The sequence below is a fragment of the Phoenix dactylifera genome, chromosome 6 (genome assembly GCF_051530095.1).
Source record: "Phoenix dactylifera cultivar Ajwa chromosome 6, Ajwa_hap1_PhDact_Kaust_v1.1, whole genome shotgun sequence".
Lineage (NCBI taxonomy): Eukaryota > Viridiplantae > Streptophyta > Magnoliopsida > Arecales > Arecaceae > Phoenix > Phoenix dactylifera.
In genome coordinates, this window is record NC_143195.1 from 5,315,186 (window position 1) to 5,387,274 (window position 72,089).

The 72,089-nt window shown below is 41.1% G+C and overlaps 1 protein-coding gene, 4 long non-coding RNA genes and 1 pseudogene across 6 annotated transcripts; 3 read left to right on the forward strand and 3 right to left on the reverse strand.

The window, feature by feature from the left end:
* Positions 1-14,375: 14,375 nt before the first annotated feature.
* LOC149753259 (uncharacterized) lies at positions 14,376-15,460 on the reverse strand. Its single transcript, XR_016395698.1, has 2 exons — positions 14,761-15,460; positions 14,376-14,658 (listed from the first exon to the last, which is right to left on the reverse strand). It is a non-coding gene; the product is annotated as an uncharacterized LOC149753259 (long non-coding RNA).
* Positions 15,461-18,431: 2,971 nt separating this feature from the next.
* LOC103695525 (signal recognition particle subunit SRP54 2) lies at positions 18,432-38,967 on the forward strand. Its single transcript, XM_008776885.6, has 9 exons — positions 18,432-18,872; positions 25,062-25,161; positions 26,084-26,237; positions 30,124-30,274; positions 30,363-30,511; positions 33,586-33,686; positions 33,764-33,921; positions 37,899-38,013; positions 38,268-38,967. The coding sequence occupies exons 1-9, from the start codon at positions 18,642-18,644 to the stop codon at positions 38,591-38,593; spliced, it is 1,485 nt and encodes a 494-aa protein (XP_008775107.1). The 5' UTR covers positions 18,432-18,641; the 3' UTR covers positions 38,594-38,967.
* A 4,552-nt stretch (positions 38,968-43,519) lies between these two features.
* Positions 43,520-45,606, forward strand: LOC148699621 (uncharacterized). The gene is made up of 3 exons (XR_016395700.1): positions 43,520-43,952; positions 44,822-44,866; positions 45,469-45,606. It is a non-coding gene; the product is annotated as an uncharacterized LOC148699621 (long non-coding RNA).
* Positions 45,607-45,865: 259 nt separating this feature from the next.
* Positions 45,866-50,463, forward strand: LOC148699620 (uncharacterized). Its single transcript, XR_016395699.1, has 3 exons — positions 45,866-48,811; positions 49,679-49,723; positions 50,326-50,463. It is a non-coding gene; the product is annotated as an uncharacterized LOC148699620 (long non-coding RNA).
* A 7,358-nt stretch (positions 50,464-57,821) lies between these two features.
* Positions 57,822-58,892, reverse strand: LOC103697250 (uncharacterized). Its single transcript, XR_015987824.2, has 3 exons — positions 58,418-58,892; positions 58,182-58,275; positions 57,822-58,031 (listed from the first exon to the last, which is right to left on the reverse strand). It is a non-coding gene; the product is annotated as an uncharacterized LOC103697250 (long non-coding RNA).
* A 3,936-nt stretch (positions 58,893-62,828) lies between these two features.
* LOC103695523 (pterocarpan synthase 1 pseudogene) lies at positions 62,829-63,558 on the reverse strand (annotated as a pseudogene). Its single transcript, XR_015987825.1, has one exon. The product of XR_015987825.1 is annotated as a pterocarpan synthase 1 pseudogene (transcript).
* Positions 63,559-72,089: the final 8,531 nt, after the last annotated feature.

Below are 72,089 nucleotides of genomic sequence, written 5' to 3' on the forward strand. Positions count from 1 at the left end.
AAAAGGAAAAATGAGGGGATCGGTTGTTATGAGTGCAAGAAGCCGGGGCACTTCAGAGCTGAGTGTCCCTTGCTGAAAAAGGGGAGCAAGTACAAGAAGAAGAAAGTCCTCGTCTCCACCCTATCGGACTCCGACACCTCATCATCATCATCGGATGAAGAACAAGAAGAAAAGGCCAATCTGTGTTTTATGGCCAACGACAATGAGGTAACATCCGCACCACATTTAGATTTTACTTTCGATGAATTATATGATGCTTTCAATGAATTAATGGATGAATACAAAACAATAAACGTTAAAAACAAAGAACTAAAAGTAACTAACCAAACTCATCTCCGTAAGTATGATTCATTAGTTAAGGATAAAGATGTTCTTATCAAAGAAAATGCAGAACTTAAAACAAGCAACCAAATCTTGATACAAAAGAATAATACCTTAACTAAAGAAAATGAAAGGCTGAACAAAGAAACATTAGAACCTAAAAACAATAAACATATAAATGAGAGTCTCACAAAAGAACTAAATGATCTAAAAACAGAAAAACAAAAATTGACACTAGAACTTGAAAAATACAAGCCCATTGTAGAAAAATTTACATATAGCTCAGAAAAATTAGAGATGATACTTAATAGTCAACGAGCTGTATTCAATAGAGCGGGTTTAGGGTATAAACCTAAAAATAAGCAAAAACTCCTTAGTAACTTCTTTGTTAAAGCAGGAGAAAGTAAAACTAAGAAAATAACCTGTTTTTGTTGTGGAACTTTAGGACATAAAGCAAATGTATGTGATTATAGGAAAGGAAAAACTAAAAGAAAAATTAAAAGAATTTGGGTTCCAAAAGGAACCAACACTACTAACCATGAAGGACCCAAGAAAACTTGGGTACCTAAAACTATATGATTTGCTTGTGTAGGAGTGTCTTGCAGCCAAAGTCGATAAAAATTGTTGGTACTTGGACAGTGGCTGCTCAAGACACATGACGGGTGACAAGGATCAATTCTTCACCCTTGAAGCTAAGAAGGGAGGTGCTGTGACTTTTGGAGACAATAACCAAGGTCACATCATTGGTATAGGTAAAGTACAAATTACCCCTTCAACTTTTATTGATAATGTTCGATATGTTGATGGTCTTAAGCATAATCTACTAAGCATTAGTCAATTGTGTGATAGAGGTTATGATGTTATGTTTAAACCATCACTATGCATCATAACAAACCCAAATGATAATAGTTTAGTTTTTAAAGGAATAAGACGTGGAAATGTGTATGTTGTAGATCTTGAGGATCTTGCCAAACATAACCCATGTTTAGTTGTTAATGAAACTAAGAAAAATGATGCTAGTTGGTTATGGCACCGTAAGTTAGGTCATGCAAGCATGGACACCATATCAAAACTAGTTAAAAGAGATTTCGTGATAGGTTTGCCAAAACTAAAGTTTGAAAAGAATAAAATATGTGAAGCATGTCAATTTGGCAAACAATCAAAGAACTCCTTTAAATCTATAAATTGTGTCTCTACCTCTAGACCTCTAGAACTACTACACATGGACCTATTCGGACCAACTAGAACCACAAGTCTAGGTGGAAATAAATATGGTCTAGTTATCGTAGATGATTATTCTAGATACATTTGGGTCATGTTCTTAGGTCATAAGGATCAAGCATTTTCAATTTTCAAGAAATTTCATAAAGAAGTAACAAATGCTAGAGACACTTCAGTCATAGCTATTAGAAGTGACCATGGAACCGAATTTGAAAATCATTTATTTGATGAGTTTTGTAGTAAAAAAGGGATAACTCATAATTTTTCTGCACCTAGGACACCACAACAAAATGGAGTTGTGGAAAGGAAAAATAGAACTCTAGAGAAAATGGCTAGAACTATGTTATGTGAAAGTAATCTCCCTAAGTACTTTTGGGGAGAAGCCATAAATACCTCATGTCATATATTAAATAGAGTTTTATTAAGACCCATTATAAAGAAAACACCTTATGAACTTTGGAAAAACAGAAAACCAAAAGTGAACTATTTTCATATCTTTGGATGTAGGTATTTTGTTCATAATAATGGGAAAGATAATCTAGGAAAATTTGACTCTAAATCGGATGAGGGTATATTCTTGGGGTACTCTACAACTAGTAAAGCCTATAGAGTCTTTAATAAAAGAACCCTAGTTATAGAAGAATCCATACATGTCGTTTTTGATGATTCTAGTGATATCTCTTCTAGTAAGAGAGTTAATCTTGATGATGATGCTGAAATTCTTGAAGAAAAGATAGATGAGATGACATTACAAGATGATAATCAAAAATTAATTAGAAATGCATCATCAAGCCAAGAGGCTATTATGGATCATGGGCTGACTAAGGCTTGGAGGTTTGCTCACGGGCATCCTAAGAAATTAATTCTAGATGATCCATCTCAACCTGTTAGGACTAGAGCATCTCTTAGGAACTTAAACAATCATCTAGCTTTCGTTTCACATTTTGAGCCCAAACACATAGAAGAAGCTGAAAAAGATGTAAATTGGATAAATGCAATGCAAGAAGAATTAAACCAATTTACTAGAAACAAGGTATGGAATCTAGTTGAAAGACCTCCTGAATATTCAATCATAGGTACCAAATGGATATATAAAAACAAACTTGATGAAAATGGAATTGTAATAAGGAATAAGGCTAGACTAGTAGCAAAGGGGTATAATCAAGAAGAAGGTATAGATTTTGATGAAACTTTTGCTACTGTAGCTAGACTCGAGGCAATTAGATTATTATTAGCATTTGCATGTTCTAAGGATTTCAAGTTATTTCAAATGGATGTAAAAAGTGCATTTCTAAATGGGTATATTAATGAGGAGGTGTATGTAGAACAACCTCCTGGTTTTGAGAATCATCAATACCCTAATCATGTGTATAAACTTAATAAAGCACTTTATGGTTTGAAACAAGCACCTAAAGCATGGTATGAGAGGCTTAGCAAATTCCTATTAGAACATGAGTTTTCTAGGGGAAATGTAGATACAACATTGTTTCTAAAGAAGAAAAATAAAGATATGTTGTTAGTGCAGATTTATGTTGATGATATTATTTTTGGTTCTACTAACAATCGCCTCTGCGAAGAATTTGCTGACTTGATGCAGAGTGAATTTGAGATGAGCATGATGGGAGAGCTGAACTATTTCCTCGGGCTTCAAATCAAACAATCTGAAGAAGGCATCTTCATCAATCAAGCTAAATACATCAAGGAGATGCTTAAGAAGTTTGATATGGAGGGAAACAAGTCAATCAGCACCCCCATGAGCTCATCATGCAAATTAGACCAAGATGAATCAGGTAAATCTATAGATCAGAAGTTATATAGAGGTATGATAGGATCTTTATTGTATCTTACTGCAAGTAGACTTGATATCATGTTTAGTGTTTGCATGTGTGCTAGATATCAGTCTAATCCTAAGGAATCTCATCTAATTGCAGTCAAGAGAATCTTTAAATACCTAATAGGAACAAAGAATATAGGGTTATGGTATTCTAAAGAATCTAGCCTGAACTTAATAGGATACACAGATTCAGACTTTGCTGGATGTAAACTTGATAGAAAAAGCACCAGCGGGTCATGTCAATTCCTAGGAGAAAACTTAATCTCATGGGTTAGCAAGAAACAAAATTCGGTTGCATTATCTACTGCTGAAGCTGAATATGTTGCAGCCGGGAGTTGTTGTGCTCAAATCATGTGGATCAAACAACAATTGAAAGATTACGGCATTAAACAGGATAAAATTCCCATTAATTGTGATAATACAAGTGCCATTAATCTAACTAAAAATCCAATTCAGCATTCAAGAACTAAACATATTGAGATAAGACATCACTTCATAAGAGATCATGTAATGAATGGTGATGTGACACTTCAATTTGTTTGCACTGATGATCAATTAGCTGATATCTTCACAAAACCCTTGAGTGAAGAGAGATTTAGTGTACTTAGAAGAGGATTAGAAGTGATTGATCCATCCTAGTGATATTCTCTTCTAGTTCATTGATTTTGATGATTAGATTGTGGTTAATATATAGAGTTTCTTTTCAATGATCATCAAATCAGACCATAACTTAGTGATTTTTCCTCATTCGGCACGAACATAGCATGATTTTTAGGTGCGTGCCAGAGTTCGAGACGATTCGAGTAAGTTTCAGAGTCGGCTCGTAAGGGGGAGTCGACTCGCATATTTACGGGAGTCGACTCGAGATCGATGGCAGCAGAGGGGGAGTCGACTCGCATACAGTCGGGAGTCGACTCGAGGTCAATAGGCGCATAAGGAGAGTCGACTCGCGCATATTTTGGAGTCGACTCGAGGTCGAGTCGACTCAAGACTTACAGGAGTCGACTCGCAGTCGGGATCCGACTTTTTTAACCCTAATTCAAGCGTTTACTCAACACTTCTATTCACCGCCGCCACTATTCACAAACCCTAGAGTCGTCTCCTACGTCGTCTCCGGCCGCCCTTAGGTTTTTTTTTCCGTCGACCTTCCTCCATCCATTAGCGTTTTACCCCATTCTAGGTCGACCATGCCTCGTAAAGCCGTTGTCCCAAGCCGGAAGAGGTCCCAACCCGCGACCGGTGCCGAGAGACATTCCAAGGCTCGGAACGATCCCGTGAGGCCAGAACCTCCGGTTCGTTCCCCGCCGAGGGAGGTTCCCTCGAGGCCGTGCGCCGGGAAGACGGTCTCCACCGGGAGATACGTCGATTTTGACTATCTCTCCCGGGAGGGCTTTACCATAGGAGAGAGATTGCGGGCCCAGGGTTTAGAGTATTTTTGTTCCTTAGATCTCCCCACATACCCTGGCCTAGTTAGAGAGTTTTATGGTACTGTCCATAGGGGCAATGGGGGAATAGAGGGAACTGTAGCCGGTGTCCCATTGTTTATTTTCGAGGATTTCATAGCCCAAATCCTCCACCTTCCACAAGTAGGGGTAGCTCCCACACACCCCGAGGATAGGACTGAGGCCCTTACGGCCATTCTAGGATATCCACCCCAGTCCCCCTTAGATGAGGTGTCCGCTAGCTCACTTTCTGTTGAGATGCGGCTCCTCCTTAGCATCATCTCTAGGACCCTCTTTCCGAAGACTGGCCGCTTCGATTTTGTTTCTGAGAGGGACCTAGCCCTTATGTTCTACATCCTCCAGGACACCCCAATCAACTTTCCGAAACTCATTTATAGATATCTATGTGAGCCACTAGATAGACCTAGGCTCACCCTCCCCTATGGCATGCTATACACACTTATCTTTAGGGAGGCCGAGATTCCTATTCCTGAGGGGGAACCCTCTCGCGCATTGCGATGGACAGATCGCATGCGTCCGGAAATCCTACACAGGATGGGGTTTCGTAAGGTAGAGGAAACCTGGGTTAGGAAATCATCTACCTCCACACATACTTCCAGACACTCCCCCAATCCTGACCCTGATTCTGACTTCCCTACCTTTCCCTCCACCTCAGCTCCCACCACTTCAGCCGGACCCTCCTCCTCAGCTCCACCTACTCAGCCCATGGAGGTTCGCATTTCTCCTAAGCAGCTCCGGGAGTTGCGGCAGGAGATAGTGAGGGATCTTCGGGACGACCTGCTGAGGGAGCTCCGAGGTCCAGCGACTGCTCCCTCCCCTACACCCTCTTCTGCATTGGTTCCTTCCCTGTAAGCCGTGACCGAGATGACGGCCCATGTGCGGGAAGAAATCTACAATGTCAGGAGCCTGATACAAGCCCAGTTCTCTAGCATGAGCGATGTCACGAGCACCACTCGGAAGATGCGCGATGACATCCGACATGACATGGGCACCACTAGTCAGGGGGCCGAGCGCTTGGCGAATGTGCTCATCGCCAAGCTAGACACACTTCAGCAGACTGTGACCGAGCTCGACATGACACACAGCAGGGCCACCTCGGCCATTATCAGACAGTTAGAGCATGTCACCAATGCGGTCACCCTACTCGCGGAACGAATGCCCCGGGGAGCCGCATCCTCCTCGAGGAAGCCTTAGCTCTTTTTTTTGTATTTTGACTTGTATTTACAGCTTTACTTATTGTATTCACAAATACATATACATCAATACAATGAGTAGACAATTTTCTTCAATATTGTGCACATTTATCTGTACTCGCTTGTATGTTCTGCTTACCTCCTTTTTGATACGATGACAAAAAGGAGGAGAAATATTTAATAGATATGTAAAAGGAATCAAAATGAAAATCAAAACAAAGTTGAATGCATATGTTGAGGGGGAGAATCTGAATTTTTAAGAAAGCCAAATCATTATATCTATATAAGCCAAACAATTGAGTGCATGACATGAAGGCTTATATAATTCCAAATGAAAGGGGGAGCTTTAACTCCAAAATTTATTGTTTCACACCTTTCAAGTTTGGATAAATTAAAAAACCAGACACTTGAATTCATTTATAGATTTCATTTCCTTGTTTATTGAGCAATTCACTTTACATATACTCAATATTTTGTCATCATCAAAAAGGGGGAGATTGTGGAGTGATTGATTATAACCATATTTGATTTTGATGAGCTCAAAGCATTTGAGTATATCTTTTGTTTACTAATGAATTCAATCGAGTGTTTCAGTGAAAATCTTGTCTAAGTGTTTCTAGATTTGGTTCAAGATATTTTGGATAAGTTAAGAAGTCAGTTTGAACCAAAGTCTGAGACTCGAGTCGACTCCGGGATATTACGAGTCGACTCCAAGCGTATCAGAAGCACTGGCACGGGCTCGAGTCGACTCCGGAACATTACGAGTCGACTCCGACTGAGAACAGACAGATGAACAGAAAGACACAATTTAAAACCTGTCAGCGAGTCGACTCCTGAAGTGCGCGAGTCGACTCCAATGCTTACCGAGTCGACTCCGAAGTAGTTTGAGTCGACTCCAGGGAGTTCAAGGCAAAAGTCAGAGAGCAGTTTTCGGACACTGAGATCCGAGTCGACTCCCGCAATGCGCGAGTCGACTCCGAGACAACGCGACCCCAAAAAGACAGAAGACCAAATTGTTGTCTCTGAGAGCCGAGTCGACTCCAAGGCAGCGCTACACCAAAAAGGCAGAAGACTGAGTTTCGGAAACTGAGAGCCGAGTCGACTCCGGAACAGTTCGAGTCGACTTCAAGACTGGACGAGCTAAAAGACAGAAGATAGGGAGTTCGGGCTCTGAGCGCCGAGTTGACTCCCAGGACTGTCGAGTCGACTCGAGTGGGCCAAGTTGAAAAATAGCTCCATGAATTCCATGGGATGAGCCGACTCCAAGAATGCCAAGTCAGCTCCAGTTTTTGGCGAGTCGACTCCGGGTTAAGTCGAGTCGACTCCCAGTCGAGGAGGTCACTTTAATTCAAATTCGGAACAGTTGCCGAGCCGACTCCAGAAAAGCATGAGTCGACTCCTGTTACAGCCGAGTCGACTCCAGATCGCGCGAGTCGACTCCGACCCCAACGGACACATTGTCAGGATGTGCAGAGTGTGCAGAACGGGCAGAAAAATGTGTCTAACGGCTAGTTTCCGTGGGGGATGGCTTAAATAGCCACAGAGGACTGTAGCAAGGCAGAGAAGTACCATTCCACTCAAAGAAATCAAGCATCCTTTCTCTGCAAACTGATTTCAACGGAAAAGAAGGAAGAGGGCCATTAACTCCATTCAACCAACTCTTTCCAGCATTAAAAGAAGTCTCCTCCTACCTTCAAGTCTTCCAGATTTTCAAGAGGAGACCCAAAGTTCAAGAAGCCCTTCTCTTCTCCAACTCAAACGTGTTTGAGGGCTCTTAACTTTACTCTTATTAATATCGCTGTATATCTGCTTTTTAGAAGCTCTGTTTTTTCTATTTGTCTTTGTTCTTTCCATCTTGTCCTTACTTGATTCAATCAGGGGATTGAATCAAGGGTATATAGGTTTGTTGGTGAGCCTAGGTTGAAACCAACGGTGTAAGGGTTCGATTGTGATCCCAGAAAAACAATCGGGGTGGTTCTAGTCGGTGAGCCTGGAAAAACCGACCGAGTTCGTTGTGACCTCGTAAAACAACAAGTTTGGTTGTGAGCTTGGAAAACAACCGGCTGTAATCCGAGGGGTTATAGTGAATTCCCAAGTGAGACTTGGGGAGTGGACGTAGGAGCAAGGGTTAGCTCCGAACCACTATAAAAATATTGTGTTTGTGATTGCTTGTGTCTCTCTCTCTTACTCTCATTTCACTCACAACACATAGCAACTAATTAATCATCTTGCAACTAATTAAACCCAATTCACCCCCCCTCTTGGGTTGTCTATCTGGGCAACAGACCTGGAAGCATCTGAGCGGATCCTCCGACCTGGAGGTGCCCGAATGGCCCCTCCGACCTGGAAGCGTCCGAGCAGCTCTACAGACCCAAAGACGCCCGACTCGCGCGCTGTGGTCACATCTCCCCGCAGCGCGACCGAAAAACTACGCTTTGCCTTCGTCGACAATCAAAGCGGATGGCTCCTACAGGCATTCAGTTTACTCAACAATCAAAGCGTATGGCTCCTACAGGCATTCAGTTTACTCAACAATCAAAGCATATGGCCCCTACAGGCACTCAGCTCACTCAACAATTAAGGCGTATGACCTCTGCTGTCTACGGACATCAAGCCTCTTACGGCAAATCCACGTGGCTACGAATGATGGCATGACTCCACGATGATTTGGGAGCTTCGACCTAATCTCCTGCAGCAACAGCATTGATTCACACGATCGAGCATTAATTTCTACTACATGCTCAATCGTACGACAGACCGTTTGCCCCGTCACATCACAGGTAACCCAGCCCCCTCTATAAAAGAGGAACTTCTCCATTTTAGAGGGGGCCGGGAGATGGAAACTCTGGGTATTCACTACTCCTCCCATTCATACACCCCCTCTGACTTAAGCATCGGAGGGCCGGCACCGGAAACCCCGGCCACCGGCTTCTTGCAGGTCTCCGGGAGGACGTCGTGCGCCGCCAGACCGCCGCCACCTACTGATCCAGCACCGGAGGTCTACCTTCCTAGCCCAGTGGTCACCCCCGGATCCAAATTCCAGCAACAGATCCAACCATTTATGATGCTTTAATTAAGGAAAAGGTTGTTGTAGGTGATGTTATTTACATAGAAGCAAATAGTGGTGCAGTGAAGAGAGTATGTAGATGTGATGCTTTTGCTACAGAATATGATCTTGAATCTGGCTTCTGATGGTTCATTTCCAAGTTGGGTCGTGTGGGTGGAGCTGCCTCACTCAACTTAGCTTGGTGGATTGTGGTACTTGGGTAGCTTATAACTAGAAGATCAAGGTTCCAGCCATTTTTTATGACATTTAGGCTTGATTATACTTTTGGTCCTCCAAATTTATAGGTTTTAATAAATTCTTAAACTTTTAAAAGTTCAAATTTGGTCTGTATTTTTTCTCAACTATTTTATTATTGTCCTTCCCTTGGATTCTGGCTACTTTCCCTTATTAGAAGTCCCTATTGGCATTAATAGGTGATTACGTAACTGATTATATGGCAGAAACTAGTTAGATAAATGATTATTTGGCCGATTAATGATGTGGCATGTGGATAATGATATGGCATATGGATGATGTTGTGGCACATGCTGTGAAATTTTTTACCTAAAAGTGTCTGATTACTGAGTGCTACATCATCACCGATATGTCACATCATCACCTATGTACCATAAATTGTATTTTTGGTCCTTCAAGTTTCAAAAATTTTCTTATATGGTTCTTATAGTTTAAAAATCAAATGTAAACTAATATAACGAGGATAGTTAACACTAATATAAAGAGTAATATATATACATATATATATATATATATATAATTATATTAATAATATATTATTATATTGTTGATTTTACTCTATCTTTAATCATATTTTTAACCTCATCTTTCTTTTCCTCCTACCTTCCACCAAAATAGACATAAATACACGCAAGGCAAAAAGAAAATCTACACCATCATGACTCGTATATAACACCCCATCATATGTTATTAATCTAAACTTCCATTCAATCTTCTAATCTCATTCTTCTAGAAATGCAAACAAAGAGAGTCCGAATCGAACCCACGAAGAATGAAAAGTAAAGGAGGATTAAAAAAAAATATAATAATTTCTATTTTTAATTCATTTGTTCTCTTGGCTTTCTCGTTCTACTTTAGTCGGAGAAAACGTCTGAGATCTTTAGCCGTATAGTTTATGATTGTCGACCCATCCTTCTTCAAAGAGAATCTCGACAGCGATAGCGAGCTTGCCTGCGTACCTCTCCACCATTGCCACTACGACCATGGTGGCAATATTCAAATCTCCAAACTTGATCTGCTTTGGGTCATCTTTGGGCCCAGCCCCAGCCTCCGCGTTTTAAATATTGTCGTCATCTCTGGCTTTTTAAATACATCCAACGGCTTAGCCTACTTTAGAATTATCACTTGCCCTGCAACTAGGTCAACAAGGCTACATTAAACTACACTTGAAAATCAAGGAATCTAATTAAAATTTTTTAAAACGATGAGGATCATATAAAAATATTTGTAAAACTTAGAAGATCAAAAACACAATTTATGCTATATAGGCGATGATGTGGCACTCGACAATTAAATATTTTTTAGATAGAAAATTTTATAGCACATGCTACGTCATCACCCATATGCCGGATCATTAAAATAAATTTTTTTATTTACTATGCTATATCATCATCTATATACCATATCATCACCAACCGGCTATATAATTATCTATTTAAAAAGCTTCCATCATATGGTAGACCACGCAATTATTGGTAAATGCCATCAGATCTTCTAGTAAAATAAAGTGGCTGAGGAAAGAACGGCATTTAAATTGATAAGAAAAATTAGGCATTAGCTTTTTTAAGTCTAGAGGTTTATTAAAATTCCAAACAAAATTTGAAAAACCAAAAACATAATTTTTTCTGATATTTATTATTATTTTTTATTTAAATAATTTTGCTGAAATTTGTAAAATATAATAATATCTCATTGTTTGCGCAGCATTTAGTAATTTATGTTTGATAAAAGTGCGGGCAAGCTGCATTAATGTAATTTAGAGTTCGCCAGGGACCAAAAGGGTGGTTCTATATACACCCCCCCTATTGCTCAGGACACCCCCCCTATTGCTCAGGACACCCCCCAAAAATTAAAAAAAAATTAAATACTCTCTACACCCCCCCCATTTGCTAAGGACACCCCTAAAAAATTAAAAATTCCTAAATTACCCTCCACCCTCCCCACCCCCTCACCTAAATTGCTCTCTACACCCCCCAAACCCCCCCCACCCCGCTCTTCCCCTCCAAAGCACCCACCGGCTTCTCCCTTCCGCCCAAAAAACCTCGCCTCAAGCACCTCGCCGGCGGCCAAACCCCCTCCGTCTCCCTTTGAACTGTTCCGCCCAAAGCACCTCGCCAACGCCCAAAACCCCCCCGTTCCCCCTTCTCCCTCTCGTCGCCGGCATTCTCCCGATCTCCGACCACCTCCCCGGCTTCTCCCGGAACCACCTCCCCGGCCATCTCCCGAGCAACGAGCACCTCTCCCCCCCCCCCCCCCCCCCCGCCCCCGCCTCCCCAAATCGTTCGGCACTGGTTCTTTGAACCAGTGCCTTCGGTTCGGCCCCATGGGGCCGACCCGCTGCAATTGGGTCGGCCCCATGGGGCCGACCAAAATACATTGGTTCGGCCCCATGGGGCCGACCCAATGTATCTTGGTCCCCATGGGGCCGAATCCAATTTTTTTTTTTTTTTTCTGTTGCTAGACTAAGGATTATTTTTATTCCCAAATTTTAGCCTAGATCACGTCCTTAGGGTGAATTGGATACCCAACATCAAGGACAAGTTTTTCATTACTAGATTAGATAGTAATTTGAGAAGTAGGGATAATTTAGAATCATTATCATATAGCATTAACATGGTGCATCCAAATATGATGATCTTGTTACCTTCATCGATGTCATTCTTGATCTTGGAATGATTATCTCATATCAAATGCTCTATCAAATAATAAAACCACAACATTAGTTAACGAACAAAAACTAAAAACAAAAACTAAGAACTGCGGCATAGTTTTAGGTAAAGTCTATTATTGAGTTATGTCTTGAGTTTACGAGTCGTATACTTTTGAATTATCATTTATGTATGCAATTGAAGTAACATTGAATTATTTATCACAAAACCCAATCATGTAGATTCCAAGAAGTAACTTGTTTCTTTTTTGGCTTGTTTTATCATTTATCATTTATGTATGCAATTGAATTATTTTCTTTGATATAGCCTAACATTGAATTTCTATATTTTCAGACATGGATCCCGGTCCCTCCAGAGTTAGACCTACGGCGTCAGCTAGGAGACGTCGTGCTAGGATTGCTTCTCCCGAGCCTGCTCATATGCCATCGCCCTCTCCTGAGTCAGAGCATGATGATATGCCCGCTAGGGGCGAAGACGATGAGTCCGTTGGACCATGTCCAGGAGGTCCAGAGGATGAGTCCGTCCTGATCAGTTTCAGGACGCATATAGCAGCTTCCATCTGGAGGCAACAGGTATTGTTTATTTGTTATAGCATTATATTTTGTTTATTGATGTTTTATAAAGTAGTAGTAATTATACATTTATATTACAGGAACGGGCTCCACTAAAGTGCATGAACCATACTGCCAAGGTTGGTGAATGGAAGTGGTGGTCTTCAAACCAACCAAATACCAGGTTCAAAGCACTATTGAGGCAGTCGGGCCTCATAGAGTTAGTATAGTGCTCTTATCGATTCACCGATAAGATTCTGATTTCGGGCTTCGTAGAGAGATGGCAGCCCGAGACGAACACCTTCCATATACCATTTGGCGAGATCACTATCACGTTGGATGATGTATCCGCCATTTTAGGGATTCCTGTCGCAGGTGCCTCAGTAGCAGTTTCTCCTGAGAGGATGAGTGATCGGGATGCTGAGGAGCTACTTGTGGAGTTGTTGGGGGTGTCAGCTGGAGACGCGCGTCAGGAGGTACTGTCATCGCGCGGTCAGTCTGTGAGGATGGAGTGGCTGAGGACTCAGTTTCACTCTGTATCTGATAGAGACAGCCAGCAGAGGATAGAGTGTGCAGCACGAGCCTATTTGTTATTTTTGTTAGGCTGCACACTCTTTGCTGATAAGAGTGGGACCAAGGTGCCTATAGCGTATCTGTGTTTACTGCGGGATCTGGATAGGGTGAGCACATATGCCTGGGGTACAGCTGCCTTAGCATATTTGTATCGGCAGTTGGGGATTGCGTCGAGGTCATCAGTGAGACAGATCAGTGGTTATATGACGCTTCTGCAGGCATGGATTTATGAGCATTTTCCAGCACTCAGTCCTCACCCGTCGCTTGAGTATACTGATGCCAGTCCCCGCGTGCACCGCTGGATGCCCGGTACTCCATCCCGTACCACGATGGACCATTTAGTGGTTCTACGTGAGTCATTGGACCTTTTGAGCATCGATGAGGTACGTATCATATTACCATTTGCTTGTGTTTGTCAGTACTTTTAATATGCGATATAGTATAAAACTGAAATGGACCTTTTGTTTTGCAGGTTATTTAGGATCCCCATCATCGGCTTCGGGGAGATCGCCCATATGTTGATATCGCATTTTTTAGTGGCTCCATCAAGTGCCTTGATATCGTAGAACCCTATCATCCAGAAAGGGTTCTTAGACAGTTTGGTCGTATTCAGACCATCCCTCGAGCGCCACTAGCCCCTACGCGAGCCAACAGAGGTTCCACAGCAGGCTCGTACCGGATACATTACTCCTATATGGATCAGCTTTGGGAGCGGTGGGAGGACCACGTGCTGAGCCAGGCGAGCAGGAGCCACCCAGTTACCCGGCCATCAGACAGCGTACCGGGATACATGGAGTGGTATCTCCGTATCACGCACGTTGCAGTTCAGCCTCCTCATCTGCGCTCGAGTACTCATTCTGGAGCTAGGGGAGGTCATGATGATGCTGACATGCACCGGCGGCGTATTGCAGATGCACTCGGTATCAGTACCGACATTGTACGGATGGGTCCCTCAGAGGCTACGTCACTAGGTGCCGGGCACCTATTTCATGCTATTTGTCAGATGCATCAGTTACTTCTGGGTGATGAGCCTGGCCCGAGTACAGCACCCTCTCATTCGGATCCAGCACCCTCTCATTCGGACGTACAGCAGTACACGCGTCGACGACGGCGTCATAGGGATTGATGATGGAGCCTTTATTTTGATATTAATGAAAAATATATATTTTTGGTACATTTACGTGTAATCTTTGTAAAGCCTGGCCCGTTCTATTTTACACAAATATAACAGTGCACATAACAATCAATCTAACAATGCGAAGACAGATATTTTTTGATTTATATTGATGATGGAGTTTCACAGTACATGACTCTAAGAGCCCAAAAAAATTTACAACTTTCAAAAATTGTACATATATAAACAATCAATCTAACTCTACTGTCTCGCTAATTATAACATTAGGTGAGATGCTCTCTTTGAACTGTTGAATCCGGGCTTCATATGAATTTTCCCATCCGGTAGCACAAGGAAGATGATATTTTTGCCAGTTGGTCGCTACTGGCGGAACGGGATGTCCCGGCAACAAGAACACCTTCAAAATTAGAAATAAGAAAATATTAATAGCTACAAAATTATAAATAAGCAAAATTAAATAAGCAAAATTAAATATTCGCAAGTGTTGTGAACGTAGTACCTCAACAAAATGATTTCCATTTACGAATCCGATAGCGATATCTTTGCGGGATAGAAGAGGTACTGGCACAGAACGGAGAGGTAGGAAGGTCAGACATTGTTGCAACGAGAGATGGTATAGGACAACATTATAGCAGGATGCTATAAGATGACCCATGTCCGGCATAGTCATCCATCTGTCATATGGTGGACAATCATCATAATATGATAATGCATGAGTGATCTCAGCAATCGTCCCTTCCACACCATATAATGTGCGATAGTGGTCCGAATGACATTGCAACTCTTGCAATAAATCCTTCCTAACACGCACCCAGTCATCTTCTCCAAATCCCAGTAAGTCAGCTATTGCCCTAAATCCGCAATTCCCATCAGCTTTTACATCCTTGATATGCTGGATGTATGGTCTCAAGGCAGAAGGAATAGCATCAATATAGATAATGGGCGTATGTGACTGGGCTCTAGTACGAAAAACCTGCAAATAATATCAAATGATAGAAAATATGTAACAATGGCAGAAATATCCAAATAGTTATCCGTCTCAGCACATCCCGTACCGGCACGGCACGGCACGTCCCGACATGTCCCGTATCGGCACATCTCGGCACGGCACGTACCGACATGTCCCGTATCGGCACATCTCGGCACGGCACATCCCGTATCGGCACATCTCGGCACGGCACATCCCGTATCGGCACATCTCGGCATGGCACGTCCCGACATGTCCCGTATCGGCACATCTCGGCACGGCACGTCCCGACATGTCCCGTATCGGCACATCACATACCGGCACGGCACGGACCGTTCCGTAGACGTTGTGATACCTATTGTAAGGAAATAAATATTTGGTACTTACCTTTTGCTTGGGCCGCCTCTTTTGAATCTGAGTAGATGGATTGCGGATGGTAACTTTCTCAACACCAGGTGAATAACTATCCTGTCCAGATAGAACCAACTCAAACGCAGACGGGTCACGTTGAGTAGACGTATCAACCTTCATTGAAGCGCGCCCACGTGAACCGGTCTTCCGTTTTGCAGGCTCTAAAAGAGGTGTACTATCTGGACTTGCAATCTCTCGTAACTTCTTGATCATCTGCAATTGAGAAGCCCCATCTAACTTCTTGAATCGTAGCGCAATCAAATCTAACTCTGCATCACAACTCAACTGAATTGGCTGCACGGGGGAGTAGGCAGAATATCAAGTTTCCTCCAATGAGGATCTATGCAGTCGAGAGGAATGGGCCGACCTTCCACCCTGTACCGCGCAATCTGGTGAGCACATGGTATACCATGTGTGCGTCGAATAGCGCACCCACAATTTGAATCATCAAACCCAACTGAATTGGCTCGTTTCGATTGGGCGAGGACATGATTTAATGCACTTATAGATATGAAACCTCGCAACTCTTTGAATTCAGCTGGCTTGAAGTTGTGCTGCACTACCAATAAACTCTTCTCCAATGAGGCTTTAACGGAGCTGTGCTGCAACTCAATCAATCCATGTATTCTAGTCCAAGATGACTCGAAACTTCCTTGGCTTGATCCAAGCTGCTTTTTGAGCTTTGCATGTGCACTCTCGACCCTAGTAAACAAATGAAAGTTAGATATAACAATTGAGGCAAATTAAAATTAAATGAGTCTTTATTTGTGATACCTATTTGTCGTCACATTTCCGTAGTGCCTGCATGTATCCGTCCACGCCGCAACAAATCTTTCCTTGTATTTGCTCAGCCAAGTATCTGACACATACTGTAGTGCATCTGGATAGGTACCGAACTCTCTCTGCAGTGCACTCCAGCGATCATTATACTCGTCTTCCGTGGAGGACAGCACTAGTACATTCCAACTCATAATAAATTTATCCCATTTCTCCTTCAATTCGAAAATTTTTTTGCACTTGGCCAAAACATTCCTACTAATATGCCATCTACATAATAAATGTCTAGCAGTAGGAAATACTCTATGAATTGCATTCATCAAAGCCAAGTCTCTATCTGTAACAATCAACTCAGGCAAAACATCATCAGCTATGACACTGCGCAATCTCTCTAATGCCCAAGTATAGCTTTCTTCCCGCTCAGAATTTAAGTATACAAAAGCAATTGAAAATGTCATGTCAGTAGATGTCACCCCCACAATCTCTAAGAGCGGAAGACGATACCTATTCGTCTTGTACGTGCAATCCATTATCAACACACGGAGAAATGCACGGAACAAATCAATGCTGCCAGGGTGTGCCCAAAATAAGTCATGCACAACATCCGTATTAGTACAATTCCTATGCCACTCAATATATTTAGCCTCTGATAATTTACCTAATAGATGTTGCATTTCAGACCTTCCGGCTTTCTCTACAACCTTAAACCGTTGACGTACATTGTAGATAGTCTTGATAGTCGTAACATTGAGGGCATCTCTTTCCTTCAATGTGGATAATATGTCCTTTGGACGAACCAAACTCTTCGACATATCCACTAACAATTCCGTCTCCTGCTCAGATAATCTCCCTGCATATGAGTGCCCCTCCAGATTCTCTGCAGCGGGATGATTGTGCACTCCACATACGACCAGTAATATCCAATCATCCGCAGTATCCAATTTCTTTCCTCTTAATGCAAAAGGGCATCCACACTTCTTTGTCCCACAGGCAGTCTTTATTCGCTTTTCTTTTTTGGTTCGGTACGTCCCACCCCTCTCACAACCTAACGTAATTCTGGGTTTCTTAGAAATGGTACCTGCATCGGATGATTTGATTACAACAACAAAACCATTTCGCCTCCCAGCTTCACGACACCAATTACACAAGTCCTCTCTACTCTTGAAGATCTATACATTAAACAATTTATGTAAGTACACAGTTGTAAAAATAGCTCGCTAAACTAATACAAAATTGCACAATACATTATAATACCTCGTAAGTTGTAAATTCGCTTGTGTAATCCAGTACAAATTCTGATCCAATTATACTCGATTCGGTTGTAGCATAGCCCTACATATAAAATAATTTATCACCAAGAATTAATGAATCAGAGGATCTGTTCGGCACAAAATTCAGCAAGACACGCGATTTGGCACCAGAAGCCTTCTGTTCGGCTGCACAGTGCCGAACAGAAGGCTTCTGTTCGGCTGCACAGAGCCGGACAGAACCCTTCTGTTCGGCTGCACAGTGCCGGACAGAAGCCTTCTGTTTGGCACTATGCAGCCGAACAGAAGGCTTCTGTTCGGTTGAGGGTTGCCGAACAGAAGGCTTCTGTTCGGCACTGTTCAGCCGAACAGAAGCCTTTTGTTCGGCGATCCAGTGCCGAACGGAGCACGAACCGTGAAAAAAAAAAATTTCGAAACAAGGTGGAACACGTACCTTTGCGGCCGATTCTTCGTCCCAAATCACTAGTTGCTTGTCCATGCTTCGAATGGGGCTTAAATCTCCTTCAAAGATCGCCTAAACGATGTAAATGGATCGAGGGGTTTAAGGGGAGTTTGAGGGGTGTTTTTTTTTTTTCTTTTCAAAACGAAACGGAGGAGGAGGAGGGGGGTGTACTGAGAAAATTTCAAGGGCAATATGGTAATTACACAAAAGGTTAGTTTGGGTATTTTTTTTTTGGTTTTTGGGGGGTGTCCTTAGCAATAGGGGGGGTGTATATAGAACCCCCCGGACCAAAAACGGACTACAGCTGCAAGTCGGCAATAAATAAGAGAGGTACACTCTAATCATAATAATCACGCGCATCGCACGTGACAATTATTTGCGTGTAAGCGAGCAGCGCTCCGAAGCCCCCCACCCTTCCTGCTTCCCACGTTCCTCCGCCTCCCCTCGGGCATCCTCCTTCGAAACTCCGATCGGAAAAGAAAAAACCCAAATCCGAGCTCCAGAGGTGGGCAAAGATGGTTCTCGCGCAGCTGGGCGGGAGCATCTCCCGGGCGTTGCAGCATATGAGCAACGCGACGATCATCGATGAGAAGGTGCTGAGCGAGTGCCTGAACGAGATCTCGCGGGCGCTGCTGCAGGCTGATGTCCAGTTCAAGATGGTCCGCGACATGCAGGCCAACATCAAGCGTATCGTCAACCTTGATGACCTCGCCGCCGGCCACAACAAGCGCCGCATCATCCAGCAGGTACGCTTTGTCCCCATTCCTATTCTTATATTTAATTATTGTCCTCGTTCCCCAAAATTTTATCCCCTCAATCCCTCTGTAATCCTTGCGAAATTCGATTTAGTTTTATTCCGAGTTTGATGTCTCTTTTACATCTTTGTACGCCGTTCTTGATATCCAAAATTGAATAATTTCGTATGCTGAGTCTGGAATTCGAAGTTGAAATATTGGTCAACCAGATAGATGTACCGCAGTTTACTGATGAAGTGAAAAAGATCCCTTTTTTGTTTTCTTTTTCTTTTGGGAATAGGGTGTACGGATTATGTTGAGGTGTTTGTTTGGAACTGTAACTCGTTTTGGGTGATGGGATATGTTACTTTGCTGCAATTTGAACGGTTTCGATCATGATTCTTTCGGCTGAATATGACTTCTAGGAAGGAAAAGGAGGGCGAATAACTTTTTGTATCAGATTGAGAAAGATAAAGGAAGGAGAGGTGTATAGTTCTAATTGAGTACGGTATCAAGAAGAAGAATGTCATAATTACACTGGGTCTCCCATGATTTCTTTTATTTAGAACTTCAGATTTAAAAAATTAAAAGAATTAATGGCTTGCCAAAAAGGAATCGTGACCTGGAAGGGTTTTTTTTGGGAGATAGTCTGAAATTGGGGATTACAAGAGGTGATGTTCTTGCAGCACTTCTTCATAATGGCTTTTCATAACAAACATTCATGATATGAGTTAGGCATGCTTTGCTGTCAATTATTGTTAAATAAATATGGCAATCTGATTTACTTGAAGATTAGACCTGAGTTTGATTAGTTTTGTCAAATAAGGGAAGGAGAAAGGATAAGGTCATTGGTCGAGGTCATGACCAAGGTTAGGAAGATAATTACATGGGATTTTCTATGAATTGCCAAAGATAACCAGAACATAAATTCAAAATTTCAGATCAGGAATTTATGAGAGATAATGGTCTATTAAGAACACCATTGTCAACCCTTTTGATCTATGCTTTTCCATAATTTGGAAGGATTATAACATGTCTAAGTTTTCTAAAAAAGCAGGAGCAGAATACAATTACTATGGTGCAAGGTTAATCACTAAAGGGGAAAGAAGGAAAAAAAGACAATCCTACTTTTTCTCTCTCAATTCGTAGATCTACAAGCTTTTAATTGAAGCATTTAGCAATTGACTAAATTCTTTAGTGCATTCTAAGAGACAATTCTAAACATAATTTGCCAAAAAACTTATGAGTGAAATATTCTAGCTGATGTCAGGAAAATGTTACACCATATTACAAGCCATACCAAGTTACACCATATTACAAGCCTTCTTGAACTTGTTAATTTGGCTACTTTTTAATATTTCAGGCCTTCTGTGAGCTTGGCTCTTTGAATGCCTAAGCATTTAGTATGTTGGTGGTCTTTTATCTCCATCATGGACCCTATAAAAAATTTAGTCCAATTTTTGAGATCCTGTCTTACTCTATCAAACTTGTGTCGGACCTAGGTCCATGGACAGCACTAGACTAATAAGGGAGTTAAGGGATACATGATTCCTGGGATCTTTTTTTTTTTTTTTTGGTTGGGTGGGGGTGGGGGGTGGGGGGTTGGGGGGGGGGGGGGGGGAGGGGGGCACTAGATGGGATCTGCTTAGCTTAAGTTTAAAGTATCAATATGACAGAACATTTTCAGGTTGAGATTATGAAGCTTGACGATGTTGAATGGAGAGACATGCTAAGATAAAGAAGAGTAAGAGTGAACAGAAAAGGATTGGTTTAACGGGTTTTTGGATCCTCATGCATTGGTATCTCTTTCCCACCATAAACATTCTTTGATGATTTTCCATGAAGAAATCCAATCTAGTCTATCTGATTTGCGAGAAGCAATGACATCTTTTAGAAACTTTGATGTGGCTCTACATCTGCCATCCACCTTTTCTTTGTGTAGTCATCTTATATGCTTCTAGTAGCACACCTAAGAAAAGTGATGCACACCCAACACAAGTGATGCCTAGCCCTTATGTTAGTCATGGGAAGATAAAAGATATCCTTGCAATGCACATTGGATGGAAAATCCTCCACAAACAGACATTTTTGTGCATGAACTCAGAAGATAACACTGCTCATTTGAGTCAAGGGACACAATTTGTTTATTGAAAATTATGTGAATTTTGCTGTCCACGTTGGTTCTCAAACCTCAGCTTCTTTATCCTTACATGATGCCTTCTTGGATGTCGTGTTAGATGTTATTCCTCCTTGTGGTTTTCATATTGCTATTATGTCATATAGTTAGAACAGGCCAATTGCTAACATCATACAATATTTAGTCCAAACTCATGCCTTGTTTTCTTGACATCATGATCAATTCAGATTCATACCTCGTCTTATTTCTTTAGTTGGTTCTCCACCGATTCTTTCTCTTAAGTGCTATGAAAACAAATAGTACTACTTTGATTTTAAGAGATGCACTCTCTTGGTTTGTTCTCTCTTTCTCTCCCTCTAGTATAAGTATTCTCTTGTCAGTTCGGCGTACCGAGACTTTGTATGCCCCATATTGAGTCTTCGTTTATTACCAATTTGGTACGGTATGCCTGGTACGGAGCAGTATACACTGGTATGGTGAATCTTGTTTCTCATTCTTTCTGCGAAATAAGCAAGAGCCTCATGTTGTGTTTGGCATCGTACTTTTCTTTTCAAAAAAAAAAACTGAAACAGGAATTCTCTTTTTATTTTTTTCAGATTTTTTACAACAAAAACCATGTGTGGTTCACTCCTTTTTTTCCCCCTTAAACAATGGGATTTTTTTGGAGGGGAAGAGGAGGAGAGGCAACCATGAAGGTGAATGGGTTCGCCAGTAAGGGACAATGAAGGGCGGGGGAGATAGGCTGACGACATGGCCAGAGACAAGGGAGAGCTTGGTGTTGGGCGGAGAGGCGGCCAAGGAAGCAGCAAAGGGAGAGGGAGGGGGGATGGGGTTGGCAACACGGCTAGGAATGAGGGATAGCTCAGCGTTGAGCGGAGAGGTGGCAAGCGAAACTTAAGGAGCCGACACTATTGGGTAAGAGTGATGGGGTAGAGCATGAGGTCGGGCAGAAGAAGAGGGGTTGAGAGGAGAGGGTTGAAACCCACTTTTAGAAAAAAGAGAAAGTGAAAATTTTTTGCTTCCACTTTTTCCAAAAATAATGGAAGTTGTTTATAAAAATCAGAAACATGATAGCCAAACATGTTTTCTGCGTTAGATTCCATGTTTCTGCTAAAAAAATAGGGAAAAAAAGTGCCAAACATGGCCTTAATCTTCATCTTTTTAGGATTTTTAGGTTCATGAACAAATGGATCTTTCTTCATCCTCCAAGTTGGCTTCATCAATGTTTTTCCTCACAAAATCAGATACTTGCCTTTTCAGGACCACTAACATGGATGAGTTCTAAAAAGGCACCATCTTTCTTCTAATGATAATGAAACATGGCATATTGTTCTTGCAACTTCTTAATAGCTTCAAAACAAAACCATGATATTTATTTGACATGCTTTGATGTCTGTTATTGTTAAATGGATATGTTAATCTAATTCACTTGAAGATTATACTTGACTAAATTATTTCTTGAGAAACAAGGGAAAAAGTGAGGATAGGATTATTGGTCAAGGCCATAATAAAGGCTAGGAAGATAATTACATGGGTCCTACTATGTATTGCCAGAGAAAACTAGAACATATATTCAAAATTTCAGATAGAAAATATATGAGAGATAATGGTCTTTCATAAACATCATGGCCAACCAATATGATTTATATTTTTCTGGAATGTTGAATAAGGGTTCTAGCATATCTAAGTTTTCTGAAAAGAAGGTTGTAATTGCAATTACTGTGATGCAGGTTGATCACCCAAGATAACTAGAAAAAAGGGAACAAAGTAACCCTGTTTTTTCTTTTCTCTAAATTAATATATCTACAAGCTTTTCGCTAAAGCATTTAGCAACCAACTAAATTCTTTACATTCTAATAAACAATCCTAACCATAATTTAGTCAAATATTGAACACAAAATAATTATCTCACTTCGGTTTGGGCTGAGCCATGCTAATTTAGTTTCTGGCCAGCTACCAGGCTTGACTTGAGAATTAGTTGGCTGCTAAATCTGGATTTGGATAGGTCTTATGGGCTACAAACTCCTTCCCAAGGTTATTGAAAAATGGGCTGGGTGGGCTGGGCCTAATTTTCTTAGGTCTAGTTTATGATGAGTCTTTGAACAATGATGAAGTAGATGAAATGATACAGATGGATAGGACAGATGTCATCGATATCCTTTTTATGGACCCAATGGAGATTGAGTCTGCTAGGGAGAGGAGGGCCTGGTTCCATGATTCACTTGGAGTCTTAGGGTTTGTTTGGTTGTAGCCTATGTTACTTCAGCACTTCATTTTTTAGGGTTTTGGAAGCATCTGCACTTCTGGACACCTGGACACAACAGGACAATCCACTTTGAAGTAATTGGAAAAAACTACCAACATTTCGTATGTCTAGAGTGACTTTTAGTCTCAAGTGCTGGATACTTTAAGTGAAGTGCTGTTATCATGTCTTTTATATAGAGTAAAATCATAGTTATCTGGACACTGTAGTTAGTATCATTATATATATATATATATATATTGTGTAAAGTTATTGGGTTATTATCAGTTTAAGTATCTGAACATAGCTTAAGTAACCTTAAATCTATTGAAAGAACTTGTAAAGTCATGGCTATTTCATTATTTTGTTTGTCAGATGGCATTTCTCTTTCTCTCTCTCTGTCTCTCCTTTCCCGTTTCTCTTTCTTAATCCAAGACACACACACACACTAGGCTGCGATGCCTGACACTATGGGATAGTTAGACACTTGAGACCTGTTCCAAGTTTCCAGGTAATACTAGTTGCAGATTTTACTAAAACATGTTTATATAAAACATAAAATGAATGAGTTTTACAAACATGCTTGTTTACTTCCTGCAAAGCTAGTTTTGTACAAATTGGCAAGTCATAAGACTCGAAAATGAGTATTTCTCTTTCTCTCTCTCTATCTCTCCTTTCCCGTTTCTCCTTCTTAATCCAAGACACACACACACACACACACTAGGCTGCAATGTCTGACACTATGGGATAGTTAGACACTTGAGACCTGTTCCAAGTTTCCAGGTAACACTAGTTGTCAGGTTTTACTAAAACATGTTTATATAAAACATAAAATGAATGAGTTTTATAAACATGCTTGTTTACTTCCTGCAAAGCTAGTTTTGTACAAATTGGCAAGTCATAAGACTCGAAAATGAGTATTTCTTTGAGAAAAGGGCCTCCTTGTTTTTTATATAACCTATTCTAGAGAAAATCATGTTTATTATTATTTGTCTTAAGAAACCTCACAGACAACCAAACAGCCTCCAAGAATTTAATTTACCACTTGATTGGTGAGTTTTGTGGATAACTATGGAACCTAAGCAACAAAGTTAATGCGGTATTTGTTGATTATGCAAGGAGAAAGAAACATTTTTTATCTGCTCTTTCATTATGATTTTACTATGAGGATGAATTATTGATTTTTTTTCCAGGATCCAGCACCTTGTTTCTGTTGAATGCGTATGTGGAGAAATGGTTGATTGCTTCAATAATATTACACTAGTTTGTGAGAAGTTTTTTGTTTGTTTGGCCCACTTGTTATATGATTTGGGGTTGGAGGAGAAAAAACTAAGGAATTCTTGAAGACACTAAGATGTGTCTAGTTGGAACTTATGTTTAGTAGTGATCGGACTTGCTTTTGTGGATCTTGATTGGCTGCTGTCATCGCTAGCTGGTTCTTCTTTTGATTCATTTTATTTATCTGTGATATATTTTTTACTTGTGACTGGGAATGATTTCTGTTAACTTCTTCTCCTTTTCGGATAGGACTATTCTTCTTCATGCTTCTAATAATTATTTTTACCATGTCTCCTCCTGTCATACTCCCCTGAACCATTAAAGGTTATAATATTGTTTAAGAGCTCACAATTCCACAAATAAGCAAATCATTAGTAACCCTTTCTGTGAACCTATTTTTCTGTGAAGATTTGTTGCTAATATGGCATTTTACGTATCTTGTATTGTGCTATCCCCGTTTATCTTTGTTGCTTCCGAATATGATTTGTTTTATGTTCATTTCACCTGCTATATTGTAGTAAATTTCAGAGTCGTTTCTTCTCAGGCTATCTTTAATGAACTTTGCAAAATGTTGGATCCTGGAAAGCCTTCCTTCACACCCAAGAAGGGAAAGACGAGTGTGATCATGTTTGTGGGTTTGCAAGGTAAATTACTTGGCAATCATCCAGACACACTGCATCATCATTATAGTGGAGTGGTGGTTATACCACTAAATATTTCAGATAAAATTTTATACTTAACTTCTTAAATTTCCAATCAAAATAAAAAAAAAAAGAATACCTAAGCACCCATCAGGTGTAAATGCTGGCACCCTAAAAGTAGAAGACATGACAGACCTCCGGAGTTCCTCTTTACGAAATCTTTGAATCTGTGATTGCCAGGAAGATGATACATTTTGGCCATGAGTTCTCAAGTTGGTGGTCATGTCAGAAAAATTGTGCACTACAACTTTTTGAAAACTGAATTCTTGATAATTTCTATATTCTCTTTGTTCCATAATGTCCATAAAAACAACATACAATATCATTCTTCAAATCTTTAAACCCCTTGCTTGAAACATCATGTCCCCTAATTTCCACATGCTTGAGGGTGTAGCCTACTTAGCTCTATATATCCTTCATTGTGAATGTTCATCCGAGAAGGAGGTGACTTTGTAAATAATGCCATTTTGTTTAAAGTATCACCATTTTTACATATTATAAGATTTATCTATATGAAGTCTGTTTGCATTTTCGCTGTATTCTTCAATATAGATACCATTTTCAATCTCTTGCAAAACTTTTTAATATCTATATTTAGACATCAACACATTAATAAGCAAAAGCTACATTATAGTGCTCATTGTTAATAAAATGTGACATGATAAATATTCTGAATATTATTATTTTAAATTAAACAAGGTTAAGTTATAATTCTTTATTTCGCAAATATTTTTTTCTAAACCTAATTTCCCATGATTGTTACTTTCAGTTCTTAAACTTGACTTTATTTGCTGATTCTTGTTTTATTTTTTCACTTTCTCTGATTGCATCACTTCTTGCTTTGCTCTCAATATTGTGTATCCAGGTTCTGGAAAGACCACAACTTGTACCAAATATGCATATTATCATCAAAAGAAGGGATGGAAACCTGCACTGGTTTGTGCAGATACATTCAGAGCTGGTGCTTTTGATCAATTAAAGCAAAATGCAACTAAAGCTAGGATTCCTTTTTATGGAAGGTATTAGTTATTCTACTTTATTTGTAATATGTGCAAGCTATATGCTCTATATGTTGAACGACAGAATCAGGTTGGATTTGTTGCATGCTGATGATAGTTCTCTAATGCCTTACTGAGTACAATGTTCAACATGTCAAGAAAATAATGAATACTTGCAAGTTAGAGTCGTCTTATATTGTTCTTTTGTGTGATCTTGGTATATAGTTGCATTTGAATACATGTTTGATTCATGTTGGAGAATCAAAATAATGAATACTTGCAATTTTAAATTGCATATATTAAAGAAATATAGGAACTAATGTAGTAAAAGCAATTTTTAAATTAATCAGAGGACATATAATTGCTAAAAGAAAAAGTTTCATGCAATAATAATTTAAACCGAAGGGCTTGTTTGGTTTGCGGGAGGTATTTTTCCTCCTAGGAATATAATTCCTGGGAAGTAGATTTCTAGAAAAAGGATGCCTAGGAAAGTACTTCTGGCATGTTTGGTTGACCATGGAAAAGTGACAAATTTCCAAAGTGCTTATGTTTGGTTGACCATCCATTTTTCTGGGAAAGTTATGTATAGGGCTCGTTTGGTTCGCGGAAAAAGAAGGGGGGAAAAGTGTGGTCAACGGGAAAGTAATGAGATGCCTCTTGTTTGGTTGGAGTTTTCAGAGGAGAGAGACAGAAAAGTTGTATTTCCATGGGAATATGATTCTCACATTTCATGGAAAAGTCTTTTCCATGAGAAACATGGAAAAGTTACTTTTCCATGAGATGGAAATCACTCCATTTTTACTTTTTTCCAAAAAGGCTCTTCAACATTAAAGAAGCATTAAAGAGGCATTAAAGACCTAATTTTTATCAAGGGCATAATAGGAATTATACATAACTTTTCTAGGAAAGTGGATGACCAACCAAACATAAGTACTTTGGAAATTTGTTACTTTCCCATGGTCAATCAAACATGCCAAAAGTACTTTCCTACATATCCTCTTCCTAGGCATTTGTTTCCTAGGAATCATATTCCTAGGAAAGAAAATGCTTCCCGCGAGCCAAACGAGCCCATAATTCCTATTATACCCTTAATAAAAATTAGGTCTTTAATGCCTTTTTAATGCTTCTTTAATGCTGAAGGATCTTTTTAGGAAAAAATAAAAATGGAGTGATTTCTGCCTCATGGGAAAGTAACTTTCCCATGTCTCTCATGAGAAAGACTTTTCCATGAAATATGGAAATCATATTCCCAGGAGAATACAATTTTTCCATCTTTCTCCTTTGAAAACTCCAACCAAACAAGAGGCATCTCATTACTTTTCCGTTGACCACATTTTTCCCCCTTCTTTTTCCGCGAACCAAACGAGCTCGAAAGGAATTGCGAGTAGTTGCTTCAGAAACACATCTGTTGTTAAGGAAAACTTGAAGAACAACAATTCAATTTTCGCTGAGGTGTGGTCCCATGTATGCAATGAGATAATTCTTAGCGGGCTTCAGCTTTTCAGTCTTGACAGAGAGAGTTTAGAGTCTTATTGTGTTCATTATATGCTTTGGACAGAAGGTGCTGCATTGCTAATTCTGTTGTAATATTGAGCTGTCATACACACTAGTGTCTAATTTACCACCCGAGTGATTGAGCCTTTTGTTGCTAGCAAGGTTCGCTATCTTGGTACTGGACCTTGTACCGGTGCCACATTAGCACAGTATCGGTATGGTATGAATGAGATTTTTTTGGTATACCGAGTATCGGTACGCCATCCATATTGGGTATTGGTACCGAACCGGTACGGTACGGTACGCTCTGTATCGTCTGGTTTGGGTCGGTACGATATACCATGGTTACTAGGCTACCGCTCCTGCCTTTTGGTATATTTAATTATTCAAGATGGATATTGACAGTGCTTTTCAGCTGGACTATTTAACATATGATGTGCTTTCTCTTCATATAGAGTCGAAGGATGACCTGAATTGAGTGCCGATAAGGTAGAACTACCTAACAACCTATTGGCTATTTATGCTTGATAAGCCTCTCTTACATGCAAAGTTGCTGTGGTTACAAATTTGGGTACTAGTTTATAGGTCTTTAGCATGATTGAGAGCTAATTTCATAATGTTTTCGAAGCCTTGTAGACAATACGAGGACTGAAGGTGGGTTGGGCTTGGGTTGGCTTTTCCTTGGATGACCAAGGCCCAAACTACTGCTAGGCTTCAGATTGGGCCTAAATGAAGAACTTCTACAAAGTCAGGCCTGAGCCTAGCCCAGAGCCCCAAATCCTAGGTTGAGCCTGACTAGGACTCAAACTAGCTTGATTATGTTGCAATTTGCAACAAAAGAATGGAATGTCGCTGAATTGATGGTGATGGGGAGGATGGGGTTTTCACACGGCAAGATAGTGTTTGTGTCTGGGAGAGTAAGGTGGAGATGATGGGGATAGGGGGTTTTCATGCAGTGGGCATTGTCATTACCCAATGATGGTGGTTAGATTGGTGTTGGTTGGAGGTTGTTTGCTTGAAGGAGGGAACAATGGTTTGATCTCCTCGAGTAGATGAAGGAAACTGGTGCTAACATTCGAAACTCCATGTGCCATTAGCCACAAACACGAAATTGCCAAATCTCAGTCCAAAGTGCAGCCTGACAGGCATTGTTCTGTTTTCGCCCGTTGCCAACCCTGAAAAGACCTTGAATTGATAGCCTAATATACATAAGTTTTATTGGTTATGGCTATTTCTATTGCTACTTTTCTCCATGCACAAATCTAAGAGATTTTGTAGGCATGTACTTGATGCACATAAATGACCAGAAAATCATCAGTTGTCATCAAAGATTTAACTAGAAGTGCCTTGATTTTGAGATGCCTTCTTATAATTATTGTTATATTTGGAATGCAAAGTAGTTTACAACTTCCAGAGAAAGGTACAAATTATGTCAAATGCTTGACTCTGTCATCATTAACCACCTCCATAAATCTTCAGCTAAGTGTAATTTCATGAATCAACAGTTGTATCTTCTCTAGAAGATAGGAGTGACTCATGTAACAGTTTGTCTGACATATGAAACTTGGAGGTATGTGGTGAAATTTTCAAAATCTTATTCCCTCATGCCATGTGAGTTGGCAGTTTGTTCTGACTGGATTACTATAGATAAGAACTGCTGTGTCAAGTTGTCTTATGCTTTACCCTCTAGCCAAGCAGCATTATAACTGGAGGCTATCAGCTTTTGGGCTTTACTTTCCTTTGTCCTAGTATGTACATCAGCTGAAGTCCCGGTTTATTTATCAGTGATACGGGACCTTCTTCAGTTCTCCTATATAAAATAATATTATATCTGAGATCCTAATTAGGCCCATACAAGTGCTGTATGCATGGAGAATAAAATTTCACCATTTTTTAAAAAACTAAAGTGTCTCAGAGCTCTGTAAAGCTATCCATAATTGTATATTTAAAATATCTTATAATTTGATGAAAACTGTCATGGCAAAATATCACAGTTTATGGTTTCTGTGCATGAATATTTGTTGATAGCACATGGCTGATGGCCGAAGTTGGAATAAAACCTACCCCAAATGGATGAGAAAAAGTTTACTACTTTATTTTAAGTTTACCACTCATGGTTTTGCCCTGCTTTTGTTTCTATTTCTGTGGCAGTGAGCAAATCATGTTAAAATGGCACATGTAGTTGGACTATAAACTGCACATACTTTCGACCATGCAAACTTTCTTCTTCTTCTTCTTCTTCTTCTTCTTTTACTTTCCCCTTGTTTTTCTGAATTATATATGAGTACTATCAATTGCATGATTTTGCTTCAAATTGGAATCAGGTCAGTAGTCCTGCAACAAAGCTATAATACTCTTGGGGTCACATCACTTTGTGTTTGAGTTACCTATGATAGGTCACTTGTTTCTACAGCTACACGGAATCAGATCCTGTAAAAATTGCTGTTGAGGGTGTGGAAAGATTTAAGAAAGAAAACTGCGATCTAATTATTGTGGATACAAGTGGACGGCACAAACAGGAAGCTGCACTCTTTGAGGAAATGCGTCAAGTCTCAGAAGCAACGGTACACCTGTCATTACCTCCAAGTATACCCACTCAAATTTTATAGTATGCTGGCCGAAGTGCACTAACTTTCTTGCTTCTTGTCTCAGAAACCCGATCTTGTGATATTTGTCATGGACAGTAGTATTGGCCAAGCTGCATTTGATCAAGCACAAGCTTTTAAACAAAGTGTTGCAGTTGGAGCTGTAATTGTTACGAAAATGGACGGTCATGCAAAAGGTGGTGGTGCACTTAGCGCGTAAGTGCAGTTGATTATACTTGAACAGTGATTCACTATCTGGTTGCCTCATCTTCACTTTTTCATTGTCTTCAGAAAAAAATGACGCTTCATATATTTGTATGCTCATGCTTGCATGCCTGCACATGTACTCTACAACTCTTGATGGTTTAGTCATAGTTATATTCAGACCTTGTTTGTCTGCGGAAATATCTTGAATGCTGATTCCGGATGTTCTTGAAAGGATTCTAAAGCCAACTTTCAGAATATGTTTCCCAAAAAGATGAAATTCGCTGTGCTGTAAGCCTGTAACTTAGTTGCAATTTGTACATACATTTAAAGAATTGTAATAGTTCATCTTATGTATAACAAGACAGGACCATAATAATCCTCTTTTAATATATTGTGCTTGGGGTGGTTCGTTGATTAAATTCATATGGCTCCTAGGGTGGAAAATGGGTTGGATAAAATCTGATCTTATGTATTTTTGTATCGGATTCGGATCGGATTTGGATAGAAATTCTGGTATTTGATCCGATTTAGATACGAATTCAGATATCTACTTGAAAATCTTGCTGGATCCTGATCCTAAATCGGATTTTAAAGAATTTTTGGATTTGGATTCAGTAAAAAATTTTCTAAAACAAACTGTAACACTTAAAAAATTGGATTTTAAAGATTTTTGGATTCATATCTGGTAAAAAAATTCCTAAAATAAACTATAACACTCAGAAATTTGGATTTTAAAAATTTTTTGGATTCGGGTCCAATAAAAAGTTCTCTAAAATAAACTGTGATACTCAGAATTCGAACCAGTGACTTTTCACTTAGATGACAAGCACTAGACCACCAGTTTATGATATGCATTTCTATTTTATATAAGTAGTTTATTTCACTTATTTATATTATTCAGGTCATTAAATAATCCTTTGATTTATATTGTGATATTTCATTATTCTTATAAAAATAAATCCTTCTCTTTTTAATGAAAAATGGAAAATGAATTTTATTTTATTATTTATGATATTTTCCAAATTTTATTGTTAAAAATATTTAAAAATATTAACAACTTCTATGTATTCCCATTTTTGCATATAATTTTTTTTCGTACAAGCTATTAAGAAATAGATAATTCAATATTAATTTTTGTTTATGATGTAATTAAAGAGGTAATAATGGTATTTGATACAAAAGGTTTATTAATATTTTATATTATATTTTATCTTAAACAATTTCTTGATTTTAATATTTTAATATAAACCCATTCGGATGGGTGATCTGGACCCTTGACCACGTCGGTCTCCATGCGGGTTTAATAACTGTGCATTACATAAAAAGAGGGAGAGGAAGGCGGCGAGTAGAGAAGGGGGAGAGGTAGCATAAAAAGAGGGAAAGGGGCATGCCTCTATCCCGATTTGACCAATTTCGCTTTTTTTTTTCTATTTTTTGCTATAGCAGAACATGGAGGAGTTAACAGGGGGTTAGCACTCTGAGATGCACACGGAATCTTGTGGCTAGGGAGTTAGTAGGGTGGGGCCCCAAATTTAGTTGGCTAAACCCAGTTTACCTCTATATATATGTATACACACACACATATACGTACATATATATGTGTTTATATATGTGCGTTCTTCATTATTTTTAAAAGATTAAAGCATATCAAATTTAAATTAATTATAGATGCTTAGATTAGTAAAATATTTTTTAATGATTTGTAAATGACGAGTTGTTGTTTGTTTTTGAGGCGAGAATTTGGTAAAAGCAACACTATTCATTTTATAAGAGTTGATATTAACATGAGATCATGTGAAAGATAATATTAATTTTTGTCACCCTTTTTTATTAAGAACAACTGAATTATCTTTACTGAATTTTGTTCATTTTTATTGAATTTTTTTAAGTGTATATCCTCCTAAATATGCATAATTGCATGAATATCCTTGCATGAAGATTTCTTTTTGCGCGTCTACATGTAAGGGTATTTCTGTCATTTTAAATTTAAATCATTTATTTTTTAACGGCGTTAGATGGTATAGGTACATATATAAAAAAAAGAAAGGAAAAAAGAGGTAGACATGCAAAATAAGTATTTTATGAGGGTTATGAGGGTATTCATACAAATTTGTATATTATGGAGGCTATACATGCAAAAAATCCTATAATTTATAACCGCTTCCATATATACATACATACGTACATACATGCATGCCTACATACCTATGACATACATGCATAAAATCTATATACATATATATTTATGTATGTTTGGGTGCACATGCGCTTTATTTGTGTGCATGTCATCTTGTGATAAACTTGTGCCACAATTTTAAGGTCATGCAAGTTGAATGCCCATAAGTAGCATGATAATCTAGTACTGTATGGATGCAAGCTCGTACAAGCAGCGACTTTCCATCCGTAATGAGCATGCAAGTAATTCATCCTACTAATCTATCCCGGAAAGAATGGAAAAACAAATAAAACCGGAGTTTTAATCCAAAATAAGCATGAAGGTAACTCACCCTGCTAACCTATGCCAGGAAAGAAAAAAGAAAAGGAAACAACATGCTTGTCCTTGAGGAGGCATTCTTTTTGATGGGTCAATGGTCATCTAGGAAGTATGATAACAACTGATGCAGAATGATTAGTGATGATTCTTGAGTTTGCAATGAAAAATGAGAACCAACCTTGATAAAGAAGTGGGACTCATATTCTAAGGAGGAAATTATATCTCTGTTAAAGAGGTTAATAAGAGTAGATGGTAACTTAAAAGGAGTCAATGGGCTACTTATAAAATAACAAATGATAAACTGCTTGGTGGTTTTGTAAATGTTAACTATGGAGAATAAATTATATTGGATGAAAAATAAAGGCAATGATTCTATTCGACTGATGCCATCTGATAACTACCAAGTAGATCTCTTTTATTTGCTATTTGCTTATCTTATTTATTTTCTTTGTTCTTCTACATTTAACTTTTCATTTTGAGTTAATAGTTTCTTTTTTTGAGATACATGGGTTTTATTTTTACTAATAATGTATAATCAGAGGCTAATCGTTTAGCTAAAATATTATATTATGCCTTGTATTATGTGCAGGGTTGCAGCCACTAAAAGTCCAGTGATATTTATTGGAACAGGAGAGCACATAGACGAGTTTGAAGTTTTTGATGTCAAACCATTTGTTAGCCGTCTTTTAGGTCCGCTACGACTGCTGTTTATATTGCAATCTTTACATTTTGCTGGTTAACATACTCATGGGCGGTGCTATTTCTAGGCATGGGTGACTGGTCCGGATTTATGGACAAAATTCATGAAGTTGTACCTACTGACCAACAGCCCGAGCTTCTGCAAAAGCTCTCAGAAGGAAGCTTTACTCTACGACTTATGTATGAGCAATTCCAGAACATACTCAAGATGGGTCCTATAGGCCAGGTTCAACTGTGCTATTTCTGCCTTTTACGGTCTCTATGAAAATAATGCTTCTCTCTTCTTTATACTGCATTGCTCTTCTATGAGTTGTTGATTATCTTATTTGAGCATCATGAGGAATTGTGTGTGTGCATGTGTGTATGGTGCTGCTAATTTGTTCCCAGGGAACATCCAGTTTGATTGTTCCTGGAAGATTTCCCATAAAAATTGAACTTTCTATAGGTAACTATGGTAATTTTCCATGCCGACATCGCATGATATTTTATAGGATTTTTTGCATGTATACTCTCCTAAATATATGAAATTGCATGAATACCTTCGTAAAATTACTATCTGCATGCATATCCTTCTTTTTTTTTTCTTTTTTCTATGTGCCAGTACCATCTAATGTTGCTAAAAAATAAACGGCTTAAAACTAAAATGACTGAAATACCTGTAGGGGTAGATATGCAAAAAAAAAAGTTATACTGGTATACACGTAAATAGCAACTTTATGAGGGTATTCATGCCAAAAAATATATTTAAAAAGAGATCAAAACTTGGTTGGTACTTGCTAAGTCTTTTATGATTCAGTTGGATTGACAAATCAAAAAAAGATTGAGCTACCTTGCTAATTTTCTTTTTTAATATCATGACTCGGTCAAGTTGAAATATTAGGTGATCATTTTGGTAATGCTATTCTCCATTTGATTTTGATATAATTATTATTATTGAATCTATGACATCTATATCTTCTTCATTATTTTTAAAAAATTATAGTAAATCAAATTTAAATTAATTATAGATGTTTAGATTAGTAAAATATTTTTTAGTGATTTGTAAATGTTGAGTTATTGTTTGTTTTTGAGGTGAGAATTTGGTAAAAGCAACATGATTCATTTTATAAGAGTTGATATTAACATGAGATCATATGACATGATAATATTAATTTTTTTTGTCACCTTTTTTAATTAAGAACAACTGAATTATCTTTACTGAATTTTGTTCATTTTTATTGGATTTTTTAAGTGTAATACCCATCTAAATATGCGTAAATGCAATTGCAAAGTTGCTATTTACATGTGTATCCTTATAAAGTTTTCTTTTGCACGTCTACCTATAAGGGTATTTCAGTCATTTCAAAATTAAATCGTTTATTTTTTAACGGCGTGTTAGATGGTATAAGTATATATATATATATATATAAAGAAGAGTATACATGGAAATAACAATTTTATGAGGGTATTCATATAATTTTGTATATGTTGGAGGGTATATATGCAAAAAATCCTATTTTATAATATCATGAGATATTCGAAAGATTCACGGATCTGGTCACTGGGTGCTGGCGCTCGTGCCCCTTTCTCTTTCTTCTTCCCACCTCTCCACTTCAAGCTTCAACCAAATCCTTCTTCCTCTCTCCTTCATTCCTTTCCCCACCAGCCAAACCTACCCTGACTCAGCCTGCCACCTTTCAATACAACCCAAGCCATCTTTCCTCTTGCCTCTCTTTGTTCTCGTAATTTTTCCATGCCGACATCTCATGATATTTGATAATATCATTAGATATCTGAAAGATTCACAGTCCTGGTCACTGCATGCTAGTGTTTGTGCCCTTTTCTCTTTCTTCCTCCCACCTCTCCACTTCAAGCTTCAACCAAATCCTCCTTCGTCCTCTCTCCTTCATTCTTCTTCCCACCAGCCAAACCCATCTTGACTCTTCTTGCTACCTTCCAATACAACCCAATCCATCTTTCCTCTTGCCTCTCTCCGTTCTCTCATCAAACACTAACAGGCTAACCCTCCTTGTTGCCTCTCCCTCCCCCTCTCTCTCCTCCTCCCTCCCTCCCTCTCATCCCCTTCTTTCTCAAACTACCCACCTCCATCTCTTCTCCCACCGCATATTACTCTCATCAGCCCTTTGTTTAGTATTTTATATTCAAACTACCCACCTTTTCTAATATTACAATCACGCGGTCATAATCACACCATTTAACAGCATGTCTTGGGAAAAATATTTATCTTATATGTGCAAATGCTACAATTTGGAAATTCAAATTCTAGTCCCAAGTGATCAAATTTAATGAGGCTCTGCTCAGGTTAGCGTCCAACTCAGCACAAACAGCTTCAGAAGATTCCTAAAAAGTCACCTTCAGAAGAGGCAGATGTTTAGCTTTTAGTTTGTGATCTTTGCTCAATCCATGTATTCCTACTTCAAGTATGGTGTGGATCAAAGATACATAGATCGAAATGAGTCAAGAGCATAGACCCCCAAAAGATAATTATGTAGGATGTATTGGTTCACACTGATCAAAATATTGTGAACAAAACCTCATCATTGCACATTATACTTGTAAGCTCAGTTCATTTGTGACTTCAGACTAAGCAAGAGGCTGTTCAAAATAATCACTCACATCAGTCCTAGAGAATGTTGATACCTCACCCACCATAACTATTTGAATTTATTTGAGGATGTGGGATTTGGAGAGGAATTAATATTGTTAAACTAAAAAAAGTGGTAAGTTGTTTGCCCCTAGATTTTCAAACTATCTCACATTTCTTTCTGGGTGGTATTGTCTCAATTTCTGGACATCTCATTGAACACGTTGATTGAATTTTGGTTTTGGAAGTACAGAAATGTTGACTCAGCTTCGTTAGTTTTCTTTCCTATGACAACACTAGTAACATGGCACAAGGTGGGGAGGGGGAGGTGGGGTTGGGAGCATAGCATTCTTTGATTGAGTTGCATATTTGCAATCTTACCATACTCTCCTGAGTGAAAAATTTATATAAGAATAGCTTATTGATCTCGATTGTTGAAACAAAACGCTTGAAATATAGACGAAGAAAGAAAATTCATAGTTTAATCTTATACAACACCAAACTTGAAATCTTATGCATTAAAAGCAATAACCAATAAACACGAGCATTCCTATGATTTATATGAGCAGTAATTTGGTGAATTCCACTACTGTCCAATAATAACCCCACTCCCAAATAAGTTGCCGGAACATACAGATTTTCCAGTGGAGTGATAGATTTAGCATACCACAACACCACCAGTCAGCAGAGATAGAATGACCTAGCAAATGACCAAAATTCCATCACTCCCTTGGAAAAATATGCTTCATCATATGGATAAGAGAATATGATTTTCTTAAAGCAAGCATGAGGGCAAACCCATTTAGGATTATCGGAACCTGTGGTTTGCGTTGCTGATATTGGATACTAGGGACAACATTGAAGGTAGAGTTCAAAACAATGGCTGTTGGGTTCTCTCAAGTCAAACTTTAGCCTGGATGGGAAGGAAGGAGTTTTGGAAACTGCTGGTATCTTAATCTGGGGAGGCAGAGTGAGCCTAGTAGTGATGATGGTGCTGGCTCCTCCATTTAGGCACTCATCCGGTTGGAGATGCTGGTGGAGCTACCTATGATGTTGTGGTAGAGAAGGGGGAAAAATAAAAGCAACAACGATGGTGGGATTTAGATGGAAGGTTGAAGGAGTATAGGCAAAAGGGTGGAGAAGAGATCTTAGGGCCCTTTCAGATATCTTATGTTATATTGAAAAATCTCATGAGATATTAGAAAATTATCCATGGGAAATTAAATTTTCAGGGTCTTTGTGTCATTATGCACAAGGAACAACTAAATTGGATATACCCTAGGAACAAATTAGCCACTCCTATATCTATATATCTATCTATCTATATATATATATATATATATATATATATATATATATATATATATATATATATATATATATATATATATATTGAGTTTCACAACTCGCCCGAGGTAGGTTAGTTCTATTTCTCGATGGGGCTCGGAAGGTATATAACTCAATGGTAGAGTGTCACTTTGACAAGATGGAAGTCATCAGTCTGACTTGTTTTCACAGCCTGTAGTTTTGTGCTCTCTCTCTCCTCTCTCTTTCTATCTCTCTCTCTCTTTTCTTTTTTTTGTTGGGAAAACTTTTTTCACTTCTAGTTTTGTGAGCAGGTCTTCTCGATGTTACCTGGATTTAGCGCAGAATTGATGCCAAAAGGTCATGAAAAGGAAAGTCAGGCTAAGATCAAGCGCTATATGACAATGATGGATTCCATGACAAATGCAGGTAATTGTGGTCCTTGTAGGAAGCTACATAGAATTAATATTTGGATCAAAAATGATGACATTATGCTACTCAGAAGATTCCCTCGAGGAAACCACATTAGTTTCCTTAGTAATCCATACCAACAGATGGGTTGATTCACTAACCAGTTTTGCCATAGCTTGGTCATTTGGAATCCTTGCAACATGAGAATGCACTATATGTAACTTTGATTTACACATGGAGTGATGATGTCTTCTGACATTGCATCAATGCAGAGCTGGACAGCACGAATCCAAAGCTCATGAATGAGTCACGGATCATACGGATAGCGAGGGGTTCAGGCAGGCCTGTCAAGGATGTCATGGATATGCTGGAGGAATACAAGCGCCTTGCCAAGATTTGGAGTAAGATGAAGGGGCTCAAAATCCCAAAGAAAGGTGAAATGAGTGCGCTGTCCCGAAATATGAATGTCCAACACATGAGCAAAGTCCTTCCCCCTCAGTTGCTGAAGCAAGTTGGTGGAGTTGGTGGCCTACAAAGTTTGATGAAGCAGATGGGCTCGAAAGACATGACGGGCGGGATGTTCGGAGGGGACAGATAGTTAATTCAGCTGCATCGACACGTTTTGACATGAAATCAGCTGTGATGCCAAGAATGACTTCCAGGCGAGTTTTCTACAGAGATGTCAAATTTGTTCAATATCTGGATGTACATCTAGCTTATCTAGCGATGGTTCAATGAATTCTGCTGCACTGGAGTGGTTACCAGGGATTTACCTTGGGCTTTGTAATTAGGTGGAGCCAGGAAACTGTATGTTATTGTAACAAAGTTGTTTTAGTGGTTTCTGCTACCTCAAGTAGTTTTATAGGGAAATTTGTTGAATCAGGATGTAACTTATAAAAGTTTAGCTGAAATAGTTGCATGGTGTTCAGTAGTTTTTGGTGGTACAACAACATAATAAGAGACTTGAGTAAATCATTGTTTCATTCTTTGATGGTTGTTGGCGAAACTGGAGTGTTAGGGTTATGTGGTTATGTTCTAGCCTAACCTGAATCAAACCCAACTTGAACCAATCTAACCTAACATAAGCCAAATCAATATATAAATGTACAAATAGTTTGTATTTATATTTTCATACAGACATATATGATTATGTAGTTATGTATTTAGACTTACTAAATTATATGAAACTGTATTTCTAAAATTGATTGATGAATGCTTGATTGATAAATAGTTGATAACTCCAACAAATTAATTAAAAAAAATACCATCTCACACTACCAGAAAACACGCGTATAGTGACGGGAAATTAGTGACGGACCGTTATCAGTTACTATTTGTGACGGATTAGTGACCGACAGAAATTTGGTCACCGTGGTGTAAACTTAGTGACCGTTTAGTGACAGACCGGTCACAGAATGCGCGGGTAGGATGGGCGCCAAACCTTAGTGACCATCATAGTGACGGGGTATCTGTCAGCAATATGATAACCAAAATTGCAACCAGACAGTGACAAATGCAGCCGTCACAAATATAGTAATCCTAGTATTTATAAATTTTTAAAAGATTATTTTTGGCAGTAACAGATTATTGACAAAAATTTCTGTCACCAAATTTAATTTTTAATTCCAAAAATATTAAAAATATTATTTTTGAGTAAACCTAAATTAAAAGAAAAAATAAAAGGAGGAATATCCAAAATGAAACTAAGTGTGCCCGCCGTTCCGCCCAAATTTCTTCGATAATCCAAATTCCAATCGCTCTCTATAAAACTCAAATTTCTTCTTCTCATTTTAAAATCTCATGGTGTCGGCCATGACCCATTTGCACCCCTATTGCAAGTTTCCTGCTTTATAGAATTTTTTTACCATACTTTATAGTTTAAAAATATTTTTGCCTTGCAAGTCCCATCCAATCAGCCTTATAAATAAAAAAAAAATTTGATATGAAATTTGGCTTGCAAACCGATTTAGCCCAAATCACGATTTAGCCCAAATCAGCCTATATACAATTTGGCTTGCAAACCGACTTAAATACCAAAACCCTAACCTTTCCCTTCCCTTCCCTTCCCGTCCCTCGCTGAGAGCAGCCGCCGCCCCCCCCCCCCACTCCCTCGCCCCCCCTCCCTCGCTGAGAGCCGTCGCCGCCCTCCCTCGCTGAGAGCCGTCGCCGCACCCCCTCGCTGAGAGCCGCCGCCGCACCCCCCCTCCCTCGCTGAGAGCCGCCGCTGCCTCCCCTCCCTCGCTGAGAGCCGCCGCCGCCGGCCCCCCTCCCTCGCTGAGAGCCGTCGCCGCCCTCCCTCGCTGAGAGCCGTCGCCGCACCCCCTCGCTGAGAGCCGCCGCCGCACCCCCCCTCCCTCGCTGAGAGCCGCCGCTGCCTCCCCTCCCTCGCTGAGAGCCGCCGCCGCCGGCCCCCCTCCCTCGCTGAGAGCCGCCGCCGCCGCCCCCCCTTTTCCCTCGCTGAGAGCCTGATAGCCGCCTCCTCTCGGTGTCGTCGCCTCTTCAACGACCGGCCGGCGGCTCTTCGCGTCCTTCTCCCCCGGACGGCAACCTCCGCGGCTCCGGTCACCGACTCACAGTCACCGGTAAGAGTTTTCTCCTCCTCCTCCTCCTCTTCAAGCTCGATCCCGGTAGATTTTGCCCAAGCCCGGAGAGAGAAAGAGAGAGAGAGAGAGGTGGTGGGGCAGCGAGACAGCTCGGAACAGTGGGAGAGTGGGGAGTGGGGACAGTGGTTTTGTTTTGGGTGGAGACGGGAGACAGAGAAAGAGAGGAGGGATTTTTTTTTTTTTTGCTAAAATAGACGAAAGAAACTTTGATATATCTGAGTAGCTGCTTTTATTATGATACTTGGACACATCACTTGGTTGGGTAGCACTGTGTCGAATTTACTGTTGCTAAAATAGACAAAAATAATGTTGTACTTGAGGAGCTCCTTAATATTATGCATTTTTATTCTGACACATTTGTTAGTCCTACCAATGGTTTGCATATATTTAGACTGCTTCACTGATTATTGTTGTAATTTTGAGGGTTGATGGGTTGGGATTATGTAAAGTTCATGGATTTTAATTTTTTCGTCATGTTATTCATTTTTACAATCATTGTTCATCTGCAAGGAATAATGGAAAGTGGTGGAAAGTGGTGTTGCTTCATGGTTGTGAGTTATTTCCAGTGTGCAATCAAGAAGCTGGTCAAAAAGCTTGCTAAGAAGTACCATGCTTTCCTAGCATCAGAGGCGATCATGTATATTCACATTTGTTCTATGTGAAGCAGATAGTATTCCATATGTAAATTTGGATGATTTGACTTGTATTCCTTGTCTTTGTAAAGATTAAATGCTTTTTGAATATTGCTGGTATTAGATGAATGAACAGATAACTTGTAAAGGTTAATTCCTTATGTTCAGCTTTTTGTAAAGATTGAATGCCTTCTTAATGTCAATGATGCTGGGACAAGATTGAATGACTTATTTTTGTCATGCTTATGATAACTTCTCATCTTCATAAATATCATACCAGTTTTTGTTTCTTTTACATTTTTTACGATCTTGCCTTTCGTGTTTTTAATGGTTCGGTTTTTCTTATGTTGTTTTCTTTTTTTATCATCTCTCTAATATTTTCTAGGCTTTCTTATGTTGTTTTATTTTTTTGATTTTTAGAGGAACTATGTCAGTTGATCGTAATTGGATGTACCACCGACTTAGTGAAAATGGTTATATAAGAGCTGAGTTCTGTGATGGAGTTAAAGGGTTCCTTGAGTTTGCATTTACTCAGTTAGAGTATTGTAGTGGTGATAAGATTAGATGCCCTTGTATAAGATGTGACAACCAGAAATTTCTTAACCGTGATACGGTCAATGTTCATCTGTTGAGAAAGGGGTTTACACCGAGATATTCAACATGGTTTGCACATGGGGAGTTACTTGGTGCAGTTGCTCCTATAAGTACAAGTGCAGTAGAAGCATCCACATCAATGGATGTTGGTTGTGAACATGGTCAGCAATATAGAACCATGGTGATGGAAGCTATGGGTCCAGAAGAGAAACTTCATTTGAGAAGTGCATTTGAAGTTAATCATGAGGAAGAGCCAAACAAGGATGCTGCAGATTTTTATTCTTTGTTGAAAGATGCAGAAGTACCTGACTGCTACTCAAGTTCCTCCTCAACCTCCTAGGTTGCCTGAGCGTGTCGAGGAATGTCATGATGATGATGATTACATTCCTGATGGGGACATGATTGAAGAGTTGGATGCAAATGAAGAAATAAATGATGAAGAAATGAATGGTGCAGTGCAAAATCATGAGGATACAATGAATGAGGATCAGATGAATGATGAACTTGGAATTGATCCAAGACAGAGCAATGGCCCAGAACCAACCCTTAAAGCCCCTGTTGATGCAAATGGAAAAGTGATTGTTAGGTGCAAAAGAGGAATGTATGAAAATATCACTTTCTTATATCACTAATTTGAATTTATGTGTTTGTTGCATTTAAAGTATTTAATTTATTTTCTAATGAATATTTTTTAAATTGCAGGTTTTTTGATTATGAGGTCAGTCACAAAGCTGTTGCTATCATGCGCCAATTTTTTAATGGTCCGTGGTTGTCATGGAGGGAGGTCCCTACACATGCTAAAGTTGGAATGTGGAACAAATTTGAGGTGATGTAATTAATTTATATTTCTTATCATTAACTTTTGCCCTTAACAAATAGTAAGTCTGATTACTTGCGATCTATATATTGTTAGGAGATACACACAATTCTTCCAGGACAATTGCATCATGTACATGAAGTTTGGAACAAGCATTGTCAGCGACGATTGACAACCTCATTAGGGAAGGTCAGAAGCCAAAAGCTTCTGGAAGCAAAAGGAGATTTAAACAAAGCCCGTGATAAACCCCCTAATTGGATCTCTAGAGAAAATTGGAATAAGTTAATTGATATTTGGATCTCCCCAAAATGGAAGAAGAAATCAGAAGCCAACAAAAATAATAGAAACACCATGAAGAACGGTAGCATCTCTAAACACTGTGGAGGATCAATCACATTTGTCAATCATGACGAACGATTGGTACATATCTTTATTCAATTAGATTTCTATAATAATTTTTATATTATTGTTCAGTCATCTTAAATTAGCCCATTATATGTTAATGAATTTTTTCTTTTCTCTTTTGTAGAAATTAAAGTTAGGCAGGGAGCCAACAATAGTTGAATCTTTTAATCGGACGCATAAGACAAAGCAAGGCATGGGAGGATATGTAGATAAGAGAAGTGAAGCTGTCATGGAAAGTATAATTTTTTTATGATTCATAAATATTATTGAGCTTGCTCATGTTTATCTCTTGTTTGATCCACCATAATGTTTTTCTCTTCTTTTAAATCAACTGGCAGGCAAAGTATTCAGCTGAATACTCCAAAAAATATGGTGATGCCTCCACCTCAGATGCTCCTCCACGTGATTATGACTTGTGGTTTGAGGCAACTTGTGAGACACGGGCTGAAGTCGGCAGGCCTTGCCGACTTCAGTCCCGTTCTCTTTTTGGAAGGCCGGAACAGAGGATCGCGATTTGCGATCCTCTCCGGCTCTTCCGGGGATGATCAGGGCGGGGATGTCGCTAGTCCCGCGGCACCCCCCCTCCAGCTCATCCGCGGCCGAACCGCGGCCGCGGATCTCGCTCGGCCGCCGCAATCTTCGCGGCGGAGAGCCATCACGAGGGGGTGATAAAACCCCCCAAATCCTCCTCCCTAGGGCAAACCGAGCCCTCTTCCTCCTTCTCTTTCCTCCTTCCCTCCTCCTCCTCTCCGATCGATGTGTCTTCCCGACCGAGCGCCGCCCGGATCCCCTCCGCGAGCTTCCCCTGCTCCGAGATCCAACCCCTCGGCTTCAAACATCGCCGCCGTCGCTTGACGCCGGACCGAGCCTCCCTCGGCCGGGATTTGCCACCTCCGTCGACCGCCGGTAAGCCCTCCTCCGTCGAGATCCTCCTCTCCTCTGTTTCAGCCCAAGCAGCCGAGATCATCATCTCGGTTGCTTCTCCTCCCCGTCGGTCCCTGCAACGCCGCCGGCCGCCATGGCGGCTGGCTAGCAGTCGATCGAGGGGTGGCCCCCGGCCACCCAAGCTGGTCACCCCCGCCGGCCACCTCCCTCTCTCCTCCGTCTCTTCTTCTCCCCCTGTTCGTGGGGGGGAGTTTGGGGAAGGAGGAGGCCCATCACGGGCCAAACTGGGCCGTTGGGCCCAGTCCACTGCAGGCCCAACTTGGGCCCAGTCCAGTCCGGTTGGGCCCAGTTGGGCAATACCCCCATGGGCCCAACTTGGATCCAGATCAAACCCGAGAATCCGAACCCGAACCCAAACCTGAACCTGAACCTGAACTGGAACCCGAACCCGAAACCCAGGATCCGAAACCCAAACCCATTTGACCAATAAACAGATTTTTTTGCAGTTAAGCCCTTGGCAGTATGCTATTTCAGAAATAGGGACTCCTGTAATTTGTATTTGATCCCTATAGGAAAGATTTATTACATAAAGGCCCCCAACTATATTTATTTAGTCCCCTCACTCAAGTTTTATTATAGAATAGTACCCTGTAATTAAGTATTAGTCCCTGCAATAAATCTTATTGTATAAATGAACAAATTAGAAGCCAACCTTGGGGGCCCTATTTAGCCGAGTCTATGCGGGCCCATTGGGCCGAGTCCGATATGGGCCCTATCAGGCCGTGCCCATTATGGGCCAACTTTGGGCTCTGTTGGGCCATGTCCAATAGTATTATTTTTGAATTTTGCTTAGTCTGAAATTAACAAGAAATTAATTAAACTTTAAACAGGTGAACCTGATCCGTCTACCTGAAGTAGGAATCAAGCGAGAAGATGTAAGTAACTTAATACTTCAAGTGTGATTTCTAAATTATTTAATAAACTGATTATGTTTTGATATATGTTTTGCATTCAGTAAAATGGGTCAGACATGTTAAATTTTATTTGAAAATCATGTTATATGCTCTGAAATCCATGAAATATAATTGGACAATTTCTGAAATATATTTTTATATATATATATATGCATTCTCAGCATGGCTATGATCTGTTCTGTTCAGTTCTGGCCCCGCCAATGGGGATTATACGTTGGACCTGTCGACTTGTAATCTGTGAGGAACCGGTTTCGACACCGTACCACCGGTGATTAGAATAGTGGTATTTGGATACCGTACCACCGGTGCTTAATAATAGTGGTGTTTGGCACCTTGTGCAACCCATGCCACTGGGTTACGTGGCCGTAGCCTATTATGTTGAGATTCTGGTATCAGAGTTTTTGGAAAAATGATAATAAGTTTTGAAAATAGTAAAACAATGTTATTTATGATTTATCTTATTATCCTGTATTTTGATCTGATATGCTCTGACCCCACTCTGGGATATTTTGTTGCTTACTGGGCTAGTGTAGCTCATTATTATGTTTTTCTCCATTTTTCAGATCCAGAGGCTTGATCGCACGGGATTGGGGAGTGCGTTAGAGTTTCCGATGATTCTTCAGTTATTGGCATTTTAGTTAGTTTAGTTTGGACATTTGAATTATATTGGCATATGTTATTCTGAAATTTTGTAAGACTGCTTTTGAACAATTTAAATAATTATGTCAATTTTGAACATCTGTATCTGCTTTGATGTAATCCGTTGCCTTGCACGCCTGCGCGGCCCGCCGTGCGGGCGTGCGGCGTCTGCCGCGCCTCGGGCTCGGGGACGGGATTGGGGAGTGCGTTAGAGTTTCCGATGATTCTTCAGTTATTGGCATTTTAGTTAGTTTAGTTTGGATATTTGAATTATATTGGCATATGTTATTCTGAAATTTTGTAAGACTGCTTTTGAACAATTTAAATAATTATGTCAATTTTGAACATCTGTATCTGCTTTGATGTAATCCGTTGCCTTGCACGCCTGCGCGGCCCGCCGTGCGGGCGTGCGGCATCTGCCGCGCCTCGGGCTCGGGGCGTGACAGATTTGGTGGTATCAGAGCTTAGGTTTCAGATTCCTAGGGATTGTATTTGAAATAGTCAGATGGAGCTTAAGTTTTAGGATCTTTAGGATTCGTCAGAAAGTTTGAGAGATGGGTAGACATTAGGCCATTTGATGAAGGCATTTATTTGCTTTTGTTATTGATAAATTTGAGTTATTTTATCATAATTTTGAAATGCTAAAATTAGACTGCAACCTAATTATGGTCGTAACCAAAGTGTGAATGAGCTACTCTAAGAGTTTTCTTGGTAGAGCAACTTGTATTTCAAGTTATGATTAATTAGATTTTGACTAAATTAAGTGAAGGAATATTAATCATGAGTTATTATCGTGCAATGTAATTATTTGGAAAGTTTAACTTGATATCAGGCACTGTGAATATTGCTTCTAGTTGAAGTTAATTATTTTGGTAGCAATTTAAGATTCATCTATAAAAAGATGTTTAAAGCTTGGACTAGAAAATATTCATTGAAATCTGTATGTGGATCATGCATGGAGCTCGTATATAGAAGGAAAATATTGATCTGAGTTGTGCAGCAGAAATTTGATGAACTGAGTAAATTTAAACTGGTCAAAAATATTGACTGTGTTTTGGTAACATGTTATGATGAAAGACTATTTTATTCAATAATGAAAGATTTTGTTAATAAGGGAAGGTGAACACTATTGATTCTCAGGTCAATCCTGATATGATTATGTTATTTCTTGGATAGACTTTGCTATTTTTGGGTATGCTAAGAAAATAATAATAATAATGATAATTTGAACGTATCATGACTCGGGTTAGTTGATTGATGACCAAATATGGTCTAATTTGTTAAATATTTGAATAAACCATGCATTATTTGCTCTCATCTTATGATTTATAAGTTTAAGTTAAAGGCTGGCATATTGAATCATGGTATCAATACTTTGCCTTCTTAGACCTACTTTTGCGGTTTGATACAAATCATTTTTGAGATAAATCGTTGCTATCTAATGATTATCAGTACATGTTTATTTTGTGAATCATATTCTTAGCAACATAATAATTTGACTCTAAGGTTAGTCATTATCCTTTGAGGGATCAGCACACTACCGGTTGCTTCTGTTTATGCTTATATACTATTTGATACTGGTGCTGCACATTCATTATGTCATCGATATTTGTGCGAAAACATGATCTACCTTGCATGCTGTTAGAGTATGATTTGCATGTTAACACCCCTGCTGGAAGTGGGATGATGGGTAATCAGGTCTGCAAGACTTGTCCGGTTCAGATAGTAGGTAAAGACTTGCCTGCTGATTTGATAGTTATAGATACGCATGACTTTGGCATAATTCTCGGTATGGGCTACTTAGCATCACACTTTGCTACCATTAACTGTCATGAAAAGCGGATAAAATTTTAGATCCCTCGAGATACTGAATTCAGCTTCATCGGCAGTGGTGCATATACCTCCCCTCGAATTATTTCTGCTATGCAAATTAAGCGACTACTTAGAAAGGGGAGTATGGCATATATTGCCACAGTGGTTGACACTAGACAGTCAGATCAAAGATTTGAAGATATCCCAGTAGTAAATGAATACCCCGATGTCTTTCCGGAAGACCTCCCTAGCTTGCCACCAGATAGAGAAATTGATTTTGCAATTGATTTGATTCCTGGTACCACACCAATCTCTAAGACCCCCTATAGAATGGCTCCAGTTGAAATGAAAGAATTAAAGGAGCAGTTGCAGGATCTTCTTGATAAGGGTTTCATCAGACCTAGTGTTTCACCTTGGGGAGCCCCAGTCTTATTTGTAAAGAAGAAGGATGGTAGTATGAGATTATGTATTGATTATCGAGAGATAAATAAAGTAACAATAAAGAACAAGTATCCTCTACCAAGAATTGATGACTTATTTGATCAGTTAAAGGAGTGATGCGATTTGGAATACGTGGAAAACTCAGTCCACGCTATGTGGGCCCCTTTGAGATTCTGGAAAGAGTAGGAGCTGTGGCATACAAATTGACACTCCCACCTTCACTGTCTGGAGTCCACAACGTTTTTCATGTTTCTATGTTAAGAAAGTATATTCCAGATATGAGCCATGTGGTAGAAGTGGCTCCTTTGCAGCTTAGAGAAGATTTGACATATCCTGAGCAGCCTGTACGTGTGGTTGATAGAAAAGAGCAAGTGTTGAGGAGGCACACGATTCCTTATGTTAAGATCCAGTGGAGCAATCACTCAGAACGTGAAGCCACGTGGGAGCTGGAGGACAAGATGAAGGAAAAATATCCGGACCTTTTTGCAAGCTAAGGTATGTTAAATTTCGAGGACGAAATTTTTCTAAGGGGGAGAGAATGTGAGACACGGGCTGAAGTCGGCAGGCCTTGCCGACTTCAGTCCCGTTCTCTTTTTGGAAGGCCGGAACAGAGGATCGCGATTTGCGATCCTCTCCGGCTCTTCCGGGGATGATCAGGGCGGGGATGTCGCTAGTCCCGCGGCACCCCCCCTCCAGCTCATCCGCGGCCGAACCGCGGCCGCGGATCTCGCTCGGCCGCCGCAATCTTCGCGGCGGAGAGCCATCACGAGGGGGTGATAAAACCCCCCAAATCCTCCTCCCTAGGGCAAACCGAGCCCTCTTCCTCCTTCTCTTTCCTCCTTCCCTCCTCCTCCTCTCCGATCGATGTGTCTTCCCGACCGAGCGCCGCCCGGATCCCCTCCGCGAGCTTCCCCTGCTCCGAGATCCAACCCCTCGGCTTCAAACATCGCCGCCGTCGCTTGACGCCGGACCGAGCCTCCCTCGGCCGGGATTTGCCACCTCCGTCGACCGCCGGTAAGCCCTCCTCCGTCGAGATCCTCCTCTCCTCTGTTTCAGCCCAAGCAGCCGAGATCATCATCTCGGTTGCTTCTCCTCCCCGTCGGTCCCTGCAACGCCGCCGGCCGCCATGGCGGCTGGCTAGCAGTCGATCGAGGGGTGGCCCCCGGCCACCCAAGCTGGTCACCCCCGCCGGCCACCTCCCTCTCTCCTCCGTCTCTTCTTCTCCCCCTGTTCGTGGGGGGGAGTTTGGGGAAGGAGGAGGCCCATCACGGGCCAAACTGGGCCGTTGGGCCCAGTCCACTGCAGTCCGGTTGGGCCCAGTCCAGTCCGGTTGGGCCCAGTTGGGCAATACCCCCATGGGCCCAACTTGGATCCAGATCAAACCCGAGAATCCGAACCCGAACCCAAACCTGAACCTGAACCTGAACTGGAACCCGAACCCGAAACCCGAGATCCGAAACCCAAACCCATTTGACCAATAAACAGATTTTTTTGCAGTTAAGCCCTTGGCAGTATGCTATTTCAGAAATAGGGACTCCTGTAATTTGTATTTGATCCCTATAGGAAAGATTTATTACATAAAGGCCCCCAACTATATTTATTTAGTCCCCTCACTCAAGTTTTATTATAGAATGGTACCCTGTAATTAAGTATTAGTCCCTGCAATAAATCTTATTGTATAAATGAACAAATTAGAAGCCAACCTTGGGGGCCCTATTTAGCCGAGTCTATGCGGGCCCATTGGGCCGAGTCCGATATGGGCCCTATCAGGCCGTGCCCATTATGGGCCAACTTTGGGCTCTGTTGGGCCATGTCCAATAGTATTATTTTTGAATTTTGCTTAGTCTGAAATTAACAAGAAATTAATTAAACTTTAAACAGGTGAACCTGATCCGTCTACCTGAAGTAGGAATCAAGCGAGAAGATGTAAGTAACTTAATACTTCAAGTGTGATTTCTAAATTATTTAATAAACTGATTATGTTTTGATATATGTTTTGCATTCAGTAAAATGGGTCAGACATGTTAAATTTTATTTGAAAATCATGTTATATGCTCTGAAATCCATGAAATATAATTGGACAATTTCTGAAATATATTTTTATATATATATATATGCATTCTCAGCATGGCTATGATCTGTTCTGTTCAGTTCTGGCCCCGCCAATGGGGATTATACGTTGGACCTGTCGACTTGTAATCTGTGAGGAACCGATTTCGACACCGTACCACCGGTGATTAGAATAGTGGTATTTGGACACCGTACCACCGGTGCTTAATAATAGTGGTGTTTGGCACCTTGTGCAACCCATGCCACTGGGTTACGTGGCCGTAGCCTATTATGTTGAGATTCTGGTATCAGAGTTTTTGGAAAAATGATAATAAGTTTTGAAAATAGTAAAACAATGTTATTTATGATTTATCTTATTATCCTGTATTTTGATCTGATATGCTCTGACCCCACTCTGGGATATTTTGTTGCTTACTGGGCTAGTGTAGCTCATTATTCTGTTTTTCTCCATTTTTCAGATCCAGAGGCTTGATCGCACGGGATTGGGGAGTGCGTTAGAGTTTCCGATGATTCTTCAGTTATTGGCATTTTAGTTAGTTTAGTTTGGACATTTGAATTATATTGGCATATGTTATTCTGAAATTTTGTAAGACTGCTTTTGAACAATTTAAATAATTATGTCAATTTTGAACATCTGTATCTGCTTTGATGTAATCCGTTGCCTTGCACGCCTGCGCGGCCCGCCGTGCGGGCGTGCGGCGTCTGCCGCGCCTCGGGCTCGGGGCGTGACACAACTGGTGTCCCAACTCATGGCCATGTCTATGGCTTTAGTCCCCTAGAGGATCTCACTGGAATTATTGGGCAATCATCATCTGCTTCCACCTCTACAAGTCAAGCTCCAGAGCTGTACACTCATGAAGACCTTCTACGTATTCTTGAGCAGGAAAAGAAAAAATGGCAAGAGGAGGTTCTTCAAAAGATGAGAGAAGAGATTGGCTTTGGACCAAAGTATGCAGATCGGGGGAGTAATGGTGATTCTGGTTCTGCTGATCATGCTTCATTATAATTGTTTTTGCCTTAGATGATAGGTCTTTGCATTCCTAGGAGGAATGAAATCTCTGTTGATCTTTATGACATATTTTTAGACTTTGATTTTGATAGATTCAGGACATGTTGATGCCAATTTTGAATGACATTTAAAATGACTTTTGCGTAATGTTGAATGCCTTTGCTATTAATGATATTATTGTTATTATTATTATGTGCCAATCAATGTACCAAATGTACCAGGTTATTAGATTGTGATCGATGACCAAATTTTGGTTACTAAATTATTTACCAACTATCGTGACGAGCAGTCATAAACTTAGTGACAGGATTTTGGTCAATAAAAATTGATTTTGCTCAGCGCGTTTGTAACCAATTAGTGACCGTAAACTTATCACTAGGTCAGTGACGGGATTAATGACAAATGTAGTGACAAAATGTGTGACCATGTCTGTGACGACTAAATCTGTCACTAAAGGTCGTGACAGATTAGTGACCAAACTTGTGACCGCATTCTGTGACAAAATCAGTGACCAAGTTGCCTTCGTCACTAACTCCGCAACTGGATAGTGACGGGAAATACATAATTTCTTAAATATTTAATTCTTGAATTTGTAACGGCTTAGTGACGGCGGTTCTGTCACGGAGGTTAGTGACGGGAATCGCCGCCGTCACGGAGAATTTAGCGACGCGTGTTTTTGTAACGAAGTCAGTGACGGGAGCTCCGGTCACAAATTCCATATTAGTAACCGGAAACACGGTATAGTGACGGGAATCTCCGTCACTATACGCGTATTTTCTGGTAGTGTCAATTTTGTCCTATTAAATCTCTACTCAACCCGATCTAATTCGACTAATGCGGCACAAGCGGACCAGACCCATGTAATCCAACCCAAGCCAAAGTTAGCTTGAGACGGTTTGGTTGGTTTATAGAAATCCTGGATCAGCGTTAAGAGATTTAGAGACGGGGTTGGATTAAGATTTGGAGATACAGAGATGCGGTTGGTTAAGATTTGTCCTAAACCCCACCCAACCTATCTGAGTTGCATCCTTTCAAATGTCCATTCCATCCGTAACGTTTTACTTATTGCATTCAGCTTATCTTGTTTTGACGACGTGAATGAAATTAATATTAGTTATAATGCCACATTGGCCTCCATTTGGTACAGCTAAACCTCCAAGTCTGCTTCCAAAACGAAAAGTCCTTTACTGCTATACCATTTAATTTCACGAAAGATCCCTTGTCACTTTTGACAAAAATATGATGAATTAGTATTAGTTTGCAATGCCATGATTGCAACAAATTCTTAGGCTAACCATGTACAGCACAAGTTCATGGTACGTTCATGAAAGTGCGTGCTAAAATTTAGTGCGAATTCAACCTTGTGCCCATTCACCCGTTGCAACGACCATCCAGTATCCAACAACGCTTTAGCGGATAGTTGTGCATTGAACCTAATCCCATTCACGCCTACGGTCAAATTGCCACAGACCAAGTGTCCTAAGGATTGGCGCGCGCGCGCGCGCGCAGAGAGAGAGAGAGAGAGAGAGAGAGAGAGAGAGAGGCATGTGTATAGCTCCATGAGTTTGGCAACCTCACCTTGTTTACCAATTTTGTCGGAGATCTTTTAATGCTGGGAGGGGAAACAACTCGACATATTGATGGTGGGAGAATTTGGAGGATTTATCCACCCCACGTAGCCTTGTTCATCTGGAAGGTGGCGTGAGGCTATCTACCAACCCGAAGCATGGTGGTCAGGAGGGGCGTAAGGATTACCCTGATGTATAAGGAGTGCTCCAACATGGAGGAGTCTATCAGCCATGTGCATCTTGGTTGCCCTCGGCGGTGCAGTTTTGGCGGAGGGCCTTATTTCCCAGGCCATGGTCCATGGGGTCGTCCGAGGAGCTTCTACACCACCTGAAGGAGGCCTTGAGGAGAGAAGTGGAGGGGTGAGGCCATCTACTACTTAGGGATATCTGCATGATAGTGAGAGATTGTAACTCATTTCAGGCTGTTCATGTGTATCGGGGTGCGAATAGGACTGCAGACTAAGTCGCCTCCTTCGTTGCTCACTACTCTGGAGAGATCCTTTGGACGTGTTTTGTAGCCACCCCCTCACCAATACGCCATTTCCTCTCCAACGACTCTATTGGTTGCACTCACCTTAGAGCAGTGTGAGCAGCTATTGTACCAAAAAAAAAAAAAAACTAGCAACTAAGGGTGTATAGGTAGGATCAGCCAGTTTGGAGATGAATATCAGGTGTGAGAAATGCGTAAAAAAGTGGTTGAAGTAAGATGTGTCTATGGTGTACACGGGGTAGCTCGAACTCAGCCATGATGTCCACGGGACACATGCATGCTTGGCTTCCTACTTCCTGTTGTCTGAAAGTTTCGTCTCAAATCACTGCCAACTGCTCGGGCTCGGGTTCTTTCTTTTCTGATCAAATGGATGGCTGCGAAAGCGACTCAAAATCCTTTTGGGCTCGTTTGGTTCGCGGGAAAAGAAGGGGGAAAAGTATGGTCAATGGGAAAGTAATAAAATGGCTCTTGTTTGGTTGGAGTTTTCAAAGAAGAGAGATGGGAAAGTTCTTTTCCCGGGGGAATGTAATTCCCATGTTTTATGGGAAAGTCTTTCCCATGGGGAACATGGGAAAGCAACTTTCCCGTGTGGCAGGAATCAAAATATTTTTTTGTTCTCCAAAAAGCCTCTCATCGTAAAAGCCCCTTCCGTGGGAAAGCTACGACCGACCATCGCGATCTCTCTCCTCAAACCCTCCTCCATCGTAAAGGCCCGCTCATCTTCCTCTTTCTCACTTCACTCTCTCGATCTCGTGGGTGTTAGCTCCGACGAAAATCTTGGGAAGAATTCGAGTTCTACCATTCTCCTCTCGAATCCAAAGAGGTAAGCATAATTTCCTTTCAACTTTTTTTTTCCTGCAATCTGTTTTTCATGATAGTCGGGTTTCATCTCTCCAATTCGATGTTTTCCTCCCGATTTCGGAGTATTCTGCAGATTTATGGTCGTAGGTTGATAAAGATTTCCTCTCTTTTTGTTTTGTGGAATTCCTGGTTTATGGTCGTAGGGATTTTCTTTCTCGTTTTGGGGGGTTCTGGGAGGGTTTCTTGCCCTGTTTTTTGTCTAACCATGACCAAAACGAAGCAAAGGCCGAGAGGGTTTCTTGCCATGCCCCATATAAAAAGGGAACAGGAACTGGCTACGAGTCTTCCCTCTTGAGGGAAGGGACGTGGAGAGTTTCCTGGCCTTAATAGAGTCCTTGGGAAGTTGGAGACAGTAGTTCTGTTTTGGGTGGAGAGAAAGAGAGAGGAGTTCTTTGGTTGGCTTCATACACGTCTGAAGCCACTCTTATCTTTCATCCCTTCTCTTTTTTGGTTCTGGTCTTGGTTTTCCTTCCCTCACCTTACTCCTGATCCAGCTGGGCCATCAGGAAGAAAGATAGGGGGATTGGAGATGGACTTCTTGGAGGGTGGAGATTCTTTTAATTTTCTCTTCTCGGTCTCTTCTCCCCTCTTGGCTGGTAGAGAGAGAAAAGGAGAGAGTTTGGAGATTGAATGGCTGCTGTGCTGTGATGTTGCAGTTGCCGCTTGGGTATTCACTTGAAGGGGATGGTGGGATGGGACAAATTCTTTTTATTATAGAGAGGTCCCTTTCTGAACAAATTCTTTCCTTTACCTTGACCATAAAGTGCCATGGGATTACCTTTTCCTATTCTGCTCTTGCTTGACATTGTAAACAATCTCAGTTATTTAATCAGTATCATGGGCCCTTCCTTTAGCGTAAAGGAAACTTTTTTGGTCTATGCATTCCTTTATTTTGATCGATCAGAACCAACATATTTATAGATAATTTAATTATTTGTTGTAATACTTTTTGCTTGCTTATGGCAGTTATGGCTCGTTTATTTGTTTCTAAAAAGAAGAAGATGGCAAGTACCATTTTGGTAATATACACAGAGATGATGTTGATGATAATGTCAATGATGGCCAAGATTCTTGAAACGTTAGCACGAGTAAATGTTAGAATTCCTAGAGAAATGGTGTATGTTTTTGATAGAATACTTGATGAGAGGGTGATGAATAGAATAGCTAATCTTAGGCTTATGATAATGGAGAGTGATCAAATTTGTATTGATCAACTTAGAATGGATAGGAGGGCATTTTGGAAGCTTTGTGAAATGCTTAAATCGATTAGCAAATTGGAAGGGAATAGAAATGTTCAAGTGGAAGAGATGGTTGCAATATTCCTTCACACCCTAGGCCATCACTCAAAAAATAGAGTTATGCAATTGTACTTTCGTAGATCGGGTGAGACAGTAAGTAGGCATTTTAATGTTGTCTTGAATGCTATCTTGAGGCTACATAGACACTTGCTAAAGAATCCTGAGCCTGTCACAGAAAGATCAACAGATGAGAAATGGATGTGGTTTCCGGTAAGTTAATATTACATTTCACATTTTTAAAGGCAATATTTTGGCCTATTAAATTGTTAAAAGTACTGATTATTATATTAATACTTGCATTGTAGAATTGTCTAGGTGCATTGGATGGTACCCATATTAGAGTGCGGGTCTCGGAGAAGGACAAACCTAGATATCGATCGAGAAAGAATGAGATTTCTACAAATGTACTTGGCGTTTGCTCACAAGATATGCAGTTTATTTACGTGCTACCAGGATGGGAGGGGTCAGCACATGATAATAGAGTCCTTAGGGATGCCATTTCTCGTAGAAATGGATTAAAAGTTCCGCAAGGTAATTTTAAGTCTAATATTGCAGCTATTTTTTACTTACATGAGTAGGATACCTAATTTTTTCTGATTTCACTTTTTTTGTATGTTTTTGAATGAGTAGGCTATTACTACCTGTGCGATGCTGGGTACACAAATTCTGAAGGTTTCTTAACTCCATTTAGAGGGCAAAGATATCACCTCAATGAGTGGAGACATGGTCATCAACCCACTACACCAGAGGAGCTCTATAACATGAGGCACTCAAAAGCTAGGAATGTAATTGAGAGATGTTTTGGCCTATTAAAGATGCGATGGGCAATCCTTAGGAGCAATACTTGGTACCCTATTAAGACAATGTGTAGGATCATTTCTGTATGTTGTTTGCTGCACAACTACATTAGAAAAGAGATGTCTGTAGATCCTATTGAGGCTTTGTACAATGAAGAGGAGTGCTCTCATGGCAATTTTCCACAGGAGCAGGGTGCATATATTGAGTATATTGAGTCATCTGCATCTTGGAATGCATTCAGAGCTAATCTTGCTGCCCAAATGTTTGAAGAGTGGCAGCATAATAGAATTTGAGAAAAAATTGTGATGTTTGTTGTGTTTAATATTTGGGGCTCTTAATATTTGTATGAACATTATGTGTTATGCTGTAATCCTTGTTTAATATTTTCCTTGCTATATTATAATCTTGTGTTATGTCAAATTCTTACTTAATAGTTCCCTTGTATCCATTCATTTAGATAATGCAAATGTAAGATCATGTCGTGAGGTTGTGAATGTATAACTATTATACATTGTAGATTGTGAATGTATATTTATAATATATGAGATTGTGAATGTAGATATGAGCACCTCAATAGCTGGAGAAGCATCAACAGGAAACAAAAGAACAAAGTGCAACAGAAAATGGGGTTATGTGGAGGATGCAAAGCTTGTTGAGGCATTGGTTGAGTTGGTAACCCGAGGAGGTTGGAGGGGCGATAATGGGACTTTTAGGAGTGGATATTTGCAGCAATTGGAGAGACTAATAGAAGAGAAGCTTCCTGGGTGTGGAGGGCTGATCCGTCGGAAAGAAGACAGAACGAACTGGATCGGAGAAAGAAAATCGAAATCGTCAAATTATGCACTAACTTGATGGAATGCATATATGAGCAACCATGACATTTCTGGGTTGTCACGGAAGAAATTTCAAACTCTAATTCGCAAGCTGAAAGCAACACCATATATCGAGTCTCGGGTCAAGCTCTTGAAGAAACAATACAATGCTATTGCAGAGATGTTGGGACCTAACTGCAGTGGATTTGGATGGGATGAGATCAACAAGTGTGTGACCTGTGAGGAGGATACCTTCAAGGAATGGGTTAAGGTAAATTGGCATTATAAATTTGTTTATTTTTTCTATGAATACCTTTCATACATGTTGTGTTACTTTTTTTTATTTTTTTTAATGCAGAGTCACCCAAATGCTCAAGGTATGAGGAACAAGCCTTTTCCTCACTTTGAGGACTTGACTAATATCTTTGGAAGGGATCGTGCTACCGGAATGGAAGCTGAAGCACCTGCAGATGCTGTTGAAGAAATAGAGACGGAGGAGCAACAGTATCCGTACACATCACCAGCTATCAATGAGAGCCAAGAAGCAGATAGCAATTTTGTTGGTCAGAATGTCAATATGAATACTCCCCAGACAGCTACTCATACTGAAGTTGCAGGTCCAAGTAGGCCAACCAGAACTAAGAAAGCTAGGCATGAGGCCCTTGAGGTTGTGAGAGATCTTACATCTGAGATGACTAAGGTAGTAGGCATGATGGCAGCTGCTGGAGATCATATTGAGAAATTGGCTCAATGTTTTAAGCACGAGTCTGAGACTGCAGATAGAAGAATGACAGTGGTCTCTGAGGTGATGAAGGTGCAGGGTCTTTCTCAATCTGAGATTCTTAAGGTGGGCAAAAAAATTGCAATGGACCCACTGGAGACTGATTACTTTTTCAGTCTTCCAGATGACTATAGAAGGGCATATGTTTTAACTCTTTGCTCAGAGTTTCAAAATGGGATGTAGCTAAGTTGGGTAGGATTTGTGTATCTTTTTGGGATATTATGTATTGGGTAGCTTTTTGGTGTAGGCCTTATTGATAACAATGGATGTAAACACTACTTTTGGATCAACTACAAGTTCATGTTTTGCACTTTCTTTATGTTGTTTCTTGTTTCGTATGTTGCTAGATGCTTACTTGTATGAATTTGGATGGTTACTTTAATAGATAACAATGGTTATTAATATCCTTCTTTTCATGAATTATTATTGGTCACTATCATCATGATTTGGGTAGGCCATCCAGCATATGAGTATTCATGTAGGCAACGAGTTATTAATATCACTTCGAGTTTGTCTTCCTGGTGCTTGAACTGTTAAGTGTTCACCTCTGCATGACATCTAAGAAAGTAAGAAAGATTACAACGAGATAAACAAAAAGTGATGAGATGGGAGTCAATTAGAAAGTTGGAATGCAGACAAAAGTCCTTAAAATTCTCATAGAAAAATAAAATAAAATAAGGGCCCTTGGAAGTATTACCGGAGTGCTTGGGCTATGAAGTTACTCACTACACGACCATCATCAATGTTCATCCGTGGTCCATATGTATTAAAAATTCTAGCAATTCGAATTTCTGTTACAGAAGATCCATCAAAAGATAGAAATTTTCGAGAAGCATTAGGACTCACAATAAACATAACACTGAGCAGAAGCCATTAACTCAGACACAAAAGCTTAGAAAATTAAGTTCCAGTTAGTAAAAAACAGTATTTCACCTATGCCATGCTGCCTGTGATAATCGAACATCAAAGTCTCTGCCACACGCTTCCCCTCATCATTGTGCTGGATGAAGTGTGAAGTGTGAAGATGCTTCATCCAGCATATGAGTATTCATGTAGGCAATTTTGTTGTAATTACCAATCATAACTCGTGCTAGATCCAAATTTGATGGTGGCAAAGCTACCTGTCAAGGGGCTAGAGTATCACATTTTTATTTTTTCCTAAAAAAACCCTTCAGCATTAAAGAGGCATTAAAAACCTAATTTTTATTAAGGGTATAATAGGAATTACACATAACTTTCCTAGGAAAGTGGATGGTCAACCAAACATAAGTGCTCTGGAAATCTGTCACTTTCCCATGGTCAACCAAACATGCCAAAAGTACTTTCCCAGGCATTCTCTTTCCAGGAATCTATTTCCCAGGAATCATATTCCTAGGAAAAAAAATGCTTCCCGCGAACCAAACGAGCCCTTTTTGCATCAAAAACTTCAGGTTCGGCGGGGTAAATACATTAAAAAGGGACAACTTGTTTCTTATAGGATGATACATATCATAACCGAATTGATGTGCTATTCTGGTTGGACAGTATATGACTATTCTATACTGCACTGTGGAAGGCTGGTTGACACCATCGACTGACTCTAGCATCTGACGTGCTTATGGGACCAGTATACTGCTTTGCCCAAGACGGGGCTAGAGAAGGAGGAGCCTATATCAACTTATGAGTTCGTAGCCTGATCTACGACCACCCTTACCTCTTTTATTTTTGTAGCATCTAGGGTTCTGCTTTTACTTCGATTAGAAGAAAAAATAAAATATAAGCTGATGTATCGGTTGGATTGGATCGGATCAGCTTGAATTTATTTTCTAATCGAATCAAATTTTTAATATTCAATCAATACCAAATCAAATTTATTAAAAAAAATATATAAACTGAATGGATCTGGACAGATACGTGGTTGGTCGGCTTTTTTCCTTTTAATGCACATGCGGCTTTTTGTTTAATAGATTTAATTAACGTTATCCCTAGAAGTCTAAAGCACGTAACGTTATAAGGTAAGTCAACTGCCAGGCCATCACCTGCCTCTCTCCTTCCAGAGTCAAAGGGGAGATCCATGATCCCACGCATTCCTTTTTCTTTTTTTTTTTTTTGCTAAAAATTCCGCGCATTCCTTCTAGCAACTATAAATGGTAACATGTCAGGCTTCCTGCGGTCCTCCAAAATCTATTAATAATTGCCCCACCTATAACCAAGTCAACTCTTGCCCAGCTACAACTGCTCTTCTCCGTAGTCAACGGTTTACAACACAACTAATGCCAGGGAATGCAGAGAAGTCTTTCAAAAAAAAAAAAAATAATTGGATCAGATCCATCCTAAACTACTAATAAATTAATCTTAGGTTATATGACTATTACACATAAAAAGAATAAAGAGAAAGAAAAAAAATTACTATTATATAGGTTAGACTGGTCCATAGTAAATCTGATGCAACTAATAATTCCTACATATGTGGAAAGCAGATTGGTGTAATTTATAGAACTTAATGTAATAATTAAGCAGCCAGCATTAGCAGCTAAACTTTTAATCTCCCAGCTAATGGGCATCCCAAAGCATTTTACCTTGATAAATAAAAGATATCCCTCATGAGAAGGTTGGCGCAGCATGGTTTCCTTGAGTAAGGCTTGCAAATTAATCAAGTTAATTGAACATGCCAAGCTCAAAGTTTATTTAAGGCTCATATAATAAACAACAAAGTCAGAAGTCCTAAAATTTTGTGAAGCTTGGCTAGCTAAGCCTAGTAACAAACTCCGATGTCAAGCTCATGCAGTTAAAATACGAGCCAAAGTTGAGCATTTATCTATTATCAAGCATGCCTTTATCTATAGTACCCTTTTAATCTGAGGACTGAGGTTGAATGATTCATGCGAACTAAAGACTCACCTTCCTATGCACGAATCTACCATTGGATCATCCACTGCTCACTTTGAGAGATGTGCAAGTGGATGAATGATGGAGTTTGAAGTGCTTTAAGATCTATATAGTAGGTGATCCAATGGCGGATACGAAAGACAACCCGAAAGACAACCCGGAGCAAGTCTGAGTAGCATGATATATACTTGGGTTGGCTCATCTGCACCCACAGCTTCAACTTCAGGCGATAAAAATAGCATTATTTCCTAGGCATACTATACCTGGTGGCAGTCAGACAGCATTTCAAAGAACCATATAATTAGCAGCAGCCATTACCATTCTCATTCATCACCAAGCTAAGTAGCAAGTGCTAATTGCTATTTCCTAGGTTCCCTCATTGCCTCCTCATCAGCCATCTCTATTTATCCTTGCTGCTGATCAATGGAGTGCTTATTTATATTTTCTACCATATTATATTAACATTTGTTATTTTATTACTAATTGATAATTAATGCATTAACTAAAATTAGAGTGCTTGTTTGGTTATATTGGCTTTGGGGTGTTTGATATGGTCAAACAATCTGCTAAGTGGCTGCACATAATATGGGATGGTACATGTGACAGAGGCTTTGTGGGAGATATTTCAGGAATAAAGAAGAGCAACGTTCTAAACTAAATTTGAATGTCAAACTTTTAACTTGGTGCAATGTTGGTATACTGGGTAGTCTATAAATACCAATCCGAATCTCTATGTAAATCAATGACTCCACACTCAAAAATCCTACTTTGGTTGAAAGACCCAAAGCTCCCCAACCACAAAATTGTGCACTTCTCTCTCCCATTTCTTTTTCCATTCATCTTCTTTTACAGCTTGCTTCACTGCCATCTTTTCCTTCCTCATCCTGAATGCAGTGATTACTGACAAGCTCTAATTATTTTTTCTAAAAAAGCTGTCTATTGCCTCAAGTTCGTCTTGAGATTAAATGAGCTAGCTCGAGCTTGACTCAATTACAAAAACGCCAAGCTTCAGCCAGGCCTAGCTCGCTTGTGTTCGTCTTGTTTACACCATATTGAGTTATGGCTAGATTAGCCTTCATATATATCTTCCCATTTGTACTTGGAAATTCAGTGGAATAAGTAGTCAAGCGAAGCACAAGTGCATGGGAGGAAACGAGCGAAGAAGATCCCATGCTTTTCTTCTCAAAAATCGAAGTACTCCCCATTCCCTCCTTCCTTATAAAGTTGGGAGAAGGAAATCCATTCACCACCAACTCTAATCGAGCTTTGAGATATAGGGCTTACTGGAAAAGCAGGAAGAGTCACTTCATCGAAGTGATCACTTTGGCTCTTCACTAAAAGAAGTCACCTTAATTATCTTTTAGTCCATTTCTTCATACAGTGGAGACTTGCTTAGGCCTCTTTGACCATTCTAGGGCAACCAAATACCTGAGGTGAGTTCCTGCCTACGTAAAGTGACTTCAAGTGTGTAAATACGAGCAACCAAATATGCCCTCAATGTCGATGCCTCTTGAATAAATCAACGAACTTAGATGCATTCATGACCTAACCCAATTGCTATATATGTTTAGGTACATGACTACCTATAAATTTCTCAAAGCATGAGTAAAATTATTATGCATAATTACTAAAACCAAATAGTTTCCTACAATCATGTGCTAGATAAAATCATCCAACTGTCATACTCCATAAAATTAATAATGTATGAAATCTCAAATTAACCAATTTACATCAATCCCATAATATTTTCTCAACAAGAATGAATATAGCTTTAACTAGAACTATTTTCTTCTAACATGAATAAAAATAAAATCATTAACAAAATCCAATAATTCCATCAAACAATCTAGAAACTCTATCTAAAAAAAAAGCTCTAATTAGAGCTCTCCCAACTAGCATTAATGATTGCACTTCCTTGATTTTGTCAAGAAGCTCTAGTAAATCAATCTATCATAGTAAAAGTGGTCAGCTAGAAGTCCAATATTAGGCAGTGTCCTTTGATAGAAAATAAAATTTTAAAAGAAACTATGACAATTCTTTCAAAAATCTTTTACAATTCAATGGTAACCAATGGGTATAGTAATCTATAAAAAGTAAATAGTATAAGTACATCTGTTAAATATGCCGAATCACTCAAGGGTCTGCCTTCAAACCATATTAAACTGTAGACCGGAGTTAAAGAGCTGGCCTGGAACAATATCAAATTACAAGCCCAATCCAGGACCTACTCATCTTTAAAAAAAAAAGTAAAAAAGGACTAATCTTGTAATAATATAAAATTTCTTCTACAGGAAGAAACAATATAAAATTTAGCCTGCTTTAGATAAAAATCAGTTCTGTAGGGCCAAGCACGTCTTTTGTTTTCTTCGATGTGCACCAGGCAAAATGTGGGTGCATTTTCTTTGCAAGATAGAAGTATCTTGCACAACAACATCAAATATGAACACAAATGCTGGAGAGAGATGAATAACAAAAGTATTATAACATCACAAGGGAGAATTTTATTCAAAGCCACTTACGATTATCAGAAAGAACAATCAGACATCAAGGATTCGATCCAAGAACAAAGTAAACTAACGAGAGAGAACAACAAGCAATGACATATCAATAATGCATGACATAAACATCCAACTCCAAAACAGCATCACCCGAGGTGGTGTTGAATGAGAAGGTCTTCAAGAGAGCATAGCCTCGAGCCAGACGGAACACGCCGGTCCCTCCGACCACCGGCAACTCCCTCACCGGTGCAAAGATAGCATCCCTCGACAGTATGGAAAGCGTGCTTCCATTGTACTTCCCTTCCTTGAACACAAGGTTGGTTGTTAATAGCAAAGCTATGTCAGCTGAATCCTGGGATGCAAACACATAGAAGCCTTGGGCCCGTCCGATGAGCTCCGACGTCGAGTTTGGCCCCTTTGTCAGTGGGTCGTCCATCACAAAAACATCTCCAAAGTTGAAGTTGAACCCCGGCAAATTCAGCGGCCCTTGCACGACCCGGATGGCAGTGGGTTTAGGACCACTAAGGATGTCGTGCATGTAGAAGTGGAGATGGGTCGACTTCTCTTCTCCCAGTTTGAACTCACTACCAGAGGCTGAGGCCACCACGGCCATCAAAGAGAGAAGGAAAAGGAGGAGAGGATTAGATTGGAAGGAGGCCATGGAGGAGTTAGAGGGTGCAACCTACTGTTAGAGAACGAATGATGACACTTATAGTTGAAGATATTGTCAGTGGTTAGTTGGTAGGGAATGGTTAGGTGTATTTTTTTTTGGGTAAAATTTGAGGGTTTGGTGACAAGTCCTTTCAGAAAGAGGGAGAGAAGGAGGGAGGGAGAGAGAGAGAGAGAGAGCAGCCCAACTTTTTAGGATTTTCTGCAATCTGACTACATGGCATATCCAGGTCCACTATTGATCCCGCGTGATTAGCATTTTATATTAACCTCTTATACATAAGTAGACTTGTTTTCACACGCTTTTCACACTTCGCATGCCTATTAATAAAATTACCAAAATAACTGGATGGGAATTAAATTTTGGTCAATGCAGATTAAACATAAAATGGTGGTTAATCCAGGGGTTGGACTCAATTTTCTCTTTTTAGAGAAAATTATAATCTAGGAAAAAGAAAATGCCGACACTTGTTTTTCATTTTGGATCAACTCCATTTGTGAATTGGTGAACTGGATGAGGCTGCAAATTTCCACAAACCAACATTGTAGTGGCTTTGATTGAAACCTAGTACTTAAACAACAACTAGAGAAAAAAAAAAAATCTATAGAGCTCCTCTTAAAAGATTTGATAGAGGTTGTGGCTCGTAGTTGATTTCTAGCATGGAAAAATTATTAGGTGGATCAGATCCACCATGGATGTAGGATGAAATCATCCTAGGTCGTGTTGCTATAATACATAAAAAAAAGAGCAAAGAAAATGGAGTGATTTCATTTTAGATCTATGGTGGTTCAGGTCCATGTGGTAATTATGGTCTAGCATGGACGAGATAGGTCAAGTATCTTTAATATTATTAAGATGTTAACAGATTTCTTATTATAGTTTTGGATTTGAAACACCTAAATGGTGGAACAACTTGATGGATGTAATGTTACCACAATTATTAGCTAACATAAGATGAGATTTCTTTCATTTATCAAAATCCATTTCCTCCTTGTTAGATGCATCATTATCTCTCATTACAATAGTATGTGAAGGTGGCAATACATACTGAATGCGTAATCTGCAGGGATCTACTCCTTTAAATCCTAGAATTTCCAAATTTGAGATAAAATAGGAAGGTTATCTATTTTGTCATAACCAAAATCCTTTATTAAAAATGAGTGTAGATTATGACTTTCAAGGTCACATTCTCAATATATTAATTCTACCATTCAGCTTTAGAAAGCCATTTCATAATTTCATTATTTTAAATTTACCAAAAAACTTGTTGAGAATCATCAATTTCAATACTTGCTAATAAAGTATAAACTTTTAGGTATGTTTTGTTCGTGATCGGAATTAGAAATGGAATTGAAATCAAAATAGATTGGAATGGGAATCAAAATTGTCGTATTCTCCAACGTATTTGATTCGTGATTGAAATCGAAATCAGAATCATAATGAGATTTGAATCTGGAGGAGAGTCAGAATTAGATTTTGGAGGATTAGGGCATTCTCATTCCCCATTGGAATTGGAATGGGAATGGGAAGACCCCAACCAAACGACTAGAATAGAAGTCACTTGTTCCCATTTTCATTTCAAAGCCCAACTCCCTCCAACCAAACGTGCCCTTAGATCCTCCATTATGGTGATGTTAAAGTTCCGATGCTTTCTTTTCTCCATGATTGACAAAAGAGTAAATAACTTGATTTTTGTGAGGTGGCGGGTGTAGGGGTCGACAGGAGCCAAACTTGAGCGAGGTAGGCTCTATTAAAGCTTAGCTCAAAATGTTTATAGGTGAGGTCAAGTTCGACGAGAGATCAAAGATGGAACCAGACATGGAGAAGACCTGAAGAGAGGATGAAAAGGGGAAAACTAGAGATAGGAGAGGGAGGCAAACATGGAGGTGGTGGACAAATGGAGAAGAGAAGGGGATTGGAATGGTTGGAAAAGAGAAGGGGGATTATTAAGGTGGATGCAATAAGAGTGGGAGTCTTAGGGATTATGGTTTCTCTAATTCCCAAATAAATATCACTTGAAAGATCAACCATTGGATCTTAGTCAAATAGTTGAATAATAAATAAATGTTTCAATGGATTGACCTCTTTGTCACACTAGATCCATCATAAATATTAGTTGATATATACATAAAGAGTAATATTATTGTGTGCCCAGGTTTGGTCTACCATCATCTAGATCCATCGGATTTCTTTGAGATATGGGCATTGGATGGACTAAAGGGCTGGTCTAGACAAGGTGTTAGCCACCTTTTTCCTTCTTTTGATTTTGTTGTTTACTATGATAGTATTTGGAACATTCTCGTATTATTTTTTTTATATTTATGGCTTCCTTATTGTAATTGTGTAAAAGAAATTTTATTATTCAGTTATAGCCTGCCTAAATTTAGCCAAATGCAAAGTTAAAAGGGAGTGATAATTGTTTGCCATGCTAATGCTATGTGTTGGATATATTGCATGTAGTGAAATGGTTTTGTCTCCTACTCAATTTTTGATGCAATCACAACATGCCCTTAAGACAAGATATGCCACTGAGTTTTTTCAAAGGTTGAAACTCTTAACCAACTATGATTCACTAGTATTGAACAATATAGGATGGGAGGATGCAGATTTGATAAATATTGTTGCTTTTGATATTAAGACATTTGTTACTGGAAATTGGACCCGGGGGCTGCCGCGAACCAAGAGGGGAGGAGCTCCGCTGCCGGGGCGGTGGATGGCGGTACGTCGACTGGTGGCGTCCTCCTGAAAAGTCCTGCAAGAAAGCCGGTGGCCGGGTTTTCCGGCGCCGGCCCTCCGAAGCTTAAGTCAGAGGGGGCTAATATGTGGGGAGAGTCCAGGAGGAGAATCCCCTTGTTTTTGGTCCTGTCGTGGTGGTCTCCCCCAGGTTCCCTCTTATAGAGAGATATTGTGTTACCTGGGAGGTGGCAGAGGAATTTGTCTCCTTTTGTAATAATTGGGCACGATCACGCTCATTAATGGCGTTGTGGAGAATGAGGCCGAATCAGACCGGAGTCAGGGAGCCGTCACGATTGATCGGACCTGTTGGGGTGGTTGAACCGCCGGCCGTGGTGGGCTTTGGGTTCATAGACGGTAAGTGCATTAATTGCTGAGTGGACCGGTGGTCAGGGTGAGCCATATGCTTTGATGGTTCAGTGATCCGGAGATCGTCTTGAGCCGTGTTCATTTAATGACTCAGTGCATCGGAGGCCTGAGGGGGTCTTATGCATTAATGTCAGGTCGTGCTGAGTTCCTGCGGAGATCTTGTGCCTTGATGACTTAGGGATGGTGACAGATTGTAGTGGAGTCATGTACTTAGTTGTCAGATCTTTTGGAGGATTAGGCGGAGATTGGGTATTCGGCTAAGGCACGGGCCTGGTACAGGTGCCGTGCCGAGCAGGTCGTCTAGCGGAGTGTACTGTGGCGGGGTTGCTTCTGGTCGGCGCTTTCCAGTCGAGCGCCTTTCTGGTCGGCGCCTTCTGGGTCGGCGCTCTCCAGCCGAGCGCCTCTCTGGTCGGCGCTCTCTGGTCGAGCGCCTTCCTGGTCGGCGCTCTCCAGTCGAGCGCCTTTCTGGTCGGCGCTCTCTGGTCGAGCGCCTTCCTGGTCGGCGCTCTCCAGCCGAGCGCCTCTAAACTGACTGAATTTGGGTTTTTCCTCCAACACTACCCCCGACTTCTGAGTTCCAGCTGGCTACCAGCTTGAACGCGGGAAGTAGTTTCAGTTGGGTCATTATGAATTATGGAAATTTTTAAATTGTCGCGCGTTTTAAATTATTGGGCGCTTCGAGATGCCTTTAATAGGCGGCGTCTCTTCTTTCCCAAAAATGCCTCATTATTGGGACGCCTTCTCCGAAGCGTCCTCGCGTCGTGGGCTCATGATGGGGCCGTATGATTCGATGAGGCGCTTCTGTGTTCGAAGCGCCAACCCGAAATAAATGTGGCGTTCCGTCTTTTAGGTTGATGCGTGTCGTAATCCGAACGGGGAACAGCGTTTTTCCTCGTTGATCTGGGCCGTTTGGAGGGATTTATATAAATCCTCACCTGGCTTCCTCCTGCTCTTTACTGTCTTCTTCCCTCAGCTTTTCTCAGTCCGAAGTTTCTTGTCCCCGGCACCTCGCAGGTCCCTTTCCCCTCTCTCTTTTTTTTTTTTTCTTCCAGAATCCGTTTTCCTTCTTCTTAATGGGTTCCGGTCCGAATGAAGTCGAGTCCACCATGAGTGTCCTGGAGGTGGAAATGACCGAGGAATGGTTTTTTGCTCTACAAGGGTTCCGGTTGGAGCCCGCCAGGCGGGGGGATCGGGTAACTAATCCCCCGGTAGGCCGGATCGGAGTGTACTTGGAGGAACTCTGGGCCGGCCTACGATTTTCTCTTCACGGATTCGTGAATGAGTTGCTAATGGAATACCAGTTGGTTCCAGCGCAACTTGCTCCGAACGCCTGGAGGACAGTGGTCGGTTTCCTGTCGCTGTGTCTACTGCATGGGATTCCGACCTCTGTTAACGTTTTTCGGCGACTTTTTGTGTTGAAGTCGAATCCGGAAGACGGAGAGTGGCTTTATATCGCCCTTCGGGCGGGTCGGCTACTCTTTCAGGGTGCTCCTTCGTCCATTCATTGACTGGAAGAAGAAGTTCTTCTTCCTAGGTTCTGAACGGACATGGAGATTTGACCCTAGGTGGGGGCCGACCCAGCTCAGGTCCGTCAACAAAGTTTCCAAGCTTTTTCCGCGTGAGCAGGGGATCATCGACACCATCCGCAGCCTCGGGGACGGTATCTTACTGAACGGCCTCATAAGTGAGGACGCTCTAGTGAACGTTGGCCTGAGCTCGGCGCGTCCCCATGGTAAGGGTAACAGTAGGGTGTCTTTTCCATTTTGTTATAGTTTCGAATTCTAATCCTGCTCGTCCTTGTAGATATCGCAAAGATGGTGACCAAGAGCGAGGTTTTGTACGCCCGGTTCCAAAAGAGGGCGGCCGAGCTCTCGGAAGAGTCGACCGAGCCGAGAAAGAAGGCGAAGGTCTCGGCGACCGCGGCGGCCGAGACGGGCGCTCCTCACCCCGCACGCTCCGAAGCTGGTCGGAGGGAGGGCGCGGCCTCTGGTGGAGCCACGATAGCGCTCCCGTGCTCGGCGCCAATTTCGCAGATCCCTGGCCGGCAGGAGGCCCCCATCGCCGACCAGGGAGGAAGTTCAGCAAGTTTGGCGCTCGCGCGCCCTGCTCCAGTTTCACAGCAATCAGATCGGCCGCCTGTCCAGCCCCAGCCCTCCAATTCCGAGCCGGGGAGCAGCCAAGGGGTTACGGGGCCGGCTCCATCTAGGTCAGCCGAGGGTGGCCTTCCGGGCTCGTCGGGCCCACGGGAGCGGGTGCCTTTCGCTCCCGTTTGGTCGGTCTTCGAGGGCGATTCGGCCCTTGACAATCCTCAAGTGGCGCGCGAAATATTCCGGGTCGCGCTGCTTCCAGCCGACCAGGCCAAAATTCGGTCCATGAACTACAATGCCTTCATGGACTCCACTCTTTGTTCTGCCGTCCGGGTAAGTTAATCTTCCTACATGTATAGTTACGTAAAAGTTTTATTTTTAATTTCTCACGTTTCTCACGCCTCTTTTTTACAGCATCTGCATGAGACGGAGACGATGATGCACATTGTGCAAGACTACCGGGAGCGAGCTCGGAGGCATCAGCGGGGGCACGAGGAGGCCGAGGCAAGGTGCCTGGCGTCCGAGGCCGAGCGCCAGGTGCTCCAGGCAAGGATCGGAGCGGCCGAGGACGAGGTTCGAGCTCTGACCGGCGAGCTCGAAGAGGAGAAGGGCGCGCACACGTTGGCGAGATCCGAAGTGCGCGCCGCGGAGGCTCGTTTAGCCGAGGCCGAGCTGGTGCTGGCCGCCCGCGAGCAAGAGGTGGGGAATGCCCGCCTCAGAACCTTAGAGCTTGAGCGGGAAATAAGAAACCTTGAGCGGAAAGCCGCGTATCATGAGGCTCGGGAGAGGGAGGCTCGGGAGCAGGTCCAAGACGCTGTCAAGCTCTTCCGTGAATCGGAAGAGTTTCGCGACTTAATGGAAGAGGAGGGCGTCAACGGGCTCTTCCAGAGCTTCAAGGACTTCCGTAACCAGCTGCGGCGACTTCTTCCGGATTTTGATCTGAACTTGCTCAAAGCAGGAGCAGGGGTTGAAGATTCGGAGGCGGAGGCAGAAGCTCCGACCTCTGCCAGGGCCGACCAGGAGGGTCCAGCTAAAGCGGGCGAGGCTGCTCTCGAGGTCACCGAGGCGGCTCCCGACGCTGCTGGGGCTACCGGGGAAGAGGCCTCGACCGCAGAGGAGCCAACTGCTCCTGAAGTCGCCGAGCCCGAGCCTTGAGTGTAATTTTTTAGTTGTTTTTTGTAAGCCGGAGTGGCCTCTATACTTGTTAAGGTTAAGTCCGAGCTCTGTACTTAGCCTACGGGCCTTTTTGAAATGGATATACATATTCGCTATAACTTGCGACTTGGCTTGTGCTAATTGATTTGATTTTCGGTGAACTTCGTTTGGATCCGCTTTTAGGCTCCTAGGAATTGGGCTCTATGGCTCCAACTTCGTCCGCCACATAGCTGGACTTGCGCTTTGGCTCGGCACAGCCGAGCCTAGGTCCTAAGATCAGTAATGTAGCGATGCTTATGTCTAGGACGTGCTCGGGCTCGGGGGGGATTTTTTCGAGCTTAGCTCAGAATTCGACCGAGCCCTTAGGACATTGGACTTAAAATTCTTCAGCGAACTTTGAGCCCGGACCTCGGGTTGCCGAGGCGGATGATCGGATTAATCAACAAGGAATGAAAATAAATGGGATAATGTAGACATTAATTGAATGGGTACCTGGTACCGTGAGCGCTCCTATGCCGAGGCTAAGAACTTCGCCTGGCTATTGAAGACGCTCTTCTGCTCGGGGTCCGTTCTTTGGGGACGCCGATAAGATAGAAAAATCCGAGAATGAAAATAAATAATGTAAAGACATTAATTGAATGGGTACCTGGTACCGTGAGCGTTCTTATGCCGAGGCTAAGAACTTCGCCTGGCTATTGAAGACGCTCTTCTGCTCGGGGTCCGTTCTTTGGGGACGCCGATAAGATAGAAAAATCCGAGAATGAAAATAAATAATGTAGACATTAATTGAATGGGTACCTGGTACCGTGAGCGTTATTATGCCGAGGCTAAGAACTTCGCCTGGCTACTGAAGACGCTCTTCTGCTCGGGGTCCGTTCTTTGGGGATGCCGATAAGATAGAAGTCCAATTTGCTGCCAATCACTGGCTTTTCGTTGATCGCGAACAGGAGATTAAGTTGAGGCGAGCTTGTCGGTTGATGGAGAACGAGCCGAGCTCGTTGGCTGATGGAGAACGAGCCGAGCTCGTTGGCCGATGGAGAACGAGCCGAGCTCGTTGGCCGATGGAGAACGCATCCCGCTGAGTCGGGGCATCCCAACCGTGGTCGGGGTAGGAGAACGAGCCGAGTTCGTTGGTCGATGGAGAACGAGCCGAGCTCGTTGGTCGGTGGAGATCGCATCCCGTTGTTTCGGGGCATCCCGACCGTGGTCGGGGTAGGAGAACGAGCCGAGCTCGTTGGCCGATGGAGAACGAGCCGAGCTCGTTGGTCGGTGGAGATCGCATCCCGTTGTTTTGGGGCATCCCGACCATGGTCGGGGTAGGAGAACGAGCCGAGCTCGTTGGCCGATGGAGAACGAGCCGAGCTCGTTGGCCGATGGAGAACGAGCCGAGCTCGTTGGTAGGTGGAGACCACATCCCGTTGTTTCGGGGCATCCCGACCGTGGTCGGGGTAGGAGAACGAGCCGAGCTCGTTGGCCGATGGAGAACGAGCCGAGCTCGTTGGCCGATGGAGAACGAGCCGAGCTCGTTGGCCGGTAAAGATCGCATCCCGCTGAATCGGGGCATCCCGACCGTGGTTGGGGTAGAAGAACGAGCCTGGCACCTTGAGACAATTTAGGAGATTTGGTGAGTTCGAACAAGTGCACAAGCTGTTCATAAAATGAGATTTATGGTTAAATAGTGGGGGACCCCTCGGGGTTCTATTGGTGGTACACGCGGAGATTTTCAGAACTCCAGCTTTGTGGAATGGGAGTCCCGTCGAGAGACTCCAGCTTGTAAGTTCCGGGTCGCCGAATGCGTGTGACTCGGTAAGGCCCTTCCCAGTTTGGAGCCAGTTTTCCTTGCTCGGTTGGTCGGGAGGCCTCGGCTCTTCTGAGGACAAGGTCCCCTGCTTTGAAGGATTTGATTTTGACCCTGGCGTTGTAGTACCGAGCTGTCTTTTGCTGGTACCTTGCCATGCGAACTCGGGCGGCCTCCCTTGTTTCCTCGATCAGGTCGAGGTTGTTCCTGAGCCGTGAGGAGTTGGAGCTGGCATCATGATGCTCTACCCTTGGGGAAGGGAGTCCGATCTCCAATGGGATGACTGCTTCTGTTCCGTACGTTAGGTTGAAGGGGGTCTCGCCGGTGGGAACACGGAATGTAGTCCGGTAAGCCCACAGAACATTGTATAGGTCTTCGACCCATTGTCCTTTGGATTTGTCGAGCCTGGCTTTGAGCCCCTGCAAGA

Bases quoted from the DNA above. Each gene is read 5' to 3' on its own strand.
- LOC103695525 (XM_008776885.6), top strand. From the start codon at position 18,642: ATGGTTCTCGCGCAGCTGGGCGGGAGCATCTCCCGGGCGTTGCAGCAT. The intron at 33,922-37,898 runs GTTCAACTGTGC...TTTTGTGAGCAG, and splicing joins AGATGGGTCCTATAGGCCAG to GTCTTCTCGATGTTACCTGG. The intron at 38,014-38,267 runs GTAATTGTGGTC...GCATCAATGCAG, and splicing joins GGATTCCATGACAAATGCAG to AGCTGGACAGCACGAATCCA.